Source organism: Cyprinus carpio, chromosome A4, assembly GCF_018340385.1.
Source record: "Cyprinus carpio isolate SPL01 chromosome A4, ASM1834038v1, whole genome shotgun sequence".
NCBI lineage: Eukaryota > Metazoa > Chordata > Actinopteri > Cypriniformes > Cyprinidae > Cyprinus > Cyprinus carpio.
Window position 1 is genome coordinate 17,466,084 of NC_056575.1, and position 60,948 is coordinate 17,527,031.

General features: G+C 39.5%; 1 protein-coding gene across 1 annotated transcript; it reads left to right on the forward strand.

Moving 5' to 3' along the window:
* Window positions 1-32,625: 32,625 nt before the first annotated feature.
* Window positions 32,626-59,359, forward strand: LOC122140341. Its single transcript, XM_042743490.1, has 2 exons — window positions 32,626-32,805; window positions 57,374-59,359. The coding sequence occupies exon 2, from the start codon at window positions 57,664-57,666 to the stop codon at window positions 58,960-58,962; it is 1,299 nt and encodes a 432-aa protein (XP_042599424.1). The 5' UTR covers window positions 32,626-32,805; window positions 57,374-57,663; the 3' UTR covers window positions 58,963-59,359.
* Window positions 59,360-60,948: the final 1,589 nt, after the last annotated feature.

Genomic DNA, 60,948 nt, shown 5'->3' on the forward strand with positions numbered 1-60,948 from the left:
ATGTCAGTTCTTCCTCTACTGAGGATTCTGCTACTGTGGAGACAGGTTAGACAGTCTCCTCAGACAGATTCTTCTTGGATAAGCCTTCTGTTAGCGGCAGTGTGATGCTCAAAGTGGTTCCAGTGCAGCTGCGCTATGACGATCACACCCTGGATACCTTTGCCCTCCTGGATGATGGGTCAGAGCGAGCAATCCTGCTGTCCACTGCCGTTGAAGCCCTAGGCATTCAGGGTGTTCCAGAAGACCTTCCATTACAGACAGTCAGAGACGATGTTAAGGTCATTCGTGGTCGTTCCATATCCTTCCAGACTTCTCCCGTCTACCGACCGCAGATTGGTTATCAGATCAGTCACGCCTTTACTGCTGGTACAAGTGCAGTATGGAGTACCTCAAGGCTCAGTACTAGGGCCGTTACTCTTCACGCTTTACATGTTACCCTTGGGAGATATCATCAGGAAACACGGTGTTAGCTTTCACTGTTATGCTGATGATACTCAGCTCTATATTTCTTCGAGGCCCGGCGAAACATACCAATTTGAAAAAAACTAACGGAATGCATAGTCGATATAAAAAAACTGGATGACGAGTAATTTCTTACTGCTAAATTCTGAAAAAAGCGAGGTATTAATTATAGGACCTAAAAAGTTCTGCATGTAATAACCTAGAACGCTGTCTAAGACTTGATGGCTGCTCTGTCAATTCTTCGTCATCAGTTAGGAACCTAGGTGTGCGATTTGATAGCTACCTTTCCTTAGAAAAGCCACGTTTCTAGCATTTGTAAAACTGCATTTTTCCATCTCAAAAATATATCTAAATTACGGCCTATGCTCTCAATGTCAAAAGCAGAAATGTTAATCCATGCGTTTATGACCTCAAGGTTAGATTATTGTAATGCTTTATTGGGTGGTTGTTCTGCACGCTTAGTAAACAAACTCCAGTTAGTCCAAAATGCAGCAGCTAGAGTTCTTACTAGAACCAGGAAGTATGACCATATTAGCCTGGTCCTGTCAACACTACACTGGCTCCCTATCAAACATCGTATAGATTTTAAAATCTTGCTTATTACTTATAAAGCCCTGAATGGTTTAGCACCTCAGTATTTGAATGAGCTCTTGTTACATTATAGTCCTCCATGTCAGTTGGGTTCTCAAAATTCTGGCAATTTGATAATACCTAGAATATCAAAGTCAACTGCGGGCGGCATATCGTTCTCCTATTTAGCGCCTAAACTCTGGAATAACCTACCTAACATTGTTCAGGAGGCAGACACACTCTTGCAGTTTAAATCTAGATTAAAGACCCATCTCTTTAAACTAGCTTACACATAACACACTAATATGCTTCTAATATCCAAATCCGTATTTTTAGGCTGCATTAATTAGGTAAACCGGAACCAGGAACACTTCCCATAACATCTGATGTCCTTGCTACATCATTAGAAGAATGGCATCTACGCTAATATTAGTCTGTTTCTCTCTTATTCCGAGGTCACCGTAGCCACCAGATCCGAACACTTTCCAAGTCAGAGGGTCACTGCAGTCACCCAGATCCAGTACGTATCCAGACCAGATGGCTGATCAGCACCTAGAAAGGACATCTACAGCCCTGGAAGACAGCGGAGACCAGGACAACTAGAGCCCCAGAGACAGATCCCCTGTAAAGACCTTGTCTGAGACGACCACTGGGACAAGACCACAGGGAAACAGATGATTCTTCTGCACAATCTGACTTTGCTGCAGCCTGGAATTGAACTGCTGGTTTCGTCTGGTCAGAGGAGAACTGGCCCCCCACTGAGCCTGGTTTCTCCCAAGGTTTTTCTCCATTCTGTCACCGATGGAGTTTTGGTTCCTTGCCGCTGTCGCCTCTGGCTTGCTTAGTTGGGGACACTTCATTTACAGCGATATCGTTGACTTGATTGCAAATGATTGCACAGATACTATTTAAACTGAACTGAGCTGCATGATGACATCACTGAATTCAATGATGAACTGCCTTTAACTGTCATTTTGCATTATTGACACTGTTTTCCTAATTAATGTTGTTCAGTTGCTTTGACGCAATCTTTTTTGTTTAAAGCGCTATATAAATAAAGGTGACTTGACTTGACTTGACTTGACTGGTAGCCAGTGAAACCTAGTAGCCGTCTAGTTGCCTTGGCCCCTGAGATGGATCCATCTAATGGCTTAATTTGAGTGGGTGGTCGTTTGAGGAGAGTGGCTGACCTCACAGATTCTGTTCTCCATCCTATTGTCTTAGACCCTAAACATCCAGTTACTTGCCTGATCATCCACCATTATGACAACAAGCTGCATCATCCTGGATCCAAGCAATTGTTTGCGGAGATACGCAGACATGATTAGATTCTACGAGGCTGTGAAGCTGTTTGACAGTTTCAGCATACCTGTCCGGAATGTCGCCGGTGGAGAGGTCAGCCTTCCATGCCTCAGATGTCTGATCTACCTTCTGCCCGCCATCAGCTTCACAAGCCTGCCTTTCATTTATGTGGGATGGATTGCTTCGGTCCTTTCTTAATCAAGATTGGTAGACGTACAGAGAAGCATTGGGGTGTTCTGTTTTTAAGTGTTTTACCACTAGAGCCATACACTTAGACTTACTCCCTGGCCTGAGTACGGATTCAGGGTTGCTGCAGACTTCGTACAATCTTATTTAAGACTTTTTAAGACTTTTTTAAGACCCAAACAGAGAAAAAATAATACCATTTTTGCACAGCAAAACAAACAGCCATTAACAGTTTTAACGTTAATGATTATTCAGCAAAATCAGTAACATCAAAACCGACACATCTCAGTATATTTTTGTAGATTAGAAGCCCTTCTCTCAATTTCTTTATCCAACTTAACTAACACCTCTCTCTAATTCTTGTATCATCTTCTTAGTGTTAGACTTTGTAATCAGTTCTTTGTAATAAGTTTAAACACATGTAATAATTTTAATTAAATCAAATTAATAACACCAGAACTGATACATCTCAGCATTAAGTTTCTCATAGCTCAGAAGCCTTTTTCTCAATCTCCTTATCCAATTCATCTATCTCCTCTCCTCTCTCTTCTCCTTGTAGTATCTTCTCAGTGTGTTTGACTTTGAATTCAGTTCTGCCATCTTTGTCCCTGTCATACACTCAGATTTATCTGCAAAGCTGTCTGCATCTTTTTCTAGGGTCTCGCACACACTGTGGATGGTTCTTCTTTTCTTGTGTAGAACTTCAAGTTCATCTTCAGCTTTTTTTTCTTTTAGTCATCTGCTCATCCTTTGTCTTTTTCCTTTTTTCTTCATCTAGGTACATTCTGTACCTGGTGCGTGTGGTTGCACAGTAGTTTAGTAACTTTTTTGTAAGAGGTACCTGGGTCACTGCACCATACACTCTCACATGGTCACAGATAAGTCTTTGGGCAACAACCGTTTCTTCATCATCCATGTTACATGTTTCCACCTCTTTGTTGACTGAAAAACCACATTCAACTGTTGCTTGGGAGAGAATCACCAGCTTTTTCACAAAACCCCACAACTCAGGTGATGAGGTGCTCATATGCTGATGCAAAAACATGTTGACTCTGGACTTTGGTTCTGTGGGACTGAATTCCTTGAAGCTTACTGCTCTGGCCTCACTGAAGAGGAATGTCTCAAACTGCTGTGCAATCACATCACCTGTATTTAAAAAAAGAAAAATCAATATTGGCAGTTGCTTACACATTGGACCTTAGTTGTGTCTGTATGTCCAGAAACTCTACCCTCTGTCTGTTTCTTATTCTTGTTCTAGATGTTTTCTGAAAGTTTTTAAACAGTATATTTCACCCCCAACCAATAACAGCACATAGGGTGTGATAATGTGACTCTAAAAAGATGATGATCATAATGTGACTTGCAACCAGATGCAAGTTTGTAAGCATTGTAATTAATCCACAACTCTGTCTTACAAAACTGGATGAGACAAATTCCTAACTATTATTTACCAACTGCTTATCCTGTACAAACTTCTGGATGAGGCCCTTTATTTTCTGCAAGCACACATCTGGCACAGAGTACATTTTATTTGGGTCCAGACATGTCATGTTTCGGACCAAGTGGTACTTCAGTGGACATTTATCCAGAATCTTCTTGCAGATGCTTGCCTACTCTGCTTTGACTCCCTGATGTTCCCTGGCAAAAATAGAAACAAGTGATATGTGCAAGATATTTAAAAGTATATGAAAAAGCAGAATCTTACTAAAACTCATAAAGAACCTTTTATAACTAAAAAGAAAAGTGATTGGCACACCTTCAAGGCAGCTTTGGCTCAAATTCCCAATATCCACTACCTTTGGACTGACCCATAGGCTCTGATCTGTCACGTCAAGCCTGACAAGCTTTGATGCAGAAACAAGAAGGACATCCCACTTTATGAAACGTCGTAGAAGGCTCTGAGAAAATATTTATTTTGAGTGTATAATACTGCAATTACAATCCAGAATTAATGACCTTAAATTAAACTTAAAAATTCAAGGTCCAGAAGGGTAAAAAAGACATTGTTAAAGTAATCCAGTAGTTTAACCTCTATTTTAAGAAGAGATGTGAATGAAAAACATAATTTACCAATACACAGACAAAATAATATTATTCAAAGTTTGTTTAAAGAGTAACTTTTAGTCTCAAGTCAAGACAATACACATTGCATTGGGGTGCCCCCTCTACTGGGTTGCAGGTCAATAGTTCCTTAAATGAAGTGGTATTCATAAAAACCATGAAATTAAAGTTAAACAACTGGAGTCACACAGAGTACTTTAATCAAGGTTTTTTTTTTACTGTTTTGGACCTTGAATGTGTAAGTTGCATTACTCCCAATGACTTTTCAGATTTAACCAAAAATAATTTCATTTGTGTGAACACAAGGGTGAGTAGAATTTAATTTTTTTGGGTGAACTAACCCAATAAGGATGTAACCAATATAGCAGGTAACAAACAATAGAAGAAAATATAAATATATATTTTCAAGCACACACCATGCATAGCAAGTGTACATAACATGATTATGAATAAAAAAGGGGTAAGACACTATACGTTTTTTTAACACAAATACTTACCCTGACAAGATCTTCTAAGTCTTTGCACAGGAAGGGGATCATAGGAACATCAGTTTGGTACTTGGTGAGAAACGGCTGAAAGTTTAAGGAGACAGACATGAAGAAGTGCAGCTTTGGTACAGTCAGGGGATCCATTCTGGCCTCTGCTACAGTGACATTTGAGGATGATCCTGGGTTGGGGAGCTTTTTCATTTTCACTTAGTCCACATAGTTGACAACGGATGGCCAAATTTCAATTGCCCTTTCCACAGCTGGCAAATTTTCCAGCCAGCGATGCCCACAAAATGGCAGGGGAAATTTTGTGTACTTTATCACCAAACTGTAGTCTTGCCGCCTTGCAGGAGCAAAGTGGAAAAGGAAGTGCAGGGCCTTCAGAAGCTTCTCTACTTCCCACACTCCAAAACCTGAATCTGAGCTCCACCAAACTGTTCACTGTATTCTTGCTGTAAGAGCTGCACAAACTTCCAGTTAACATTTGGCCCGTCCATTGACTGAGGCAGAGCTCTTTTGTACCCTCCTACAGAGAAGATACAACAGGAAACACAAAGAAAATATAATACATTCTCAAAATCATTGTGTACTTTGTAGCAAAAACTTATTTGGATGACAATTGGTGGTGTATTTTTATGATCACTTAACCTTTATTTTAGAATATTTTGTAATAATTTTAAAAAATGTTATTATTATCTTGCACCTACTCTTTTATTTATTTTTTTAATTTATACATACATTCATTTATTCTTATATATTAATGTATTTTTATTCATTTGTATTTATTCCCACAATCCCAGATTTATTTATAGATTTATTTAAAAATTGACTTATTTTTCCATGTGCAACATAGAAGCATAGTAAAGAATAAATAAAAGTTACAAATAATAAAAATAGGATTCAGTTTTATTAAAGGAAACAAAGAAAAAAAAATCAGTTCTCAAAATCATTGTGTACTTTGTAGCAAAAACTTAGATATTTAGATGACAATTGCTGGTGTATTTTTATGATCACTTAAGATGCTGTAGTTTGATTTTAATCAAAGCACATTGATAATGCACATGAACAATCCCCAACTTTCTAAAACAGTTTAAACAAAGCTGTAACATTACAATATAGCCTAACATTCATCAGAGCAGGGATAATTGCAGGATGACTAGACTGAATTTTTGATTTAGTGTAAACAGTGTTGACCTGCTACAGCACAATAATTACTGTACATATTTCATGGTGTAGGTTGTAAACTATTCTAGCACTGTAGCCCCTAAAAATCAAATACACTCATAGATTTTTATTTTGAGACAAGCATTCACTATTTCTGCATTTGTGTGCACTAATAGTGTATTTTTGACTTACCTTGAATTTGTCCAATAAATCCTCAGCTGTGGAATGGCCCAGGAACTGAGAACCATAGTAGCGGAAACAAACGTATGTTCCCGTTTCATCAGTTTTTGCTGTCCTGCTCATGCTTTCGTCGAACATAACGACGAACGATTCATCATTAATTTTTGTTGTCAGCTGTCTTTTAATAAACGGCGTGATACCAAACCTGGCTATGTAAGCAGTTTTATCTCTGCCACACTCCGAATTGGGAAACATTGCCTTGCAAAGTGTGTGGATGTCATCGTTTGACATATATGAATGGTGTCGACTTATCGTATGCAGAATCCACAACAATTCAGCCTTCAGGTTACAAGCCTGTGAAAAACTCGACGAAACACTTGGCTGAACACTGTGATTCAGACCAACATTACTAGTCTGTGATCCAGCAGGAGTTGATGTACTAGGCGCAGACACGCTAGACTCCATTGGCACCGTACTTTTTCAAATACTGGCGTAACGTCGGTGCTTTTCCGATTTCATATGGGACTCCACTGTTTTAACTCCCATTGTCCCGTGTTTAAAGGTTTTTTGGCACATCTTGTAAGTCGCCTCATACTCGTTGCTTGTAGCAGCTAACCAATCTCTATATTTAACATCCTCAAGACAAATCGCATTGAACTTGCATTTACCCATTTTGTTCTCCTCTTCTTTTCGTGCGTACCACGCAGGACAGTACATAATACATTGCCGTAAATGCCGCACACGATCACATGAGCAAGCAAATCCACAAAGAATAATAAATCGTATAACGCTAATTAGTTTTAATTTTGTCAACTTTTTTGATATGTCTAAGACAAAATGGCATCTAAAATTTAAGACCTTAAAATAAGACATTTTAAGACTTTTTAAGGACCCGCGAGAACCCTGGGATTCCTTTCTTATGGCCCTTTGGAGGTTCATCGCTAGGAGAGGAACCCCAGCGCAGTTATGGTCAGATCGAGGGACCAATTTCGGTGGAGGCGAGCGGGAGTTGCGGGAAGCATAGGCTGCCTTAGCTCCTGACCTGCAGTGTCATCTTGCACGCCAGAAGATCCACTTCTGCTTTAATCCGCCATCAGCCCCTCACTTTGGTGGATTTTGATAGAGGGAAGTGAGATCTGTCAAGTCATCCTTGTACTCTCTTCTGGGTTCCCAGTCTGTCCCTGAAGAGGTTCTGATGACAGTTTTGTTGGAAGTCAAGGCTATCCTTCATTCAAAACCCTTGAGTTACGTGTCCTCTGACGTGGCTGATGCTGACCCGGTGACACTTAGTAGTCTCCTCATGGGGTGGCTGGATGGATCATTACCTCAAGTCATTTACCCAGAATCCGAGATGTTAAGTCGGAGAAGATGGAGACATTCTCAGATCTTGGCCAATCAATTCTGGTACCGATTCATCCAGGATTACCTTCCCAGCCTGCAGACTAGGCAGAAATGGCAAGCTTCGCCTCCTGACCTTCGAGAGCAGACCTACGTCATGATTGTTGACCCTCAGTTGCCCGGAGGTTTATGGCCTGTAGGTAAAGTCGTTCAGACCCATCTCAGTCCCGATGGTCATATCAGATCAGCAGATGTGCAGATCAAGGATCAGATCTATACCCGACCAGTGGCCCGCCTGGTTGTCCTACCAACCTTGCCTTTAGATGATCCTGGAGTCGCTAACCCTCCAACATAGAGTCATCTTTCCTGATTACAAAGATGCAGGGTTTGTTTTATTTTGATTTTTTTTTTGTGGGTCTTTACAATATCAAAACTGACTGCCACAAATAGATTTTCCAAAAGGCTTTGACTTCATTGAATAAACATGAGCACTGCACGTTTCAAAATCAAAAACCGGTGCGAGTGTTTTTATATGACTGTATTTCAGAAGGTAACTGAATGTATTTAGAAAATTTTCAATGTCATTTTCATTTTGTAATGCTTGATAAGGCAGCGTTTGTGAGCTCAGCGCTGCTTTACAGCCGTTACCAGAGAAACCTCTCTCTCTCCCGCTTTTAAAGCGCCTCCTGCTGGCAGAAAATGAATTTGCATATACATATACATATACTGTATATGGGGGCGGGGGAGTGCCGCCACAAATAGAGTGTAAGGCTGTGGGAAACACTGAAATGCTTCTCATCTTTGGGGGCGGCTGTTGTAAAGTCTCCTTTAAGAGAGAGCTTTTATTCTGACATTGTACGTCATCATCCAGCTGAGTATTCTAGTGAGTTGAGCCGCTGTTGCCTGCTTAAGTTTGTATCTGCTGTTGTTGAACGCTGAAAGGATGTTTATTCCTGTTTATTTCTGATGTTTCCTGCAGAAGTTACTTTGAGGTGTTAGTCATTGACCTACAAGTAAGCCTGTTTGATTTATTTTTTTGTTTATTGTGATCAGTATTTAGTTATTTATGACTTCGTCACACACACAGGTCCAGACATGCCCGCAGCCGTTATTTCTGTTAGTTTAGCTTAATGATGCTGTTCAATATGTGATTATTTCTTCTTTATTGTGATGTATATCACTGTTTTGGGTTTCAATGATACCTTTATGATGTGATTTGACATTTCGAGCTGTTCATGATGCCAAACGAGCAATCACTGTGATGTGCCGCAATTATATCCATATATGGCGTTATGTTTATCATGTTAGATGATCGCTTATGGCTTATAATGTACAATGTGATACCTTGTTTCCCTTCTTGGATTATATATTTCACAGAAACATGTTACTGATGTGGATTTAGTATGTTTTAGCTGTCTTTACGTACCAAAGGATGTTTATTATTGTATATGCCTAGTTATTCATTATCCTTTATTGTATTTCTTTGTGTTCCAGGATAATGCCTCTACTGCCTGTCAGTGATAATCTCATATCAATACATTCCCTAAACCTGATCACATGTGTCCTCATCCATATATAATTATTGTGCTCTAACTGGCACCCAGGGGGTTCACTCATCCAAGTCTGAATCAGATCCTGACAGTCAAAAGTCTCTCCAACAAAGGCAGTATTTTTTCAAACTGCAAACTGGTTTCCGAACAGTAATAATACACAGAAGGAACACATGAAAAGAAATGTTAAAATACTGATTCTGCTCAGAGTAAACCGATTGAATTTTTTCCCCCGTTTTTATGCCCCAGTCCTGCTGCTGCAGATATGCATGAAAGAGCAAAGGCATTGTGTGAAGTTAATCACATTGTAGTTGAGGAGCAACATTCTGAGACAGAAGACAAAAAAAAGGATGAATTTGTGGTTGAAACAGCTTGTGGTATGCACAGATGCCGAACAACTCAAAATTGTTACTACATCCATGTCTGGACAGAATGGTAACTGAATTCGAGAACAGTTTTCTGCTGTAAATGCAGCATTGTTTCATTCAAGCATGTAGTCCAACATCTGAAAACTTCCTCTCTGAGCCATAGCAGAACTGGGACAACACTACAACACTGATATAAAGACAGAGGAAGTTTTGGATTCTGACATATTTCCATCACTGAAATCTCTCATCCAGGTTGCCTTCACTGTACCTGTTAGCAGCTGTACATGCAAGAGGTCTTTCAGGTCTGGAATAGGAGAACAAATTTTTAGTTATTGCGAAAAAAAAAAAAAAACTGGTTCCCTATCTTTGCCCATGGGGAGTAAGGTTACAGGGTTAAGTACTGTACATCTTTTTACACTCAACATTTCAAGTCAAATGGAGTTATATCTTAAGCTACATCTGGCAGTGGGGGATAAGCAGAGGATGTGAGAGTGTAAGAGAGTGTGTTCATTTGTTTGAGTTATCGTATCGTTTGAGAAGTGATAACTGAATGTTCAGAGAATGCAAATTCCAGGATGTGCATAGTCTAAGTATACTTAGGGTTAGATATAGCTGTAATACACTGATATCTACAGTGTTGCTATCAGAGAACTTGGAGTCATGTATTGGTGATATGAAAGTGATAGTGATGTGACACGTAGCCAAGTATGGTGACCCATATTCGGAATCTGTGCTCTGCATTTCACCCATACAAGTGCACACACTCAACAATGAGTAGTGAACATACACACACACACACACACACACACACACACACACACACACACACACACACACACACACACCTGGAACAGTGGACAGCCATTTTTGCAGTTGGGGGTTTGGTTCTTGCTCAAGGGCCTCACCTCAGTCGTGGTATTGGGGGTCATTCACTCCCCTCACCAACAATGCCTGCCAGTACTGAGACTCAAACCTGCAACCTTTGGGTTACAAGTCCAACTCTCTATCCATTAGGCCACAGCTGACCCTATGACTGCTTTAATGATTGCTCTGACATTGACATATGTAAGTAAATGTACAAAATTAGTAGCTGAAACACAGATGTCATTTGTGTCACATGAGAAATGTAAATATCACTAGAGCTGCCCCTGACTAGAGATTTTACTAGTTGACTAGCAGTCGTTCATTTTAGCCATTAATCGATTAATCATGCATTTATATAAATTTAAGTAAATAGATAACATAATTAGCCTTTAATATTCGACTCTGTATGTTCCACTGAATCTAAAGTTCTAAAGTCTTGTGCTTTTTGGACAAAAAATCTCAATAAGCTAAAGCTTTACAGAGATATAGCCTCATGTCTACTTTGGCGTGCTCTTTATCAAATTCATTTGCATGTTATTCGAAAACAGTTTGACTAATCAACTTGAGTTCCATAACTCTCTGCATGGTCTGAAGACTATATGATTCAGTTTTCATGAACTGTCTTCAAATAATTAATAATTAATAATAATTAATTAACAAAAGCAAAATGAGACCTCTAACACTAGCTTGCTCTCTTCTTTTTCTATTCTGTTTTCTTTTTATTTATTATATTATTTAAAAGCCCTTGCTACATGTACTGCATTTAAGCTAACTGAGACTTGTTCTAGCACTTATATATAATTGCTCTTTTGTTGTTTTTGATTGCTTCCATTGTCCTCATTTGTAAGTCGCTTTGGATAAAAGCGTCTGCTAAATGACTAAATGTAAATTTTCTTGAGCCAAGGAATCAGAAGGAAAATGAATTTTGTTTGTAGCCCTTATGGTTCAAAAGTTATTACAATAAATGTGAATGAAACTTTAAGCTCTGGGTGGTGCTTCAATATTATAATGCTTCAATATTATTAAACTGTCAATAAAAAATAGTATGTTTGGAAAGCAGTTATTGAAGGACAGTTTGCTAACTGGCAGAACAGCTTTAGATTATTATTTCATCATTATTACTTATAGGTTCCTCCCAATGGGTGCTATTTAAACTAAATGAAAACAGCAGTATTTTCCTAGCCATATGCTATTTACACTAAGTGCAAATAGTGATAGATTATATTTACTCTGTGTAAAAACAGTGGTGGCCCATATCCAGCCCACACTGACATGTTCATCTGGCCCACAAACTGAGTGGAATGGTGGCAATTGTGCACTTTGCTCCTGTTTGTCCGATCTGGCCCACAACAATGCCCTTTGTCAGCCAGGAATGAAGCAGATAACCCATAACTGTTGCTGTTTTCCATATTTTATTGTGTGAACACACACACCTGGAACAGTGGGCAGCCATTTTTGCAGTTGGGGGTTTGGTTCTTGCTCAAGGGCCTCACCTCAGTCGTGGTATTGAGGGTCATTCACTCCCCTCACCTACAATGCCTGCCAGTACTGAGACTCAAACCCGCGACCCTTGGGTTACAAGTCCAACTCTCTATCCATTAGGCCACAGCTGACCCTATGACCACTTTAATGATTGCTCTGACATTGACATATGTAAGTAAATGTACAAAATTAGTAGCTGTATCACAGATGTCATTTGTGTCACATGAGAAATGTAAATATCACTAGAGCTGCCTCTGACTAGAGATTTTACTAGTTGACTAGCAGTCGTTCATTTTAGCCATTAGTCGATTAATCATGCATTTATATAAATTTAATTAAATAGATACCATAATAAGCCTTTAAATGTGCTGTATGTAGGATTGACACCGAGTGGTTGAATTAGGTATTGCAGTCCAAATTCAAAATATTGATGAGGGTTTTTTTTTTTTACCCGGCCCCTCTTTCTCAGACTTGATGCACACGCAGGTTGCCAGATTGACGACACAAACAGGAATGAGCTCACTTGACAATGAATGAAATTAAATATGCCACCAACTGGCAACCTGGGGTGCCGAAATACAATTGGGTTGACTTTCAGTGGGCGGGTTTCACAAACCAAAACAAAGATTGACATTCCGGCCGGAACGCACATTTAGGAGAATAACTGACTGTAGCATTGTTTTTCAGATAAACAAGTATGTTAACTTAGCATGTTTCTTAAATATCTGCAAACATATTATGGTATTTTTATGCTTTAGTAGAGTCAAAATCTTACATACAACACCTTTAATATTCGACTCTGTATGTTGCACTGAATCTAAACATCTAAAGATCGAAGGTCTTGTGCTTTTTGGACAAACCATCTCAATAAGCTAAAGCTTTACAGAGATATAGCCTCATGTCTACTTTGGTGTGCTTTTTATCAAATTTGTTTGTGTGGGAACCCTGTAACCAGTATCGTATAAAGCATTATACAAATAAAGGTGACTTGACTTGACCTAAAGCAGAAACACAGTGGTCCTGGTCAGGGCTCTGAACCAGAAATAAACAAAATTTAAAAAAGGAACATAACCAGAAACAGAAATTAAATCAAATTGAATGGTCCCAAACAGAAACACTATTATACACAGAACTTATTGTATCATTCTGTTTAGTATTTTTCAGGAAACACGGTGTTAGCTTTCACTGTTATGCTGATGATACTCAGCTCTATATTTCTTTGCGGCCCGGCGAAACATACCAATTTGAAAAAGGAATGCATAGTCGATATAAAAAACTGGATGACGAGTAATTTCTTACTGCTAAATTCTGAAAAAACAGAGGTGTTAATTATAGGACCTAAAAACTCTGCATGTAGTAACCTAGAGCGCTGTCTAAGACTTGATGTCTACTCTGTCAATTCTTCGTCAGCAGTTAGGAACCTAGGTGTGCTATTTGATAGCAATCTTTCCTTAGAAAGCCACGTTTCTAGCATTTGCAAAACTGCATTTTTCCTATCAGATGTCAAATGATGTTTAGAAGATGTCTTTAAGATGTTTATGATTTAGAATTTAGGCTCGTTAAAACTGATGTCTGCAAGACGTCTATCAGATGTTTGTACACAGCAGATGCTTTCCAGATGAAAAGATCTTTAACAGACTGTCACGGGTCAGGGTGCCCTCTGGCTCTCTCCCCCCTGCCCCTCTCTGCTTCACTCAACTCTCAGGTTGTTGGTCCTGTGTGAGCACTGAGTCTTGGGCAATCTTCTACTTCCTTGTTCCGCATCTAATTGCCGTCTGAAATTGGATTACCCCCAGAGACTGGCTCGCTATTTTTGTTACAGTTTATTTGTTTTGATTACCTTTGGCTAATAAACTTTCTTTGCATCTAATCCTCTGCCTTTGAGTCCTCTGTCCTCATTGCCGCGTCACAGAATCTACTCACCAGAAATTATGGACACAGCAGAGGAGGATGAGATGTGCCGAGCCCTGATGTAGCAGGGTGCTCTTCTAGGTCGACATCAGGAGGAGATCGCGGCTTCCCACTGTGCATACTCTGAGATCTCTCTCCAGCTTAACCAGCTGGTTGAACGGTTGGATCAGCCACACACCAGCCCTCCCATGGCTTCTACGGTAACCCCTCCTCCTGACCCTGTTGGATCTAGTAGCCATCGCACTGAACCATGGCTCAATCCTCCTGCTGCTTACTTGGGTGAGCCTAACACTTGTCACTCCTTTTTGTCCCAGTGCTCTCTGACTTTCTTGCTGCAGCCTTCCTGTTTTCCTACAGAGCAGTCCAAGGTGGCTTTCACCATCACTCTCTTGGTGGGTCAAGCGAGAGAGTGGGGAATGGCTATGTGGGATAATGAGCACAGCTGCTGTTCCTCCTTTGAGAGTTTCTCGAATGACTTGAGAGTGGTTTTCAGTAAGTTCCGAGCTTCATCTCTGCCTCCACACCGCCCGTACGACTGTGCGATAGATCTGTTGCCTGGCACTTCTCCTCCTAAGGGGCGTCTTTACTCTCTGCCCGGTCCTGAGAGGGAGGCCATGACAAGGTATATTCACGATTCTCAGGTAGCTGGCATCATCCGACCCTCTTCCTCTCCGGCTGGGGCAGGGTTCTTCTTCGTGGAGAAAAAGGATGGTTTGTTGCACCCCTGCATAGACTATCGTGGGTTGAATGACATCACGGTGAAGAATCGTTATCCTTTGCCGTTGATGTCATCCGCCTTTGAGCTCTTGCAGGGGGCTACCATCTTTACGAAGTTGGACCTCCGCAACGCTTATCACTTAGTTCGGATTAGGGAGGGGGATGAATGGAAGACCGCCTTTAACACCCCCACTGGGCAATTTAAATATTTGGTCATGCCGTTTGGGCTTTCTAACTCTCTGGCGGTCTTCCAGGCACTCGTCAATGACGTGCTCAGAGACATGGTCAACCATTTTGTTTTTATATATCTGGACGATATTCTAATTTTCTCCCAGAACGAACGCGATCATGTCCAGCACATCAGGCGAGTGCTCCAGCGGCTACTTGAGAAACGGCTATTCGCCAAGGTGGAGAAGTGCGAGTTTCACACACAGTCGGTTCCGTTCCTGGGATTTATCCTCTCTCCCGAGGGTATCCGAATGGATCCTGCCAAGGTAAAAGCAGTTGCCAATTGGCCCACCCCAGATAGTCGTAGAGCGGTCCAGCGATTTCTGGGGTTTGCCAATTTTTACAGGAGGTTCATTCGGAACTTTAGTCACGTCGCCCTTCCTCTGACTGATCTCACCTCCACTAAGAAGCGTTACGGTTGGTCTTCGCAGGCTCAGACTGTGTTTGAAAACTTAAAAGAGTCACTTCATTTCGTATCCCATTTTAACTACATCCGACCCATCTCGTCAGTTCATTGTGGAGGTGGATGCGTCCGAGGTGGGGGTTGGGGCTATTTAGTCCCAAGGATCACCCTCTAATGAGAGAATACATCCCTGCGCCTTCCTCGGAACGGAATTACAACATCAGGAATAGGGAGTTACTTGCTGTCAAGCTGGCTCTGGAGGAGTGGCGCCACTGGTTAGAGGGGGCGGGGGTCGCTTTTATTGTTTGGACTGACCACAAGAACCTCAAATACATCCGCACCGCCAAGAGACTAAATTCTCGGCAGGCTCGCTGGGCATTATTTTTTGGGCGGTTTAGGTTTACCATCTCGTACCGCCCGGGTCCAAGAATGGTAAGCCCGATGCGTTGTTGCAGATCTTTGAGGCTGAGGCTAGTCCCACCCTCCCCATGCCCATTCTGCCTCCCGAAAGGGTTGTGGCAGCGGTCACGTGGGGGGCAGAATCCAGTGTCCGTGCAGTGTTACGCAACGCTGCTATTCCCACGGGGTGCCCAGAGGGTCTGTTGTTTGTGCCTAAGTTAGTCCGAACTAGCACCCTACAGTGGGGCCACTCGTCCAAACTAGCTTGCCACCCAGGAGCAACTCGCACTTGTATGTTAATCAAGCAGCGGTTTTGGTGGCCATACATGGCGTGAGATGCTTGTTCAGTTTGTGCTGCAGGTAAGTGCTCCAATCGACCCCCAGCAGGGCTACTCCAGCCACTTCGCGGCCCTACTCACACATAGCCATCTAGTGGCATGATGGTAGTCCTCACTGTGGTGGACAGATTCTTGAAGGCGGCTCATTTCATTCCCCTCCCCAAATTCCCCTCAGCGAGGGAGACAGCGACTGTTGTCTTAGACCACGTTTTTCCGTATTCATAACCTCCCGGTTAACGTGGTTTCTGACAGGGGTCCCCAGTTTGTGTCTAGGTTTTGGACAGAATTCTGTCGGCAGCTGGGGGCGACTGCGAGCTTATCCTCTGGTTATCACCCGCAGACTAATGGGCAGGCCGAGCGTGCTAACCAGGATTTGGAGAGGGTCCTGCGCTGTGTGGCGTCTGCTGAACCATCGTCTTGGAGTTCCAGATTAACTATGGTAGAGTACGCACATAACTCCCTCCCGGTCTCGTCTACAGGTTTGTCTCCCTTCCAGTGCTGTTTAGGCTACCGGCCACCTTTATTCCCCTCCCAAGAAACCGACGCTGTTGTTCCATCCACGCATGCATTCATTCAGAGGTGCCTCCGTACTTGGAGGATCGCCAGAGAAGCCCTCACCCGGACTGGAGAGAGGAACAAAGCGTCGGCGGACCGTCACCGTACTAAGCCCCCACTTTACATGTGCGGTCAAAAGGTCTGGTTGTCCTCTCAGGATCTTCACTTCAGACTCCCCTCATGTAAACTGGGACCCAAATTCGTTGGACCGTTTACCATTTCTAAAGTGCTCAGTCTGGTGTCGGTGCGACTCAAATTAACCCACCCTTTTAAGAATATTCACCCGGTATTTCACGTATCTAAGATCAAGCCCGTTATTCGTTCCCCCCTTCAGCCCCAGACCACTGCCCCCCCGCCTCCTAGACTCATTTTTTCGCATTCGGCTCCCAAACTCTGGAATAGCCTTCCTGATAATGTTCGGGGGTTCAGACACACTTTCTCTGTTTAAATCTAGATTAAAAACACACCTCTTTGGCCAAGCATTCAAATAATGCATCTCATAATTTTGGACTGCAGTTATATCTGATCAAATGCGCATTATTATTCTTTAGCTTGGGCTAAACTAATTAATTTTACTTGGCATCTCATAATCTTGTACTGCTGTTCACTCTATTTGTTTCTCTGTTTTGCCACAGGATTTACATCCCGTGGTAACTAGGATTTACACAAGCTCCAGTCTGCATCCAGGACACCTGAGAAGAGATGATGCCAACCCCTTAGAGGACCTCAGATGATGCTAACCCAGAGACAACATACAGAACTACCACATTTTGCTATAAGTTTGATTGCATAATTGCTGTTAATAGTGTTAATCGTCTGTTTGTTTACGTCTTTTATTGATTTTTCGGAACATTTCTGCCGTATGCACATAAACTGACAGTCACCACTGATAAGCTACTACCAAATATTGTAGAAACTTAATTTTCTGTAAAGTTGCTTTGCAATGATTTGTATCGTAAAAAGCGATCGTAAAAATCAAATTGTATCGTAAAAATCAAATAAACTTGAATTGAATTGAATTGAACTCATCGAGGGGTCGCTGGCTTACACGGTACGGCGACTAATCGATGTGAGGCGTAGGGGTAGAGGTCACCAATACCAGGTAGACTGGGAGGGTTATGGTCTGGAGGAGAGATGCTGGGTTCCGGCTTGCGACATTCTGGATCGTGCTCTCATTGACCAGATTCATCGGCGTCATGGTGAGTCCTCTGGGGTCGCCAGGAGGCATCCCTGACGGGAGGGGTACTGTCATGGGTCAGGGTGCCCTCTGGCTCCCTCTGCTGTCTGTGTGTCATGTCTTTTTTCAGCAGCTTGCGATCAGTGCAATCAGCGCTGATCTGGCGGTGGGGCTGCGCTGATCACTGGCTGCCTCTACCCCACCTATCGCTGATTACCCATTTCCTTTATATTCCTCTTCCGTCCAGTCCTTGTTGTGAGTAGATTGTTTTGGAGTTCTATGTGTTTCGTGTGCTAGGTGCTGGTTGTTTCATTCTGTGGTGTTACACTCACCTGTGTCTTCCCTGCTCCCAGGACGCATAGAGAGAAGGACTGCCCCTCTCTGCAGTAAACTTTCTTTGCATCTAATCCTCTGACTTTGATTCCTCTGTCCTCATCACCCCGTCACACAGACATCTTGCAGACATATGTGTGCTATCTGGGACTGTGCTGTTATGTGAAGGATGATGTTTTACATTGATAATACGAGTGAAGTACATAGCTTATAGTTTACATAATAAATAACATTTTAGCATGCAGGTACGTCACGAATATGGAGACATTTGGATTCGTGCCGAATGAGAGCTTTAAATGAATTAGTTTTGGCTTGACGTTTATATAGCCTAAATATGGTTAACTTTAGAGGATTTTATTGTGGAGAGAGGAGAACTAAAATAGCTTACAGCTGTGTTTATAATGTTTGTAAACAGTTTGCTTTATTTACCGGTATTTTAGCCTACATCAGAGCTTCCCAAACTTCAGAGGGGTAAGGCCCCCCAAAAACATAGCAAAAGCTCCACGACCCCCCCCCCACCTCTTTGTTAAAAAATATAGATTAATAATACATAGATATATTTAGATATATTTGTATATTAGATATTTAATAAACAGATTGTCTCTTTCAGGGGCATCATGCACTCATTATTTTTGAGGGGGCATGAGTTATTTTTTATTTTATTTTTTTTTCAAACTGAATTATCATGAAATATCTTAATTCTCACCTTTATAGATTATGATCTATAGTGGGCGATGGTCAAAGTAACCTAATAATATGCATAAAAAAAACTGTCTGTTTACTTAATTAACAGATATGGGTGTCATGTCATAACATATTTTTAATACGACTGAATTTATATTTAATGTAAATAAAAACATTGCAAGTTAATGTGAATAAAAACATTGCAAGTTACATTATCAAGGAAAATTTTCATTGACAGTTCGAGCACTATCAAAAACTCCCATTAAAATCACTGAAGCTTTTTTTTTCTTCATTGGAATATGTAAATTGATTATGTGTCTGTCTATTGTTGTTCTTGCGTTTTATTCTGAATGGATATATTAGGTTATTTGTTATATGTTAAAAATAATAAAAAGTTGATTAAAAAATTTTTTACTTAAGCTGTTTATTGTGAAATTAATATCTTACAGATTCGTACACATATTTGCACTTTGTTGTTTCTGATGAGGGAGAAAGAGAAGAAAGAGGTATTTAGTCAGCGAGCAAGTGAAGAAAACACCGGCATCTTAGCGATGACTCATCTGCACACCTCTGATTGGTCATTGCATTCATAAGCTCAACAGCATTGTGTGTGATTGGTTATAATGCAGAGCTTTACAAACGCTTCTGGCTCAGCACCAACCAGCGAACACAGATTTGAATTTAGCAGCTGGTGTGATTGTATTCAAATTGTATATAATACAGAAAATATTAATCTGCAATTTTTTCGTCTATTGGAAGCTGCATTCAAAATCCACTTGGCTCAAAAATCTGAAAGGGCACGTGCTTCACTTTAAATGGGCACGACGCCTCTGCCTAGCCCAGTCAGGTGTGCCATGAAAAATTATCCAAACTTCATATCTCTATTATGATTCGTTTTATTATTATTTTAAAACAGACGGTTTTTGCAAATATTTAACCAAGTATTACAAAGAGCTTGTCAATAAAAGTTATTATTCGATATTGGATCCTCATGCTCTCAGTGAAACCTCGTCACTTCACCCTGTCTCCATTCAGATTGACGCGCCGCGCACAGCCTGGAGGAGACAGATCTCCGCTTTTTTTTTGCAATGCAAGGTGTAAATAAATAACTGATGTTTTAATAGTACAGTGTTTTCTTTAATCAAACACTATGTCTGTGAAGGCTAATGTTTTTGTGTGTTTGAAGAGCGGATCAGGTTATCTGCCGTCTAAGTTAGCCATACCTTTACGTTTCAAGATCCTGTGCATAAGCGCTTAATCGTTTATATCATAAGATTTTGGCCAAGTGTGTTAAACAACAAGGAAAAACTAAGCGCCCATATAGCAACAATAAATGTTATATAACCTGTAAAAGTTGATGAAAGCGATGCACTTGCCTCAGATGCGGCCATTATATTGAGAGACAAAAACAGAGATCTCATTCGCCGGCCACAAAAACCTTGTTAACTCCATTTGAGCTTGTTTTTCATATTAAGTGCAAGAGGGTGGGGGAAATCACATTTTATAACAATTTGAATATTTTAATTATTTTAATATTTTGATTTAGGCCTAACCACGGCCCCCCTTAAATACCGCTACGGCCCCACCAGGTTGGGGGGGGGGTAGGCGCGGCTAACAGTTTGGGAAGCACTGGCCTACATTATTTCTGAACGTAATAATAAAATGTGACATTACAGCCTACACGACTTATCTTTTTTTTTTGTCTAAAAATGCAATTTTATATAAGTAGCCTTGCATATTTCTATAGATATATTTGTCCATGTCTGTGAGGCATGTATTTGGCTGAGTTTCAGTTCATTTTTGTGAAGGGCTCCTGTTCAAGACGAGATGGCAGAAAGCGTTTCTTAATTTTATAAAAGCACATTTTGTTGATATTATGAGTGCACACAAATAAAAGTAGACCCTTTTCAGTTCCGAGTGATTACTCTTACCTTTATGAGCAAAAATGATGGCGTATCCACTGAAAAAAAACACAAATGATTGTTGCTGGCGCCTCCATATATGTGCCTGATAGCAATCAGCTCACTGTCTGTTGCTGGCCGCATAGTTCCCCTATGATATATTTTTTCCCATTAACCACACTGAGACAAGTTGTAGTTATGTATTATTTATAAAAAATGTGAACTTTGGCGTCAATTCGAGCCGCATTAACCAATCAGGAGCCTGCTTGCTGCTGTGGCGGCAGGCCCGCCCGGAGTCACTCATTCAACATGGAGGAACGACTGATATTGTCAGTGAGCAGTCACCCGGAGCTATATGACACAAGTTTATAATTCTATAGAGACAGGAATAAAAAGGACCTCCTTAGAAGAGTGTCGGTGAGGAGATTGGGCAACCTGGTAAGTTGTAAATACACATTTCACTTTTGAGTCACGTACACGCTTATCAACCCGTGACGTTTATCGACCCACAGCCTTCCCGCCGTTTTTTTACAACTATTTTCCCCCTAATATGATGAATGCTCAATCAACATCAGCCATCTTGCAAACAGAAAACCACCTAGAGATTGAGATTTCGACTAGGAGGAGATTTAATTTCGCTTCAAATGCTTGCTTTTTACGCTATCTATTTTGCTCTAGACGCGCGAATGCATTCAAAATGTTCAAGCGGCAAACTAGATGCGGTAGACGCGAATTTGACGCTCTATTCGCGTTTGGTGTGAACGCAGCATTAGGCTATATAAGCCAGTCTAAATTGAACCTTAGGAGGAACTTTACTCTGTTGCAAGAATAACAAACCAGGGAGCATAAGTAAAATTTTTATGGGTCCCAGCGCACATAGGAGTGAAGGGGAATGAAAGAGTGGACATGGTTGCAAAGGAGGCCTTAAAGAAGGAAAATGTAGAAATGCAAATACGAATCAGTAAAGCAGAAGTGAAGTGCATAATCTGGCAAAAAAAAATTAAAAATTTAACCACAAGTGGCAAGAAATGTGGGATAATGAGGGGAAAGGGAGACATCTATACCATATTCAAAAGAGTATCAAAGTAAATAAGGTAGGAAGTGGAAATAGGAAAGAGGAAATTGTATTAACAAGATTAATGCTGGGACATTGTGCTCTAAATAAAACATTAAAAATGTTAGGGAAACATCAGACGGAGCTGTGTAAGGAGTGCCAGGAAGAGGAATCAGTGGAGCATGTAATTCCACATTGTAATAGATACCAGAGGCAGAGAGAGATAATGGAAAATAATCTGAAGGAGGTAGAGGTGCAGAAACTTACTTTAAAAACAACCCTAGGTATGAGTGATAGAGCACAGGTAAGAGAACCGTTAGTTTTTTTTTAAGGGATACTGTGCTTTATTATAGGATATGATGGTAAGGAAGGAAAGGTTCTTGTTGGGAATTTTGGAATTAGGCCTTTGGGGTTTGGGTTTTTATTTATTGTTTTTTTTGTTTTCTTCCCATGTCCCCCTCAATCCCTATTTCATAGAAGAAATAGATTGTGAACTTACTTACTGATCCACACTCCGGAACAGAACGAGGCAGTAATGCACCAATAAGATGGATGCCAACCGCTGTTAAAAAAAGAAGACCTTAGGAGAAAAAGGTGGGGGCATATTGCTTAAAGTGTCTATGTAGATGTTGCTGCCTATAGTAATATGTTTTCTTTTGTCATTTATAGGTCAAAGTGGGCACTGAGTTAAGTGTCAATTTTTTTTTTCTTTGTTTAGTTTCATAATTTTGTTTGTATTTAATTTTATTATTATTTTCACACTTACCGTGATTATGTACACCCCTACTTCTTCACTGGCATTTAATAAAAGTCCTCTTTGGATGAAATCTGGGTTCTGAGCCTATCCAAGAAAATGGTGTGATCTTTTTTTTTTTTTTTTTTTTTTTTTTGACTGCATTTAGACGAAAAAATGCTCCAAATTACCAGTTGAAAAGGCTGTAAAATGGTTAGGACAACCACTTGTTAACTACTGCTATTCTTAGAATGATTGAGTAATTGACTTTTATTGTCTTTTCAAATTATTATTCTTTTTTTTTTAAAGACAATATAATGGTTAGGACACTTAACATCGCTGGCTTTTTGCTAATTCATTCAACCGTTAAAACTTGTTTTACATTTTAAAATTTCTGAAAAACAATAATAATTCTATATTATTTTAGTATTAGAAATACTACTGTGACTAGAACTTTGTCTCTTAAAAGTATAATGTACTTTTAAGGTGATTGGCCTCATCAGAGACAACGATGAGACTGCCTACAGGGAGGAGGTACAGCACCTGGCCACATGGTGCGCCGACAACAACCTGCTCCTTAACACCAGCAAGACAAAGGAGCTCATTGTAGACTTCAGGAAGAAGAAAGGAAGCACACATGACCCCATCCACATTAACGGGATGGTTGGTGAACGTGTCTCCAGCTTCAAGTTCCTGGGAACCACCATCTCAGAGGACCTGTCCTGGACCACAAACACCTCCAGCCTGGTCAAGAAGGCTCACCAGCACCTCTCCGTCCTCAGAACACTGAAGAAGAACCAGCTGTCTTCAGCCATCCTGGAGAACTTTTACCGGTGTGCGATCGAGAGCATCCTGACCAGTTCTATCACAGTCTGGTATGGGAACTGCTCAGTTGCTGACCGCAAGGCACTGCAGAGGGTGGTGAAAACTGCCCAACGCATTACAGGGACACCACTTTCCGCTATTGAGGACATCCAGAGAAAATGCTGTCTACGTTGAGCTCGCAGCATTCTTAAGGACTCCTCTCACCCTGACCATAGACTGTTTAACTTCCTGCCCTCCGGGAGGTGCTTCTCTTATATAGCTACAATAAAAGTTATAACCTGTAAGCTGATGAAAGTGTTTAATGCGATGCACTTGCTGCCTTAGATACAGCCGTTCTAATGACAGACAAAACACAGATCTCCATCATTCGCTGGTCAACCAACTCCATTTCATCTTAATTTTCATAAAATGTTAAGTGTCTAATAAAGCCACAATACCAACTCTGATGACGCAGTGTTTAATTATATTTCTATCCTTTTTCCTATATTTCAGTGCTTAGTGGTATGCTATTGGATTTTTTATTAATCAAAACTGTGTCCCCCGCGATTTATGCCACTGACATAAACTATGGTTTGTGAAAAGCCGCCACTGCGTACAATTATAGGCAGTTATACATATTGAATTTATTTTAAATTGGTATTTTTAGATTTTTTTTTATTTATTATCATTATAATATTGTGTTAACATTTTAAAAATGGTTGTTCAATAAAGGTGTAGTAACCATCTTATTATTACGAAAATAAATTTTAAAGCGCATTTACCAAAATTCATCATGAAAGGTCTGTTGTAAAATATTGTAAAATGCATGATTGATGTTTGCTTCAGCATTGGATACTGGTATACATTTAGGCGAACTTATTATACACTTAACTCTCTGTTGCACTTGAAAGTTTCTTTTTGCATGCACGAGCAGGCATTTTTAAATTTGAACAAAACAACAAATCAAAGAATAAATAATGAGCTGGTAGACACATTCATTTTTCAAGCGTGAAGGAGAAGGAATCTTTAAATTTGAACGGTGGTGTGTAATTTAGCGATCTCTTTACACCGGAGGATTATCATCCCGGCAATATGATGCAGTTCAAAATGGGATACCGAAGCAAGTGAGTGAGACTCAGAGTTGATGCACACTGCACCTTCGTCGGGTCCCGGTTCGCCTGTGGCTTGGCTGCCGGCGGGAGACATGATGCTCACGGATCCGTCAGAGATGCTGCTCCATGAAAACATTTTAAACATTTGCTACCAACATTTTAAACATTTGCTACCTACCAAATCAGTGAACATAATTATTTAAATAATGAGACACAACGAGATGTCTACAGGTTGTTGTAAATCACTGCAGCTAGCTTGTAAGCAGTAGCAATAATGTTTTATACCGTGTAAAAACGTTACCATATGAGAAGGCATAGCTGGTAGGTTAACCTAGTTACAGCTTAGTGACATTGTTTGCACCACTAACTGTTTTTTTTTTTTTTGTCATGTGGTGTGTTTATAAGGCTTTGGGAGATATTGCAAGTAATGAATGTGATCTTAACTTGTGCTTGCTTCTCCCAGCATATGCATCAGGCCTCATGGAGTCTCTGAGAGAGGAATACTGAGGTCACCACAGGCTCTACGAGAACACATCACTGTCTTGTCCTCCACTACACCTGCTCCTCTTTCCAGATCCCTCCAGAGGATCAACTAGATGAGGCTGTTGTTGTTTATCTAGCACAGCATTCATGATTTCACACACGTTAACAACACATTAGTGTGATACCCAGACTGAAAGATTGTTAAATGTTTTTAAATGACCTTTGTTGTGATAAACAGTAAAGTGTGTTCAAGCACTAGCAAAAGACAGTAAAGAAATACTCTTTGAGAGAAGCAGTCAATCAACGGAAGTTAAAAGCAAATCGTAAATTTATTTATTTCTTGTCTCGTTAGTGTTTAGCGCAGTTGTCGTTGCTAGGAAATGCTTGTTTGTTTACTGTGTTGAGACGTGCTGCGTTTGGTCTCGTACTCTATCGCATACCTTGTCAGTGTCGTGCGCTTGCTTAGACCTTTGTTGTGATAAACAGTGAAGTTCAGATTAATTCAATTTCTGTTTTGTCTGACGGGATGTGATAAACATTAAAGTGTGAATTCAATTTCCGTTTTGTCAAACTAGTATAAAAAAGGATAGTATACCATGGCAGCAGTCACAGCAGTCGTTTTTTGAGTGCGTCTTCGTATGGAAGGGACACCGGCAAGGGATATAAGTATTGTTTTGATTAATCCTTTTTCCTACTACTTGTTTCTCTTTTGTTTTAGTTTTTATAACCAATTCTTACTATGTGTTTCCAGATCCCTACTATCACTACCACTCATCACACACTGTAGGCAGCACAATCCTAACAACCTGCACACTTTGTCTATGTCTGCTAATACACTACTTTCTTTTTCTATTGGTCTCTGGAATTGCCAGTCTGCTGTAAACAAATCCGATTTCATTAGTCATTCAAATCAAAATCTCATGGCCCTGACAGAGACCTGGATCAAACCAGAGGACACTGCTACACCTCCAGCACTCTCCAATAATTTCTAATTTTCCCGCTCCCCCCGTTTGACTGGAAGAGGTGGGGGTACTGGTCTGCTTATCTCTAATGATTGGAAATTTAATCCTTTACCATCTTTGGGTATCAACAGCTCCTTTGAATCTCATTCAGTTACTGTTACCTACCCTCTTAAAATACATTTTGTAGTTTGATCTCAACCGAGTATCAACTACTGCTACTCACAAATCAGGCAACCAACTGGACCTTATTTACACACGACACTGCTCCACTGATCATGTATTGGTTACTCCACTGCACACCTCGGATCACTTTCTCCTCACTCTTAACGGAAAAGTCCCGAATCTCCCGATTGCCACTCCGGTACTGGTCATCTTTCGACATAACCTATGCTCACTCTCACCCTCCCGGCTATCTGCTATGGTTTCAGTGCAATCAGCGCTGATCTGGCGGTGGGGCTGCGCTGATCACGCACTTGCCTCTACCCCACCTATCGCTTATTACCCATTTCCTTTATATTCCTCTTCCGTCCAGTCCTTGTTGTGAGTAGATTGTTTTGGGAGTTCTATGTGATTTCGCTGTGCTAGGTGCTGGTTGATTTCATTCTGTGGTGGTTACACTCACCTGTGTTCTTCCCTGTCTTCCCAGGGACGCATAGAGAGAAGGACTTGCCCCTCTCTGCAGTCTAAACTTTCTTTGCATCTAATCCTCTGACTTTGATTCCTCTGTCCTCATCATCACCCGTCACACAGACATCTTGCAGACATATGTGTGCTATCTGGGAATGTGTTTTTATGTGATGTGTGTTGTTTTTGGTTGATATTTGGTGTTAATTAAGCATATATTATAGTTTACATAATAAATAACATGTTAGCATGCAGGTACGTCACGAATATGGAAGACATTTGGATTCGTGCCGAATGAGAGCTTTAAATGAATTAGTTTTGGCTTGACGTTTATATAGCCTAAATATGGTTAACTTTAGAGGATTTTATTGTGGAGAGAGGAGAACTAAAATAGCTTACAGCTGTGTTTATAATGTTTGTAAACAGTGTTGCTTTATTTACCGGTATTTTAGGCCTACATCAGAGCTTCCCAAACTTCAGAGAGGTAAGGCCCCCATAAACATAGCAAAAAAGCTCCACGAGACCCCCCCCCCCCACCTCTTTGTTAAAAAATATGGATTAATAGTACATAGATATATTTAGATATATTTGTATATTAGATATTTAATAAACAGATTGTCTCTTTCAGGGGCATCATGCACTCATTATTTTTGAGGGGCATGAGTTATTTTTTATTTTATTTTTTTTTCAAACTGAATTATCATGAAATATCTTAATTCTCACCTTTATAGATTATGATCTATAGTGGGCGATGGTCAAAGTAACCTAATAATGTAATATGCATAAAAAAACCTGTCTGTCTTAATTAACAGATATGGATGTCATGCCATAACATATTTTTAATACGACTGAATTTATATTTAATGTAAATAAAAACATTGCAAGTTAATGGGTGAATAAAAATTGCAAGTTACATTATCAAGGAAAATTTTCATTGACAGTTCGAAGCACTCTCAAAAACTCCCATTAAAATCACTGAAGCTTTTTTTTTTCTCATTGGAATATGTAAATTGATTATATGTCTGTTGTTGTTGTTCTTGCGTTTTATTCTGAATGGATATATTAGGTTATTTGTTATATGTTAAAAATAATAAAAAGTTGATTAAAAAATTTTTTACTTAAGCTGTTTATTGTGAAATTAATATCTTACAGATTCGTACACATATTTGCACTTTGTTGTTTCTGATGAGAGAATTTGTCAGAAAGAGGTATTCAGTCAGCGAGCAAGTGAAGAAAACACCGGCATCTTAGCGATGACTCATCTGCACACCTCTGATTGGTCATTGCATTCATGAGCTCAACAGCATTGTGTGTGATTGGTTATAATGCAGAGTTTTACAAACGCTTCTGGCTCAGCACCAGCCAGCGAACGCAGATTTGAATTTAGCAGCTGGTGTGTGATTGTATTCAAATTGTATATAATACAGAAAATATTAATCTGCAATTTTTTCGTCTATTGGAAGCTGCATTCAAAATCCACTTGGCTCAAAAATCTGAAAGGGCACGTGCTTCACTTTAAATGGGCACGACGCCTCTGCCTAGCCCAGTCAGGTGTGCCATGAAAAATTATCCAAACTTCATATCTCTATTATAATTCGTTATTATTATTTTAAAACAGAGGGTTTTTACAAACATTTAACCAATGATAAGTATTACAAAGAGCTTGTCAGTAAAACTTGGTAACGATATTGGATCCTCATGCTCTCAGTGAAACCTCGTCACTTCACCCTGTCTCCATTCAGATTGACGCGCCGCGCACAGCCTGGAGGAGACAGATCTCTGCATTTTTTTTTTTTTTTTTTGGCAATGCAAGGGTAAACAAATGACTGATGTTTTAATAGTACAGTTGCATCATGCTAGATAAATAAGGGATGTTTGGGTTAGTGTTTTTTGTGTGTTTGAAGAGCGGAGTAGGTTATCTGCCGTCTAGCCATACTTTTGAACGTTTTAAGATCCTGTGCATAAGCGCTTAATCATTTATATCATGAGATTTTGGCCAAGTGTGTAAACAACCAGAAAAACTAAGTGCCCATATAGCAACAATAAACATTATATAACCTGTAAAAGTTGATGAAAGCGATGCACTTGCCTCAGATGCGGCCATTATATTGAGAGACAAAACAGAGATCTCATTCGCCGGCCAAAAACCTTGTTAACTCCATTTGAGCTTGTTTTTCATATTAAGTGCAAGAGGGTGGGGGAAATCACATTTTATAACAATTTGAATATTTTAATTATTTTAATATTTTGATTTAGCCTAACCACGGCCCCCCTTAAATACCGCTACGGCCCACCAGGTGGGGGGGGGGGTGCGCGGCTAACAGTTTGGGAAGCACTGGCCTACATTATTTCTGAACGTAATAATAAAATGTGACATACAGCCTACACGACTTATCTTTTTTTTGTCTAAAAATGCAATTTTATATAAGTAGCCTTGCATATTTCTATAGATATATTTGTCATGTCTGTGAGGCATGTATTTGCTGAGTTTCAGTTCATTTTTGTGAAGGGCTCCTGTTCAAGACGAGATGGCAGAAAGCGTTTCTTAATTTTATAAAAGCACATTTTGTTGATATTATGAGTGCACACAAATAAAAGTAGACCCTTTTCAGTTCCGAGTGATTACTCTTACCTTTATGAGCAAAAATGATGGCGTATCCACTGAAAAAAATACAAATGATTGTGCTGGCGCCTCCATATATGTTCCTGATATGCTATCAGCTCACTGTCTGTTGCTGGCCGCATAGTCATTAGCCTACTTAAAAAAAAAAACGTATATTTAAGCTCTTGTTCTTTCCAGGCTGGAATATTGTAATGCTCTCTTGGCAGGTCTTCCAGCCAGTTCTATCAAACCTTTACAATTAATACAGAACGCGGAAGCAAGATTAATTTTGCTAAATGACTAAATGTAAATGTAAATGGGTCGGATGGTATATTTTTCTTTCGGTAGTTTAAGTTTAGTACATCTACATATAAATATATTATTAACAGTTGCGATGTTGTGTTTTGAGTTAGGTATTAACAGTGCTAGGAAATAATATTTGTTGATTTAGTGTTGTATAAATAAAACTGAATTCAATTAACCATAAATGTAGATTTCACATTTCCCACACATAATGAAACAAAAACGTGTTTATCTCTCTCTCTCTCTCTCTCTCCTGCGGTGATGAGAAACCGCGATATCACGTAACGTTGGAGTAGGATATTGAGTGTGACGCACCTGATCAACGCTTATTAGTTTCTGTTATTTGTAAGTATTAATACTCATAGACGACCAATACTAGCTTTGCTATTGCCTGATCACATATTGTTAGCTAACGTGTGTATATTTGTAAAGCTGACACTGGTCTCTCACCAAGAAACCTGCCTTGTTCTCCTCACACAACTCAATTTGTCTCCTTTGACTGTTGTTCTATCTAATCCTGGCCTGTCCCTGCTCTCTTGGCCGCATAACAGGCTCATAATTGTATCTGTGGTCCGTCATAAGTGTAAATAAACACTTAAAATTTCCTCAGCGTCCGAACTGTCATTGCGATCCATTGTTTTCCTATGGACCGCACTCCCTCTCGTTGCGTCACTTCCAGTTTTGGCAGTTTTCAAATTCGGAAGTAAAATTCTCTCACAAAAACACCAGAAGCCTTAATAGCGTATTTTAAAGTATAGTTTAAAGAATATCTAGTTCCTACATTATTTTTCTATACATTGACTCACAGGGGTCTCTAACCTGGAATATGCACTTTAAGCTACATCTGGCAGTGGTGTCTAAGCATGTGAGAGTGTAAGAGAGTGTGTTCATTTGTTTGAGGCTGCCTATGGTCGTATACTTAGACTACGCACATCCTGGAATTTGCATTCTCTGAACATTCAGTTATCACTTCTCAAACACTCTTTTTGAATTAGGGTTAGATATAGCTGTAATACACTGATATCTACAGTGTTGCTATCAGAAAACTTGGAGTCATGTATTGGTGATATGAAAATGAAAGTGATGTGACACGTAGCCAAGTATGGTGACCCATATTCGGAATCTGTGCTCTGCATTTCACCCATACAAGTGCACACACTCAACAATGAGTAGTGAACATACATACACATACACACACACACACACACCTGGAACAGTGGACAGCCATTTTTGCAGTTGGGGGTTTGGTTCTTGCTCAAGGGCCTCACCTCAGTCGTGGTACTGAGGGTCATTCACTCCCCTCACCTACAATCCCTGCCGGTACTGAGACTCAAACCCTTTGGGTTACAAGTCCAACTTTCTATCCATTGCGCAGAGCTGCCCCTATGACTGCTTTAATGATTGCTCTGACATTGACATATGTAAGTTAATGTACGAGCTACAAGAATACTTTTTGTGCACAAAAACAAAAAACGACTTTATTAAACTATTTGTCTACTCTGCATCACCCTGGTGCCATTTTGGAGAACATCTCAGCTGCGTCACGCCGATACACTGTTTCCATTCAGATCAAATTACAACGATGCAGGAAACAATTCAGTCTTTTTTTTTTCTTTTGCGCACAAAAAGTATTCTTGTAGCTTCGTATAATTGCGGATGAACCACTGATGTCTCATGGATTAATTCACAGATCTCCTTGCTACGTTTCTGGACTTGGGAGCATTTCAGTTGCGTTGCTGTCTATGCAGGGTCAGACAGCTCCAGATTACATCGAAAATATCTTAATTTGTGTTCCGAAGATGAATGAAGCTCTTACGGGTTTGGAACCACACAAGGGTGAGTAATTAATGACAGAATTTTCATATTTGGGGGAACTAACCATTTAATATTCGACTCTGTATGTTGCACTGAATCTAAACATCTAAAGATCGAAGGTCTTGTGCCTTTTGGACAAACCATCTCAATAAGCTAAAGCGTTACAGAGATATAGCCTCATGTCTACTTTGGCGTGCTCTTTATCAAATTAATTTGCATGTTATTCGAGAACGGTTTGACTAACCAACTTGAGTTCCATATCTCTTTTTCTGCATGTCCGGAAGACTATCTGATTAGTTTTTCATGAACTATTTTCAAAAATTCAAAACATTTTCATCACAGAAAATAACTGCATTTAAATTTTTGGTAACACTTTCTATGAAGCCCGTATTTATAATACATTATAAGGGTATTCTTAAGGCATTATAATGAATGCATAATGCATTATAAAAAAAAAACTTATAATATGTTATATCAACCCATGAATAATCATAACAACAATTATAATACATCATAATACTTAAGTATTTGTAGTTATAAGTTTAAGAGTATGATTATTTATAACACAATGAACACCATATTAAATCTACTTCATTTACAGTATAATGGATTGTATCATTTATTGACATTGTTTATTTAAGATCTGCACAGTATCTTACTACAACTTGTGAGTGGTTAGATGTTGAGTGTTATTTGATTGTTTCTGTGGAGCTAAAATTAATTAATTGATGTGAGCTTAATACTCTTACGGAAAAAAAATGCAATGTTTTATATGGTTACATTTTATTTTGATGGTCCCCTTAATCAATCGACTATAAGAGACTTTGCAACTACATGGCAACTAACTCTCATTAGAGTATTAGTATGCTCAAGAATGGTAGAATCTAGTATGGTAGAACAAGTTGACGTACTTGCAAAGACACTTACAGTATGTCAGTTTATCTGTTGGTTGACCCAACAAAATAAAGTGTTAGCATATATGTACAGTAGCAGACATACTAATACTCCAGTGACTGCTAGTTGATATGTAGTTGCAGAGTTACTTATCAACAGCTGTCTAAAGGGTACCATCAAAATAATTAAACTGATATTACAATAAAAATAGTTCAAAGCAAATGTGTCATATTACACATTCATCTGATCTTATGGCTGTTTGAGAGAAAAAAAAAGTTATTATTATTATTATTACTACTACTTATAAGTGGTCTTTGACCTCTTTAAGTAAAGTAGCATCAGAAAAATGGCAAGATATGAGACTTATAATACGTTATAACTATGAGAAGTATAATCCATTGTTAAAGTGGATGCAACGTGTTCATTGTGTTATAAATCATCATACTCTTAAAAGCTATAACCACAAATAAGTAAATATTATAATATATTAAAACATATTATAAGGTTTTTTATACTGCATTTTCCATATTTTATTTCTGATAGTGAAGCACATTTTCTCTGCCAACCCAATAATGAAGAGTAATCCAGTTGTTGAGAGGTGTGGCCAATCAGATTCCTATAAAATCACTGGTCCTGTGCTGCGGAGCTCAGAGATCGGAGCCTTCTTCTGAGACTCATCAACCAACATCACAACCAGCCTGCTGACCGACCTGACATCAAGCAGACTTTCTCTCGAGTCTCCAGCTCTCCAGATTCAGGTCTGTTGAGGTTTTACTAGTTTACATTTCATATTATTTTGTAGACACTGTTTTCAAGGGAGACAATTGAGGCTACGTCTACATTAATCTGGATACATTTGAAAATGGTGTTTTGGTTTTAAAACGCTCTCTGTCCACACTAGCGTTTTCAAGCGTTTTCCAAAAGTGTCTCATCCACACTGAAACATCAGAAAACCTTAAATTCGCTTTCTGCGCATGCGTAAAGCCTCAAAAAAGCTCACTGCAGATGATACACATGGAACAGACATGAGACATTTTCATGCAGTTTTTCTGACAGGAAATTTTTATTTATTTTATTTACGAAAAGAACCCACCATTCACTGATGCGTCCAGGTCGCACACATTCATGATTGTTTGTCTGATCTATAATGCAACTGCCCTCATGTTTTGCCGCAAATAGCGATCGCGAGTAAATTTGCTTTCATCTTTGCAGGACTGTGATATGAAGAGTGTACAAAGTAACACATCTGTAGCAATAGTGTGAAAGTACATAGCACATAACGTGCACAATACCAGTATAAACACGGATATCTATTGGTATAATATGCATCACATGACTAAACTTACGTCATCATTTTCAAAAGCCTCCGTTTTCATAGTCCACACTACAACACCAAACCATCAAATTTTTTCAAATTTATCCACTTTGGAGAGCGTTTTCAAAAAGTTCAGTTTTCCTTGCCAAAAACACTGTCTCAGTGTGGAAAAAGATGCGTTTTCAAACGAAAACGTATTAGTGTGGACAGCCTGAGGTGCAATAATTTTTTAACATCAGAGACCGATAACTAGGACCAGTTTTGTAACTATGGTGTATTATCCACTGTAGAACTCTACTTATACTATTTTCAATGTTACATATAATAACAAAAATCTACAATAAGTGTAATAATTAACAGTAACGTGAGTAGTTGTAATTCGTTACCTCCACCACTGTAATTAAGTAGTTTTTTTCAGGTACTTGTACTTTTTTGAGTATATTTTTAAAGCTGTACTTTTACTTATACTTAAAGCTGCAGTAGGGAGTTTTTAGAAAACGTTGACTTAGCCTGAAAATTTGAACAAGCACAACTCACAGGTCACTCCCCCTTGCTCTCTGCTGCGCTACAGCCCTCCCTCCACAGCTCCTCCCCCATCACAACGGAGCCTGCCGTGAACGCGCAGGCTAGTAAGCAAGCAGGGCCACCGATGACGGCGGATAAACAGTTATGGCACAATCACTGGTACAGACGAAACATCAACAATATGATTTACATTGACTATGGCCTGCCCATACTTTGACTACAAACTTGGTCCTCAAAACATTACATATTTTGACCAAACATCTAATAACACACCATGAATACCGCTGAGGCTGAACCAACATCATGAACTTTGTAATATAGGCTTTCACAATAATTTTCGTACCGATCTGAGGATGAGTCGCCAACAATACTGGAAAGGGCAGGGATAGGATGCGTGGTCATCTGATGTTTGGTTGGTGTTGATGTTATATGCAAAGGACCACCCTGAAATCTACAAGAAACCATGCCATACATAATTTGTCAGGCCTGTTTTGAAATTATCTTAGTTGTGTAGTTCTTAAAAAATGAAACAAATCAAGCAGCGATACTTACTTGTCAAGCAGAAATGTGGCTAACTCTGCATCGGTTTTTAATCCTTTCAGGACACGTAGCTCCCTCCACCTCGGAAAAGCCGCTCCGATATTTACCCTCGTTTTATTTCGGGCTCTATCTAATTCTTTCTTTTTGGCTTTTTTATCATCGTCATCTGTCTTTTTCCATTTACCTGTCTTTATTTTATGAGCAGGTGCCACTCGAGGAATTGGCAGTTTGGATTGTTTGTCCGCCATAAGCAAAGCTGCAGCACATCGGTAATCTTGAATTTGAACGCCTGTATGCGCTGTGCATGAGAGGGGTGTGATCAGCGCACACACAAGCTTGATTGACACTGCTAAGACACTCCTCCTGGCTATGAAGTTTTGTTTCTTACCGGGAGCGGTGTATTTCTGCAAATGGCAATAGGACCACTGGGAGGAGCCAGAGGAGCTTGATTTTTTTCACAGATTATCTGTCTCATATTCTACTGTCAGGACATAATGACAGGTTTAACAAATATGTAAAAAATACATTTTTACAAAAGTAACCTACTGCAGCTTTAAGTACAAATAAAGCAAAATAGTCTAATTCGTTACTTTTAAATCATAATTCGTTACTGACCCACTGAGTAAAGGTGTGTCGAAACAACGTCATTTCAACGTCTTTTTCGGACGTTGAAGTGACGTCCCCTGAAGAGCCAGAATGAAAGTTTTTATGGTGTCTTTTTTCGACGTCTTCTGGACGTCCACAGGACGTCTCTAGAAGGTTAAAATTTAGTTCAGATGTGGTCATTGTGGACTTATTTTTAACGTCTTATAAGGTCATCTGCAGTCTCGTTTAGACATTTATACTGTTTCTGGACAAAATAAACACTCTAAGGCTGCATTCAATTAAAACTCCTGTTTATTTCAATGTAATTTTTATTTGTACAGGTAAATCAACTTACAGACTGTGCATTTGTACAAAACCCACGAAAATAAAATAAACTTAACTCTCTGTACAGTGGATAGCAATTAATAATTAACAAACAATTAAGTTTATTTAGGTCCATACATTATGTTCACCTGTTGTAACTGAACTGGGAGGAAAAAACTTCTAATTCATTTTTATTTCAACTCCAATTAACATAAAATCCTTAAAGATGCTATTCTTCATTCATGCAATAATCAAGTGTTCATGTACCCGAATAATAACTGCATGCACAGGGCTCTAAAGTGCACAGTTGCATTTGCAACTGAAAACTACTGCATGCGACTATGAAAAAATATTTAGGTGTGACTAACCAGATCATCATATTCGGGTATCTTCAAAGGTTTCTACGTGTTTTTGCAGTGTTGAGTAATGTATCACAGACATATTTCACGAATCCTTTCATAAGCAAAGTGTAGACAGGGTGTAAATAAGAGATTCATTGTGCAGTGTAGCTTCAATGATTATAAATGTGAGATGGCGATGAACTAAGATGAGTGACAGCTTTTAATGATTTTTAAGGGAGTTTGTAAATGTGATACTGATTCAATACAGAATTTCAATAGACAAGAAGTTAATATTTAGTGACTTACATTGTCTGACTATAACAAATATGTCTGATTTTGCTCTATTTCGTCGTCGAAAATAGTTTGAAACAAAGTCACAGCTGGACTGCTGCACATCTCCATTCAAACACAGCGGTATTTCGTTTATGAATGAATGTGCGTTTTTAAACGAATCTAGTGAGTTATTGATTCAGTTTGTTTTTTTAATAATGTAGTTAGTTTTCTTCATTCCTGAATGAATCAGCTGTTCGAATTGCATGAATGAATCAGTGATAAAATCAGTGACTTGCCGCGACCTGCTGGCAATTTTACATTCATTTTTAAAGTATCTTTTTAGTTATTTAAATAATTTAATATGTCTTTAATCTGTATTCAAAATATTTAAAAAATTAATCTCAACATGAATTTATGGAATTAATTATTTTCACTTATAAAAGGAAAGGAGATTGTATAGGAAGATTGCAGGTGTGATTTAAAGGCATAGAAACAGATTTTCCTAAATTAACTTTATAACCCGACACAGTACTGAATGAAGCTAAGGAGCCCAGAACTGCTGGAATAGACGTCTGTAGGTTCTCCAAATACAAGAGAACACCATCTGCAAACAAAGAGATGACATGTTTTTTCCCATTGACTATGATCCTGGTTACATCGGGGTTAGTCCTGATTAAAGATTCTGCCAAAGGTTCAATAAATAATGTAAACAATAACAGTGATAGGGGACACCACTGTCTGCAACCTCTACGTACTGGAAACCCCTCAGACATCAAACCATTCATATTGACAGTGGCGATAGAATCTGAATAAAGATATTTAATGACATTAATAAAAATGGAACCTAACCCAAATTTTTCGAGAACCGAAAACAAAAAAGACCATTCTACGCAATCGAAAGCCTTTTCGGCATCCAAAGATAAAATCATCGCTGTTTTGTTTTGAGTGTTAAAATAATGTATAATGTTAAGGGCACGGCGTACATTATCCGAACCGCACCTAGATTTCACAAAGCCTGCCTGATCAGAATTTATAACTTTGGGAAGAATCGTTTCCAGTCTGCGGGCCAGTACTTTTGCAACTATCTTATAGTCCACATTAAGGAGACTGATGGGTCTATAAGATGAACAGTCCAGGGGAGTTTTATCTTTTTTTAAGAGCAAACTAATTGAAGTGTGTCTCCAGGAGAGGGGAATTTCACCTTTCCAAATGTCGTTAAGAGCAGGTATAAGAATTGGGTGGATGTGTGGCCAAAATTTTTTGAAAAAATTCCAATGGGAAACCATCTGGACCGGGACATTTCCCATTCGGCATGGACTGAATTGCTGTCCAAACTTCCTCCACTGTAAATGGAGCATTTAGGCTAGAACGATCTTCCTCTGTGCACAACGGTAGTGAGATGTTATTTAAATAGGCGGCGATATCAGAGTCCGTTGCTTTTGATTCTGAGCTATAGAGAGATTTATAAAAGTCCTTGAAAGTACTATTTATAGTCAAAGGGTTGCTTGCATTCCGTATCATATTAATCGAATGATCATTATTTTGATTCTTTAGTTGATGAGCAAGCAAACGGCTGGATTTATTGCCAAATTCGTAATATTTTTGTTTAGTGAAGAGCAGAAGCTTCTGAATATGGCAAGTATGGTCCATACTTAATTTGGTCCTTGCATTCACCAACGCTTTAAGATTTGAAACTGTGGGGGATTGCTTATGTATTTGTTCTAACCTGGCGACTTCCTTTTTAAGAATTTTCCTCTTACGGTCTCTGGCTCTTTTAAGATGGGAAGTATAAGAAATAAAATGTCTGCGTAAAGTGGCTTTGGCTGCATCCCAAATCATGGCCGAAGACACTGGGGAATCTCTGTTATCGAGCCAGAATTGAGATAAACTGTCTGAAACAAAAGAAGAAAAAGAGTCACTGTTTATAAGAGATATATTGAACCTCCAATTTAAAGTTTTAGGAATACTGAAAGCAGGATCAATTTGCAAATGTACTGCTGCATGATCTGATAAAACAATAGAGTCAATGTGACAAGACTGAACCGCATGCAAAAATTGTTTAGGGAGGAAAAAATAGTCGAGCCTAGAATATGAATTATGGGGATGTAAATAAAATGTATAATCTCTCGCTTTAGGATTTAATTGGCGCCAAACATCTATCCAACCAGTATCTGAGCATAAATTATTAAGTAAATTAGATGATTTGGGGTTCGATACATTTGCAGATGAGGATTTGTCTAAAGAAGCATTCATTATACAATTGAAGTCTCCAGCCAGAAAACCTAAGCCTTTACAGTAATAATTAAACAATAATATCATCTGAGATATGAAGTTGGAAGAGTTGAAATTTGGTGCATAAACATTAAGAATTGTTATATGATGTTCAAAAATTGAGCCTGCGATCATAATAAATCTCCCTTCAGGATCTCATTCTTTATGTTCTAAGATAAAAGGTAGATTCTTATTTATAAGAATGGCAACACCTCTTTTGTTCTGTGAGCAGGAGGAAAAGTAAACTTGACCTACCCAGTTTCTCCCAAGCTTCACATGTTCAGTATCAGATAGTTTTGTTTCCTGAAGCAGTACTATGTCGGATTTTTGTTTTTTCAAATGAGTTAGAATTTTTTTCCTTTTTATTACATTGCCAATTCCTTGGACATTCCAAGTAACGAGTTTAAGTGAACCAACCATGAACAACGCAACAGAACATAAGTATATGATAAGAAAAAAAAAAACTAAATAAAAAAGACGGATTTTTTGGCAAAATAAGACGGCAAAGAGTTGACCTGATTGAACAAACACATGAAACATCGTAAACCAGATTACAGCGCTTACCCACCCCTATTCTGTCCCCAAAAACGACAGAAATAAAACCACCCCTAATGAAGTCACAGAGCATAATAGATATAAACTAGTCCTAACTCAACTGAGAGACCACAATAACAGCTCAGTCGCTAGAGACATCAACCAAACCTTGGGTTAAATAATAAACTTAAATGTGAGTCCCTTTGAGAGAGAGAAAAAAAAAAAAAGGGTATAATAATAATTTATATATATATTGGGAGCTGTATTTAAAGCTAATCGAGCCTCGTGTATATACACTGTAACATCTTAAAGCAAGTAATGGTAAGATAAGTTAAATAAAATAATAACATTGATAAAATAAATAAATTAATTAAAATGACGCTGTAAATAAGGTCAGCTCCAGTACACAGTCGTTCGGAACTGTAGAAAGTAATGGCAGCAGGGACTCATTGAAGGTCAAGTCTGTATTTCTCCATTACAGACAAAAACAAATGAAAGGGCACCTCAATTAAGAGTTTCCAAGAAAGCGGCAGCTGACTCAGGGCTGTCGAAGAGTCGAATCTGCCCGTTATGAAGACAATGGAGCCGTGCTGGATAAGCAAAGCCACTGTACATATTGTGGCGGGCCATCGATTTCCCAACAGAGTCAAACTCACAACGTTTGCGCAAAACCTCCGCAACAGGTCAGAATAAAACCGTAATCTGGAGCCATTGTAGAGGATGTCGCGTTTCTTTAAAGCTGCCTTGAGTACCGCTTCGGAGAAACTGCACTACGACACTTCTCGGAGGCTTGTTCACAACCGGGCTAGGAGCCAAAGCTCGATGAGCGCGTTCAATCTCCAGTGGGGGAAAGTCAGCAGGTAGGCCGACTGAAGTGGAGATGGAAGCTTGGAGTAAGTCTGTGAGTGGGGTAGAACCCTCTGCTTTCTCCGGGAGATTGACAATTTTTAGATTTTTCCGGCGGCCGCGGTTCTCCAGGTCATCGAATTTCAGCTGTAACATATCCACTGTCTTTTGCATAGCAGAAAACTGAGCGTCATGGTTGTTGTATTGGGTGTCGCTTTTGGGGTGTGAGTTGGTGATGGTTTCAGGGACCCACGGCTAAGCGGGGGCCCCCGGCGATCTCAACCGTCTGGGTGAGGCCAGCCTAAAAAGACGATCAGGACAGTTGACAGGCCACTGCTGCGTGTCGTCACGAAAGCTTATAATTTTCACGTGTTTTAAGCCTTACCACTTGCCAATTTAAATATTCAAAAGAGTTTAAAGCATTCAAACACAAGACGTGGAAAAGCTGAACTGATAGCTGGTTACTCTCGCGCTGTGTTCACAAGCAGAGAGCCGTGTCTCACAGACAGCAACACTGAACTGAGCTCTCCTTTGCGAAGTTCTCCTCGAAGTTCCTCCTGAACCTGAACGAACAAATACAAATTGAATTTGTTTAAACAAACAGAAAAGGATGTGAAAGAGCCCACCGCCCCGCGGTGTTCTGTGTTCAGGGCTCACCAGAGAGACACGTCTCAAAATGCTTGAACACTGAAATTGCCTCTTTTTGCACTTGTAACGACAAATACATACAAAATGTCTAAATTACCGTCTTGGAAAGTATGTTCGAAAAAACTGTTGATTATGTTTTAAGTGAAAGTAAACAGTTGAGAAAAAATCGGATGTGTATTATATTGGATGCATTCATTGTCTCTTAAAGTGACTGCGCCTAATTTAGCTACTAGCTGCTGTAATGTTAATCCAAGAAAATGAAAGAAAAAATACCACTCACTGCTCTTGACTGAATTACTTTGTAGGTTTAACAAGATTTAATGCACAGTCAAACCAACAATTATTCAGACACCAGATATAATTTTTGATATATATATTTTTTTACCAGTAGGTGCAGGACACTATAATTCATGTGAGTATAGCAAAATGAAGCGAACTATGACATATTATACCCAAAAAAAATCAGACCAAAAACACTGGACTACTAGTGAAATTGATTAAAAGGGGAGGGGGGGCAAAAATTATTCAGACACTTTGACCTGACCATGTTTTGCTTACGTGTTTTTTCCTGAATTAATAATGCAACATTTTTACACCACAGGCTGAACAAAATGAAGCATTGCTTGGTAATTGTTCAACAAAGTATTGATAGTTGTGTAAATATTTTCATACTAACAGTTGTCTGAAGTTTTGGTTGATTGTAATTCATTACATATCTTTCTATCAAAGTTATCTGACATTATCAAGATGTATTTGTTCTGATAGTTTAACTCTGAGTTCTTGTCATACTTTATTACCATTTTGTAAACTATAGCAAATAAACTGTGATAATGTGAAACATGTTGAAGTTGTCTGAATAAATTTTGGTTTGATTGTACATTTAATTTTTACAATGAAGACAGTGCTATTTTACATTTAATTATTCAGTTTCTGTACCTGGACACCTACAAACTTGAAAAAACTTTAACATTGTGTAAATAGCACAAATAAATAAATAGAACGAACATACAAATTAAACAATTTCAAACAGGGCCTACTGGTACAACCTGCACCGGGGCCCCACAAAACCCAGCTACGGCCCTGTAATAAATAAATATCATGGGCAACTGGAATCCGAGTTTCGGCCTCATCCATTCGTCTTTCTAAATCGGTCGCCCGGTTAGATAAGTTTGAGATAAAAACATCTGTTGCATCGGTTAAACTTTCTATGTCGCCCAAAGCACTGTCAATCATATCCAGGCGCGCTTCGACAGATTCATCCATGTTATTAACACACGAAGCCACAGATTTGATTTCTGCCAGAATCTGGTCCATGGTTGCCGTGCCGATTAACTCTGGGGCGCAAATTTCGTCATGCTGATCCTCATTTGTAAAGCACGCGGTCGATTGAGGAGTCGCTTTTTTTTTCCCGGTGGACGGGCCAGACAATGAAAAAATTGGAAAATCTTTGTCACGCTGAGGTTTAGGCATACTTGAGGCAAGATTTAACTGATAATATGACGTTTGCTTGGAGAGAATAAGACAATAAACCGTAGCTTGGTAAGGAGTGAAGTCTCAAGCGTCCATCTTGCTTCGGGTCACGTGACCACCCAAGACATTGTTTTTTAATCTGACGTGCTGAATTATTCCAAAGTGACTATTATATATATATATATATATATATATATATATAGTGATATAATGCATTTCATGTAAAAAAGCCTAAGCAAAACATAATTAATTAAAAGCGGGTACGTAAAGGTTTCAATAAATATATTTCTCATGTCTGTGTGACAAGTAGACAGAACTGCTGTGTTTTTCTACATTTGAGGAAGAGGTTCATGGAAACCGAGACTGCAAGCACATTTAGTTTGTTTTCTTTATTTTACAAAAATTATGAAGTTTCACTGTTATTTTAAAGGTACACAAATAAAAATAGACCGTTTTGAATTATGTCTTATCTAATGGATAAGAGTACTGCTGATATAATCCAATATGTAGGTTGTGTTGTTCACCGTAAGCATCACCATGCCTGTTTTTTCCAAACATATTTTTTTGCATATGTGAAGGATGCTGTTTTAAGTAAATATTCAGACACGAGAGAACTTCGTCTTTGGTAATATACAGAATTAATATCGTCCGTCTTCACGGATGCTTACGCCATCACGTTTATGTCACTACGTTAACGCCCTCGCCAGTAGCCCCTCGCACAAGTTCACGTTTAAATAGAGATCCATTTATTTATCTATTTATTATTAAATATAAAATCATATTATAATAATATATAATAAAAATTATATTTATCTCTTTTAAATCTATTTAACAATTTAACTAATCTATTTTATTATATTATAATAATATATAATAATAATATAATAAATATAAATAAATAGTATATAGTATTATTAAATATTTGTTAAATATTTTTATCTATTACATTTAAGTCTGTTCATCTATTTAAATCTATTTAACTTAATTTAACTATTCTATTTAATTTAAAATATATTATATTTAATTAATAGATCTGCCTTGCCTTGCCTTGCCTAATAGATCTAATTAAATCACACATAGATGAAAACTGCTGTTTCTGTCAATGTCCCAGTGGAAAAAAAAAACACTCATAAAAAAGTTAAATGGTCACATTTTAAACATAAATATTACACTATTTTAACACCTAAATGTTTCATAAAAATAGGAGTGATGTTAAATTTTTTAAATCAGAACTCATAGGATTGCTTTGTCATGTTTATTTGTATAAAAAGTTCTTATGTCGATTTCCTGAACCTGTTCTGCACGCACAGATGTCCAAAATAAAAATAAAACTCCTAGCCAGACGTTCAAATTTTGAACTGCATATCTACGTCCAAGGTACGTCGTAGTCTGACGTCTATACCATACCGGATTTGCACCTCGTTTAGACGTCCAGATATGGCCCTAGATCGACCGACGCAATATAGACATGATCTGCATGTCTGGCCGATGTCTCATGTTTATTGGGGAGTACGCCCACAATTTGAATTGATATTCAAACCTTTGACGGCACTTCAGTAGCCAATAAAGATATCCGATTGTGAAGGGACCAATAAAAGCCCTGATATCTGAGCTGGGAAAAGCACCGCTGATCAGACAGTGAGGGAGCTCAGAGTCATTTATGAACTCAAAGTTTGGAGAAATAAACTACATGGTAGTGTTAGCATAAATATCTATATTTTGATACCAATACTGAAATATTATCTGACACGGTTATCTATATCTATTATCTGTATCTACCGAATATACACCGATATAAACTGCATCTCTCTTTCCTCTCGACAGTGAGTTTGACACGCATCTGTCTCCTGTCAATTACAGAGTCTGAATGTCTGCGCGTGATTGCAGGTATTCTGCAAAATTTTAATCATTCCCGCACAAATGTGGCGAGCGCTTTATTGTAACAGGAGAACACAGTCATGTAATCGCAGAAAACTGGATGCGAGCTCTCAAATAGGCCTAACTTATACAAATGAACTGCTTGTGCGCAGACTGTGTGCAGTCGCGATCTCTCCGTGCTTTTATAGTAGAAATTATTTCTCTTTGCTCCTGGATTAAACTTTGTCAAAAGTTATTAACCGTTCAGAATAGCTTCACACCTGACCGAGGAAAATCCTTCTAGAAGTTTTATTGGTTGTAAGTGAAATGCACCAGAAAGTATTTCAACAATCAAAGATGGAACTTTAATTTCTTTACAATGTAAGTTTATGGTAGAGATGTTTTGGAATGGAATATTTGTCTAATTTGTACATATAAATATCCTAGTCTGTCTAACTGCATCACTACATTGTACAGTCATTACAGGTCAAAGCCATCTGATGTTCATTTATCTAAATAAATAGGCCTAACATACTGTATATGGCTCTTAAATCACTGCTTATAAAAATTCAGTGTTGTCATATTTTGAACACCTCAAACTGAATTGAGTCATTTGTTTTATAATTTTATTACTGACTGTACTCGTCTTTTTTTTTGTAAATTCAGTTCAGTTTGAAATCAAGCTTTTTGTGCTGTGAGCTTTTGCAACAAAGTTGCCCTATTTTAAAGACACAGATACACAGAATGAGCAAATGTTTAAGATTGAGATTTTTGTAATGGTAATTGATCAATATTTATATGTATGTAAATAAAAGCCTATATAAAATCTGTTCATCATATAAAGTGAATGTGTATTTTTAGAAGACTTGGATTAAACCAATTTCAAAGCTTGAAATAATGAGTGCCTTGACAAAATGGATGAATGTTTTTTTTTTAAACATTAAAATATCTATATGGCAGTATACAGTATGTTGTAGTTTTGCCAATGGTATTGAAAATGATTGTACATCATGAAATCAAAAATAACCCTACTTTTTTTTAGTGCACAGTACTAGTCTTGTACAATTAAACCATGCAAGTCAATACACTGGGAACAAAATTGTCTGCCGTCGCTTCTGCTCTGGAATGGCATTCTTGCTCTGATGAAGTTAGTTTGATGGCTTTGGGAGAATCCTCTTGTTAAGTATGATGGAAGGACTGCTGTTTCTGGGTCCAAGCCTCTACTCATTTCACTTGAGAATACTATCTCAGCAGCCATTTATGAGCACTATTTCATTAATATTACATATTTAAGCTAAGCATTTAAAAATCATGAGTGTGTATATCAGTCCCTCCAGGATTTCGCTGAACTTTTTTCTGATTTTTGTGGCCTAAAATGACTGATTTTGCTGCGGCTTTTCTCAAAATTTGTGGTGATATTTGCGGCATTTCTTATTGTTTTGTAGTGAAAATATACCACAGACATCATTCTTCTAACACTGTTATGACTTTTCTGACTTCAAGAAACATGGTAGGGCTCCAGACTAATGTTCGATGACACCAGCACCAGTGCCATTAAGTTCTACAGAAGGTGGCACCAGCACCTGACAGTAAAGCACTCACCCTAATCACACATGTACATCTCAGAGACATCTATTTAATGTCTGCATTTACATATACAAGATATATTTTTAAGAGTGCTTGCTCATCTGCAGTACGTCTCTAAGATGTTTCCTGTCAGATGTCAAATAGAAGCAGTTTTACATGCATTCTAATAAATGTCTGAGACGTTTATCAGAGTACACAGCAGATGATTCCCAGATCTTTAGCAGACGTCTTACAGATGTACTTGTGCTGCCTAGGTAGTACTTCTCTGCAGCCATCTACTAGTGGTAATTTAATGTCGTTTTTTATTTTTAAACAAGTATTTGCTTTCCTACAGTAATCAACATTTGAAGTGGATCAAAAAAGTTAATCAAAGTTGTCTTAAGACAAGAACGGGTATTGTTTTGGTTTTGGGACAACTTTGATCCACTTCAAATGTTGACTACTGTACATCATGAAAGTTTTAGTTTTATACATGGGGGAAACCTATGAAGGATGAACAAATAATGTCATCACATTAAAAATAACTTTCAAATTCGGTAATACTTAAAGCTTTGAAGTGCTGGGAAAAGTTGTGTGAAGAATTTTAAATCACTCGAAAACATTAGACCATTTCTGCCACAAGTTGTTCCTGTAGTTTTACTGTTAAATCAATGGTGAATGGTGGTGATTTGTGTTTATTGAACAATGTTTTTCCTGGTTTCCACATCAGTGGCGTTTGTTCTGATATCTGTAGCTTTAACAGAATTCTGCGCTGAATTTTAATGCTTCTCCCAAGATTTCACAGAGATGTTATTGATTCTGCGGCAAATTTGACTGCCTCCTTCACTGTAGGCCTATCTTCCAGCGCTGTGTATAACGGTGTCGTGTGATTGAGATCAGCCCACGGCTCCGGCTCGAGCACATAAACGGTCTGCGCTGTGTAGCCCAAAGGAGTAGTGCGGATTCGTTCCTCTTTCGGTTTGTTTGTCCAATGTAGCTCTTGTATATCAGTCATGAAGAGAACGCAAGGCTGTTCATTCCATTTTTGGAACCTTTCTTTGACTGAATGTGTGAAAATATTAAATATAAGTTTAATATTACCAGGAAATATTATAAAATAAGTTTAAAAAAATTATAATTTCATGACCCCTTTACTTATTATGAAGCTTTTCCATTCCCTAAACATGTTACATATCATTTGTAGTTCTTCCTTACTGGTTACAAATTATGTGTGAAACGTGATTTTATAATGTAGGTCTAGTTTTATATGCATTACATAACTTATACAGTACATACCTAATAATGCATCAAATTACAGTGGGTGTAGAAAAAAATCACTCCCCTTTAAAAGAATCACATTTTGTTGCTTTTCAGCCTGAAATGAAAACAGACACATTTTTTGTTTTATCCAGCTGTATTCACTCAGTGCAACTTATAACATCCAAGTGAAAGATAATACACCAACATGTCAGGAAAAAAACAAAAAGTTATGTCCCAGTCTAGGAGCAATGTGGAGTACCATAAATGAAGAACGTCACCAAAGGAAAAAAGCATAGATTTCCATTTATTGTATGAGCAATTAATCGTTTTTTTGTTTGTTTGTTTGTTTACAAGCCACTTTGCCAGCTTCAGAAATGGGCATGAGCCAAAATAACAAACAAAACAAAAACAAACTGTTCTTTTAAATGCTACCTTACCCTGACAAAGAAAAAATAAAACAAAAATACATCCCACTTCCCTATCTCCCTATATAATTCAATAAAGAGAAAGTGGGCACCAATTTAATACAGACACAATGTTAAACATAAGAAGAAAAACAAACTCCTACAGGATATTAATGTTTTTCCTGTTTTCAGATTACCTTTTAATACAAACAAAATTAAAAAAAAAATATATTAGCAATAATAGCCAAAGAAAAAGATGGTGGGAAAAGCAGTTGGAACGACGTTAAGCATGCAACAGGCTACTTATGATCAACTTTACAACAGGCCGGAGGAACACTGACACAAACATGTCCTCCCGGCAGAAAACACCCTCAGAGTCACGCCCCCCTTGTATTGCGCATAAGAGAGTTTTTAAAGGATGTGATGCCAAGAGAGGAGCCAATCCGCTTTCCCAGATAATCAGCAGCCGGAATCTGGAGCAACGAGGAGAGAGAAACTCGAAAGGGAAAAGAAAACATAGCCTTAAATCACCGTATTTTAATATATACGTCCGAGGATGAAACACCCCGACCAATAAGAAACAAATTTCAGTATTATTAAAAATGCTGCATTTTTAAATTAAATTCCTGCACAATCAATGACCATCTCATCAGACGCTGGTTGTGATTTGACATGCGCAAACGAAAAGTTGGGGGGATGTGATCTGTGAACACTTCAGTTGAAAGAGAACTGCTGCCTAAATAAACTTCAAAATGTTTAAGTGCTAAAACTAAGGCAAGAGTTTCTTTTTCAATAGTACTATAGTTTTGTTGAGCTTTTAAAAACTTCCTAGAGAAGTAAAACGGGGTGGTCAATTCCATGGTCATTCTCCTGTAACAGCACTGCTCCAGCTCCCACAGCACTGGCATTTACCTCAAGTTTAAAAGGGTGAGTGAATTCAGGGGTGGCGAGAACAGGAGCAAAACAACAAATCTTTCACCGCGTTTTCATATGACGGAGACCAGATAAAGGTTTTAGAAGAACTTAATATGTCAGCAAGTGGACACTCGACAGAAGAAAAATGCTCTGATATAGCCCACCATCCCTAGAAAACGGCGCAATTCTCGTTTGGTCGTAGGTGCAGGATATTGAAGGATGGCGGCAACCTTAGCATCTACTAGGCGAATCTGTCCATGCCCCACTTTCTTTCTGAGATCTGTTACCACGGCCTTGCAAAATTCACATTTAGCTAGGTTAATGGTTAGTCAAGCCTCACTCAAATGGGCAAAGATCTCTCACAATGTTTTAACCTGTTTTAGCACTCCCCATTTTGGGACTCACAGCTGAAAATGCCCTACCTAACTTAAAATTGCAACAGTTCCTGACTTCAGTGTGCTAGACACACAATTTTGATGTCTTTGGATGATGGACAGTAAAGCCCAAAGGGTCTTCTTTCCAGAGTTGATAATGCTCAAAAAGATTAGTTATAGACACTGAAGTGCTATGAGAAAAATTGTACCATACTGATTTTTTTTTTAAATTTCACATATAAATACATGAAATCAGTCCTGGAGCAATCCAGAAAAGTAATGGGTTGAAAGTCACGTCTCATGAGTTTCTATTTCAAATCTGGAGAAGATACCATGAACAATTAGATTCCTGCAACCATTTTTCTGAGACTATGTATTCAAATAAACAATATTCTGCGAATCTTTGACTTTTTTTTTGTGGATGGTCTCATTCTGTTTGTGACACTGTATGCTACAAAACCATGCTGTTTTTTACTACCAAGACACATTTTTTTGAGCGCAAGTTATTCCATAATGGATACAAACAATACTGTCCCCAAAGAACTGAGACGTAAACAAAGTAATAATTAAATAATTACTATCCATATTATAACGTTATTGCTTCGTTGGACTAAACGTGCTCTTTGGGATGTTGTTCAGTGGACACTTACCTTTCTTACTAAACCAGGATTTACAGCTGTGGATGTGTTTATGACTCGTTATTACAACGAATCTAGTATGTACTGCGTTTTGAGTATGCATGTTTTGATGTGAAAGTGACTTGTTCAAGCTCTGAGAACACATTTGAGCATCCAGAGTATTGAGATTCAGTAGCTTTACAAATAAGCAAGGCATCAGCGCTTTCATGAGGCAAAATAACCGATGCGACACTCTTTTAGGTGACATGTCATATCCCTGTGTACTGTATAATTTAGAAAATTATCTGCCGTCACAAAGGCCGATATTTCAGACACACGGGTGGTCAGCGGCACCTGCCAGTACCCTTTTAGAAGATTTTGTAACTAGTTTTGTTACTAGGCGGGCTGCTCCTACTCGATCTATGTAGTCTTCCATACGGGGCATGGGGAAGGAATCAGATTTTGTAACAGTTAACCTTGTAGTAGTCGGTATAAAATCTATAGGTACTGTCAGGCTTAGGTACAAGGATACAAGGTGAGCTCCACAGGCTGGAGTTGCGGACAGCAAGCCACTGATCCAGCAAGTATTTTACCTCTTTCATTATCTCCCATTTTACAGGATTTACACGATAGGGATTTTGACTTATGGGAGCTGATCCCTCAATTTCAACATAGTGCACAGTATCATAGTTTTCTGAGAGGGAGTATCTGCAAAAAAAGAAGGATTTCTTTAATCAACAACATTTCTTGACATGCTGATCAGGTAGATAAGATACTGTGTTGTAAATAAATTCTCTTTTGCCATCACACATGCTCGATGTAACCTATCACGAAATTTACTCACATAATCTAGAACAATCATAGGGGAAACAGACTCATCAAGTAACTGTTCTCGTTACATTCTCAGCGGACCACGAACAGTACGCCCGAACACCAGGTCAGCAGGAGCAAATCCCATGGACTCTTGTGCGGTTTCATTAATCACAAACATCAGCATAGAGAGTCCTTCATCCCATTCTTTTCCCATTTCCAGACAGAACTTACGCAGCAGCATCTTCAGTGTCTGATGGAAACATTTTATTGCTCCCTGGCTTTGGAGGTGATAGGCACTGGACAGTAGATGTTTCACGTTCAATTTACAAGTAACTTGAGTGAATATTTCCGATGTAAAATTTGATATTGATCTGTTTAGATCACTTTTGGCAGCCCAAACACAGAACAAAACTTAACAAATTCTTGGACCACCTTTTTTGCTTTAATTGTGCACAGCGGAATCACCCCCGGATAGTGAATCACAGTGCACATCATGGTGAGAATGTATTGATGCTCGGCTTTTGATTTAGGGAGTGGGCCAACACAGTCCATAATATTACGCTCTAAAGGTTTTCCCAATACAGGTATTAGATGTAAAGGAGCAAGTGATATTGTCTGATTGGGCTTACCGCTCAGTTGGCATACATGACACGAACGGCAATAAGTGGAGACATCAGATTCCATGCCCGGCCAAAAGAAGTAGCGAAGCACTCGCTCATATGTAGGGCTGTGACGGTTGCCGTGACGGTTGTCTACTGCCACCGGCGGTAGTGCACTTGACACAAATGTAATAACAGTAATTGTAGCAAATTGTTTTATTTAGACTAAGTCTATGGTAATTTACAAATTACCTCAAACACCATACACAGCGTTTCCATTTAGATTGGCATGTTTGAGCGCAGGAAAATACAGTTTATGCATTCAGCAAATTAACTGTCTACACAGGACATTTGAACTCTGTGTCAGTACCTCATAAATAGGACGAGGCAGTTTACTGTCGGGGATTTGTCATGTCGTGTCGTGCCGCATCCAGCATCACTGATTATAATGAGTATTTTGTCGCGCCGCGTTGCTCGCGTCCGTTAGACAGGGTGTATTTAACTTTCTTATTTAGACTACTTTCTTGTTTAACTGTATTTTTTCTTTGATATTTATTTCAGTGTTTTGCAGGCTGCATATTCACTGATGGACAAGATAGATGAATGAGACAGTGCTGGGCTGATTTTTAGAGACGTGTGTATATATAATGTTGCTTATGAGTGATTTAGTATGTCTTGGTAATGTTAATTTATTTCAGTAATTCAACTCCAAATTGTGAAACTTGTGTATTAAATAAATTCACTGCACACAGACTGAAGTAGTTTAAGTCTTGGTTCTTTTAATTGTGATGATTTTGGCTCATATTTAACAAAAACCCACCAATTCACTATCTCAACAAATTAGAATATGGTGACATGCCAATCAGCTAATCAACTCAAAACACCTGCAAAGGTTTCCTGAGCCTTCAAAATGGTCTCTCAGTTTGGTTCACTAGGCTACACAATCATGGGGAATACTGCTGATCTGACAGTTGTCCAGAAGACAATCATTGACACCCTTCACAAGGAGGGTAAGCAACAAACATTCATTGCCAAAGAAGCTGGCTGTTCACAGAGTGCTGTATTCAAGCATGTTAACAGAAAGTTGAGTGGAAGGAAAAAGTGTGGAAGGAAAAGATGCACAACCAACCGAGAGAACCGCAGCCTTATGAGGATTGTCAAGCAAAATCGATTCAAGAATTTGAGTGAACTTCACAAGGAATGGACTGAGGCTGGGGTCAAGGCATCAAGAGCCACCACACACAGACGTGTCAAGGAATTTGTCAATGATTGTCTTCTGGACAACTGTCAGATCAGCAGTCTTCCCTGTGGAGTGGAGATGTGGCCGACTGATGGAGACGGTGGAAGAGGAGCCCCGGATGGAGAGCCACAGAGCCAGGGTGACACAGAGGATCCGAAGGGCCAAGGTGGAGCTGGCGGCTCAGGCAACCGAGGCGGAGGTGGGGATCTAGAAGACTGCCGTGGAGCCGGAGCAACAGATGACCAAGGTGGAGCTGGAGGGAAGGAGGAGCCAGACAGAGAAGCGGAATACCGAGGCGAATGTCGGTCGATGACTAACCAAGGCAGAGCTGGAGGTACAAGGGAGCCCGGTGGAGCCAGTGGGATGATGGACCATGGTGGAGATGAGGGAGCAATGAGCCAAGATGGAGCCGATGGGTCAGAGAACTGAGATGAATCTGGGTCTCAGAGGCTGGAGGCGGAGGCGGGATCCTCCAACCCCAAGGTAGCTGGAAGCTGAAGATCCCGAAGCTCATCTGATCCACTGGTTTTGCCATGCTGAGGGTGAGATGAGGTATCTTCAGTGGCCAGCTGACACAGGGCCAATGGACTGGGTGGATGAGAGGGAGCAATGAGCCATGGTGGAGCTGATGGATCGCTCCTTGATGCTGTTGATGAGGAGCTGGCTGATGAAGGAGAGCTGTGCAGGGCCAGCAGGGGCCCAGGAGAGTTGGACGGAACCAGCCGGGGTTCCAAGCCAGAAATCCTCCTAATTTAAAGTCAAATAATCCAGAGTTCATCACTAGCTCACCCTCAGCAGTGGGAGTGTGGGCGGGGTGACATTCCATTCCCTCGATCTCCACAAAGACTTCCACAGCGATACAGGGTGTTGCCGGCTCACTCACCTGGTCAGTCACGTCATCGAGCTCAGGCTCTGGGAAAATCATCCGCTCTGTCGCTTTATCCGGCACTGGCGCTTTAATCGCGGCAGGTTCTGAGTCTGCAGCTGTGGTGGGCTCTGGCGATATCTCTGTGCGGCTGAGTGGTGAAGGCTGGCTGGGCTCTGGATCAGGAGTGGAGATGGAGTTGTCCTCAGAGGTGCATACAAAGAAATACAGTCCATTCTTCTCCACCACCCACTCCACAAAAGCGGCAAAATCATTTTGGGACCATTTGCTGGCAGGCGTGCCTTACACCAGTTGCTCAAGATGGTGTAATAGAATACGCAGAGCGAGCGGTCAGGGTGTGTAAGGCCCGCCAGATCTAAAAAGTTCCTGGTGTGGTCCTCCAGCAAATGGTTCAACTGCTCCAGGCACAGGAGCTAGACGGCTGGTATATCCATTTACAGGGAGAGGAGTGAAACAGAACAAAAAAATGAAAGAAAGAAAAACACTGCTATAGTACTTACTTGAGGGTCTGCTATTCTATAACGTGTGCTGATTGTATAATCAAGTGCACGACGAAGGGTCGGCAAAGGCGCCAGCTGGAGCACTTGCATATTTTACAGATGAGAGAGAAAAGAACTTAAAATGCTTTATCACTTTTGATTGAACTCATAAAAGTAACACATCACTTGACGCTGTAAAGGGTCTACTTTTATTTGTGTATGCCCACCATATCAAAAAATGTTCTGCTTTGGTAAAATAATGAAAACAAACAGGGTGCGCTCTCAATCTTCACTGTCTCCGTGAACTGCTTTTAGAAACGCGTCACTAAAATGAACAAACTCAGCGAATACTTTACACAGACTTGAGAAATATATCAGAATCAGAATGAGCTTTATTGCCAGGTATGTTTACACATACGAGGAATTTGTTTTTGTGACAGAAGCTTCTGCAGTTCAACAGAATGACAGCGACAGAACAAAAAACATAATAAAAGAATAAAAAATACAAATAAGTAGGTAAGGAATGACAATATACAAATTGACAATTGTATGTGGAGGTATATTACAATAGGCAGTTTTGTATGTACAGGTATATTATGTGCAAATTTGAAGTGTAGACTAAGTATGTGTGTTAGATAAGTAAGTGTATGTGTGTATAAATAGTGTGTGTTCCACAGTTCTTGTCAAGTGTTCATTAGATGGATTGCCTGGGGGAAGAAAATGTTCCTATGTATGGTCGTTCTGGTGCTCAGAGCTGGATGTGAGGGGTCCAGAGTGATTTTGCCAGCCCTTTTAATCACTGGATGAGTACAGTTCTTGAATAGAAGGGAGGGTTGTACCAATGATTCGCTCAGCAGTCCGGACTACCCTCTGTAGTCTTCTGAGGTCAGATTTAGTAGCTGAGCTGAACCAGACAGTTACTGAAGTGCAGAGGACGGATTCAATGATGGCGGAGTAGAACTGTTTCAGCAGCTCCTGTGGCAGGTTGAATTTCCTCAGCTGGCGAAGGAAGTACAACCTCTGCTGGGCCTTTTTCACAATGTGTCAATATGAATGTCCCACTTCAGGTCCTTGGAGGTGGTGGTGCCCAGAAACCTGAATGTCTCCACTGCAGTCACAGTGCTGTTCATGATGGTGAGTGGGGGGAGAGCAGGAGGGTTTCTCCTGAAGTCCACTATCATCTCCACTGTTTTGAGCGTGTTGAGCTCCAGATTGTTGAGACTGCACCAGACAGCCAGCTCTTTAACCTCCTGTCTGTAAGCAGACTAGTCTCCGTCCTGGATGAGGCCGATGAGTGTGGCGTCGTCTGCAAACTTCAGGAGCTTGACAGAGGGGTCTTTAGATGTGCAATCGTTAGTGTACAGGGAGAAGAGCATTGGGGAGAGAACGCAGCCCTGAGGAGCTCCAGTCCTGGTTATACGGGTGCTGGATGTGTATTTTCCCAGCCTCACTAGCTGCTGCCTGTCTGTCAGGAAGCTGATGATCCACGGACAGACGGAAGTGGGGACGGAGAGTTGAGTTAGTTTGGGCAAGGAGGAGGTTTGGGATGATGGTGTTAAGGCCGAGCTGAAGTCCCCAAACAGGATCCTCACATAAGTCCCTGGTCTGCCTAGATGTTGCAGAACATAATGCAGTCCAATGTTTACTGCATCGTCCACAGACCTGTTTGCTCTGTAGGCAAACTGAAGAGGATCCAGCAAGGATCCAGTAATGTCCTTCAGGTGGGCCAGCACCAGTTTTTCAAAAGACTTCATGACGACAGACGTTAGAGCCACAGGCCTGTAGTCATTTAGTCCTGCAATTTTGGATTTTTTTGGAATGGGGATGATGGTGGAGCGTTTTAAGGTTGGAGGGAATTAGTTCAGCTCTAGTGATCTGTTGAAGATCTGTGTGAAGATGGGGGCCAGCTGGTCAGCACAGGATTTCAGACAGATTGATGTAACACAATGTGGGCCTGGTGCTTTTTTCCTTTTCTGCTTCCGGAAGACCTGGCGCACCTCCTCTTCGCTGATCTGAATTGCAGGTGTGGGGGAGAGGGGGGTTGCAGGAGGTGTAAATGGTGTGAGCGGTTGTTTGGAGAGGTGTTCAGGGCGGGTTGCAAGAGGTGTGAATATTTATAGAAAGCTTGACATGTCTACTCTTAAATTAAGTAACCCTTACTGAAAACTAATATTCTGTGATAAAGTAATCCGTATGAAACCAAGGACAGGTCCAGTTTTTCCATCTGAACTAATTATCTCTAATTAGATCATCTAATTAGGGCAGCAACATCCACATTATATCTGGCTAGCTCTCTGCCCACGAGGGCGGTGCTTCTCTCAGGTCTTTTTGATCCAGATGTGTCCATCAAGGTGCGCACATTCCAGGCGCCAACAGTGAGTGGTATCACTTTGGTCTTTTTCATTTTATTTGTTTTTCTTTCTGTTTTTCGACCGCAAGTATGGGATCCCGCCAGCTGCGGTAGGCTGGCCAGGATGTTTTGAAGCAGACAATGTTTAGGGTACCTTTTCTAACCCTTTCCTCACTACGGAGGTGAGCAGTGTGATCCTGAATAGGGCTGCTCAGTCACTCAGGGTGCTGCCGGACTTCACTGCTGCTTCGGTCCAGTGAGGGAACGACCAATATCCTGAGCCGCCTGCGTGCAGGTTTGCGGCTACAGCTTCCAGCATATCCGTGCCTGCTGCTTCGTCGCTCACCCATCGCCACAGGACTTGGATAATGACGATGGTAAGAAAAAATGCCATGACTTGCGCAGAGAACTTGGATTTAAGTGAGGGTGATTTGCGCAGCATTCAGACCAGCCACATCTGTACCCAGTGGCAAGACATAGTCAAGACGACTGGAGATGGTCCTGGTTGCAGTAGAAGGTCCAAAGACCCATTTAGGTGGAATTTCCTCCACCAAGGGCTCCACGCGCCCAAGCTCAGACAAGCTGAGTTTTCCGGGTTAGTTAACCGCCGCCCGGGGTTCGGCGTTAGCAGCTGCTGACTGTACCGACTCACCAGGGATGTTGAGCCTGGTGTGCGCCTACGGTAGCAGCTAGAGGGCAGGGTCAGATGTAACAAGCCTGAAGCACAACTAGCTGGTCAGACACATAACCACCACCTCCATGCTTTACTGCAGGAATGCTGTTATTTGGATGGTGTGATGTATTGGATTTTATCGTTCGGTGTTGAGGCCAAATAATTCAGATTTAGTCTCATCTGCCTCAGAATCTTCAAGGTGTGTTTTGGCGAAGCTCAGTCTAACTGCATGTGGCCTTTCTTGAGGAGCAGCTTTTTTTCTTCAACCCTCCCATACAAGCCACATTTGTGGAGAATCTGTGATATTGTTGTCACATGCACACAATGATCACTCTTTGTCATAAACTCCTGCAGCTGCTTCAGAGTTGCTGTAGGCCTTTTGGCCGCCACTCTGTCCAGTTTCCTCCGGCTCTTTCATCAGTTTGAAAAGTATATATATATAACATTGATAAAGCATTTGAAATATTCTTGTCTCCATCTCCTGTCTTGTGCCTGTCCACAACTTTATTCTGGTGATCTTTTGACAGTGCCTAGCAGCCCATAGCTGATTGTTTGCTTCAGTTGCTCTACCAAGGACTGAAATGCTCCAAGAAAGCTCTTTTCATGCTGAGCTGATCAAAATGAGAACAGCTGATAACCGCTGAAATTCAGATGGCTTTTTGTGCCATTGAGAAGGTGATTAGCTGCATCTGATTGAGTTTACAAGTCATTTTTAGGAGGAGCTGATCCTTTTTCCAACTCAGTGATTCTGTTTTTTGTTTTTCTGACATGTTGGTGTTCTATCTTTCACTTGGAGGTTATAAGTTGCACTGAGTACAGCTGGATAAAACAAAAACTGTGTCCGTCTTCATTTCAGTTTGCAAAGGAACAAAATGTGATTATTTTAAAGGGGGCTGATTCTTTTCTATACCCACTGTATATACAGATCATTTACTAATAATTTGTTCATCATTTGCTCATGATTAACCAATGTGTTTTAAGATACCAATACTGCAACACATTTGTGAAATAAGTGATTCATAATATATCAGCTAATTACTTACCATTTACTAATGATTTATGATCATTTCATGACTTTTAAGAAACATTTTTTAGATGACTTACTAAACCATTCTGACATGTCACTTATTATTTTATCACTTATTAGTCATACACAAATAGTGCATTAATGCTTAGTAAATTATTAGTTCATTAAGTAAATTGCTTGCAAATGGCTTATAACTGATATTATTATAAAGTGTTACCAAACCTTTTTTGAGTGTATGTATTTGCATCTCTGCTCCTGCAAGCTAACAATAACCATACTTATTCTATACATTTATTATGATAATGTTAATAAGGGTTTTGTTGTTTTTTAGCTGAGCACGAGACATTATGTATTTTGAATGTGCCGCACTCCTCTCACCACCAACACAGTGAAGGCTTGCATATTCCAGCTATAATAATCTCTGCAACTCAAACAGTGGGTTAATTTAACCCATCGCAAGGCTGGAGTAATATTAAACCAGCACTGCGGTGATTTTTTCTTTTAGAGTGTATTAGTACTGCTTTGAGTTGATTCGTAGTAATAACTAATAATAATAATTAACATGCTTGTGTTTGTCACGTTGTGTGTTGTCAGTCATGGCGTCTCCTGCTGGCCTCGCATTCCTGCTGTTGGTGTCGTCTGCCCTCCTCATCTCCACCACGATCGGCCCTGCATCTGCCTGACAGAACCAGCTGCAGAAAAGGTCTCCAGAGGACTCAAAGAAAATCAAAGAAGGGTTTACTGCACTGGGCAAGTTTGCTCTTAGCAGAATCGACACAATTACTTCAGTAGTCTGCCCTTTTCTGTATATTATTCCAGTTTATGGGCCACTGATAAGTGACCTTGTCAAACTTGCAGCATCAGAAATAGAAGGATACACTGATATGGACCTTCTCATGGGTGAATTTGAACATCTTAATACTAAGCTTGACCAATATCACGCAGAGCAGAAGTGGGACAGCTGGGCAAGTAGTGCCTACCACAAGCCAGAGCTGGATATTGACGTAGCGTGGAAAACGTACACAACTCTGTTGAAGAGTCTTAGGGAGGCAAAAGATGATAAAAAAAGGGAGGACCATAAGAAGGAATTTGAGAAAGCCTATGAAAAGTTTGAGCCTGCCACTAAGACATTACACAGTTTGCTGATTGATAAAGGTGTGAGCTTCAAATATCCCCTGGGAGATTTACTGGCTGAACATGTTAACTGTCATGAAAAGAATATCAGAGAATACACTGTGTTCATTTATAAACTCATCTACAAAGGCAATACAATGAATGAATTCTACTACAAACTCAAGCACACAGAGTCTGATGCAAAGGCTAATGAGATGGCTAACATTGCATATGACGCAGCATCAGTGATGTTCCAAGTCCACATGCAGTGCATTAAAAACAGCATGGACTACGTTAAAAAGGATGTTAAAAGTATCATTGACCAAAAAAAAGCTCGTTCAGAACTAGCAAAAGAAGTCTGGTCATTCCTGGTGAAGGAGTACGACAGGTACGACTGGATGGTTGTTGCCTTTATAAGCAAGAAATCTCAACATGAAAAAATGAAGACACTGAACAGTCACGTCTTGACAGGATTTACTCCGGTGGAAGAAGGCATCGTTACTGTGGCTGTAGCCAGACAGGTGAAAGGGACTCACGATAAGGCAGCTTTAGTCAAACAAGCCATTGGCAGATGCATTGACGAGAAAGTCCTGTGTTACAAGGTAGCAGAGAAACTTGCTAAATGTAATGAACTTGTGGAAGGTAAGCCAGTGTCTCAGAGGTACACAGCAGTGCACGCCTATTTAAGAGATGCTCACGACAGCCAGGATGCACAGAAAGAACAAGAGGAAGACTATGACGTTAATACTGCTCCCGAAGACAGTCCAGATCTGTACATTTATAATGGGAAGTGTACGAAATCTCCAGGTGTGAAGGGTGGCAAGTTTGTAGTTTTGATTAAAAGTGATGAAGAAATGATGACAGAAGATCCCTGCTCCAAGCTGGACTGTGGTGAGAAAGAAAAGAGAGGCAGCTGTGTTAGTATGAAAGACGTGTTCCTGGCAGCGTGCGAGTGTAATAACCCATACTACGGCCAGAATTGTGAGGAGAGCTTAGATGACTACAAGAAGGACTTAAAGGCAACGATAGCAGTGGTGGACAACAGGCGTCGTTTGGTTGGTTCTGGCTAATGACACATTCTGGTGTCAGCGAATTTCAGGAAATGGCATGATTTTGGAAAATTGGTAAAGTTCACATTTAACTAAATATTCTCACTGAGGGTCAGAGTTCAGGTCCATTTCATGAGAATTTTTTTTGGGTAAATGGCCAATTCCTTAACATAATGGGCAGAAATCTATGGTTAAATTGTTTGAAAAAGTAAAAGTACAGTGATATTTTATTTGAAATTATTTAATATTCATGTATGAACTGTGTTGATGTATCTATAGTAAATTTTCATTTTCCCACCTTTTTCATTAGACCCCACATGGGGAAAAACAGAAAATGCATTTATACCATATATACACCAATATATGTATTTCAGACACATTTGATTATTGATTTTATTACTATGTTTGATTTGACAAATGTTAAAATGTCGTGATCACCCTCCTGCTGTCAATGTGATCAGAGTTTTGAAACCATTCATTTTTTTTCCTGCTTCAAGCTTCTGTCCTGATTCTGTAAGCTGGTAAAATTAATAAAAAAAAAATGTTTTATTGCCATTGGGATGTCTTTTAATTTGAATGCCTACATGTTTTTAAAATACAATAATATTCAGTATATAAAGTTATGTAGTCTGTCAAAGTACTGAATTAGACATAGTACTTTTTACAGTGTAGAGTAAAAACACAATGTGATAACTTCTTAACTTTCAATACTTGTTTTTCTTAAATCTCCTCGACTAAATCATGAAGTCATTAGTTTTAAGGCTTTGTTTAAAAAAAAAAAAACTCAAGAAAAGAAGAAGAACAAGCAAAGAACTGGACAGAGGTCATAGGCTGCGTTTAACTCATTACAAGTAGTGTGGGTTACGTAATCAGATTACTTTCCCAAGTAACTAGTAAAGTAACACATTACTTAGATATTTTGATGTAAATTTAAGAGTTACTTTTTTATTATTATTAAAAATAAATAAGTAAGCCCAGTCTGCAGGTGATTTCCTGACAATGAGCACATCAAAGAACACAGACGCAGCCAGATCGTTTCCATAATGACCAACACAATCTACCAAGAGCAGCGCAAATTAGCATCTGCTTAAAGACATCCCTTTTTGGAGTGTTAAATAATGGCGCAAATACCAGTAAAGTAACGAGTGCAAACGTTAGTAAACCGTCGTGTTATTAAATCGCGCTGCGTGATTCATTTTATTCATTTTCATATATTTTGTTTTATGTTGTTGTGTAAAATGGTGTTGATAAATAATGTATCATCACTATCTTTTGTGATCATATCATGCCACACCGTGTATACTGTACGAGTTCGTAGGGTGTCCCATCTGTCATTTTTACGCTCTGAAGTGTGCTCATCAGCGCCCCCTTTGCACCCTTGATGCGGTGTTCGGCGTAGCCCACACTGATGCAGGCTCCACACAACTTACAACCCAGAAGTCCTTGCAAAAGACCAATCAGACAATGGATGGGAGGAGTTCACATTGATGGACAAACATGTTGGAGAAGAAAGTATTCAAATTTAAGTATAATAGGCATAAATGAGCTAGTGATACATTTTTACTATTTGTACAGTTTAGTCATGTCATCAACATGTGGTTACACTGTCTTAAGCAAAATAATAGCGCACTGAATAATATGATAGCATTACTGTACAAAAGGCCCGGATGGATTTTTTTGTGTGTCCCGGATAATAACTAATAATAGTGGTGTGTTCTATGCTAACATATTATTGTGTTGTGGTGAAGAAGTGAAGGGTAGTTGTTGTATGTCGTGGGTGAGTGGAAAGTCCGCCAGTTTCGGACTTCTAATACTTATCAATCCATGCTGGATTGCCATTAAGTTGTAGTTTATATCGAGTTACTGTGTGCGTGAATGTGAAAAAGTGAGTATTGATTATATATATTTTATTTTGTTATATGTGTGAAATTCGATCATTTGTTTGTTTTAGTAATAGTTGTTTTTTTGTAGTTTATTGGATGTATTAATCTTCCTATTTAGTGTATT

What these genes read in the sequence shown, in the direction of transcription:
- LOC122140341 (XM_042743490.1), top strand. Translation starts at nt 57,664, where the DNA reads ATGGACCTTCTCATGGGTGAATTTGAACATCTTAATACTAAGCTTGAC.